Source organism: Lolium rigidum, chromosome 7 (assembly GCF_022539505.1).
Source record: "Lolium rigidum isolate FL_2022 chromosome 7, APGP_CSIRO_Lrig_0.1, whole genome shotgun sequence".
Lineage (NCBI taxonomy): Eukaryota > Viridiplantae > Streptophyta > Magnoliopsida > Poales > Poaceae > Lolium > Lolium rigidum.
Window position 1 is genome coordinate 48775550 of NC_061514.1, and position 72089 is coordinate 48847638.

The 72089-nt window shown below is 45.0% G+C and overlaps 4 protein-coding genes across 4 annotated transcripts in view; 1 reads left to right on the plus strand and 3 right to left on the minus strand.

The window, feature by feature from the left end:
- Positions 1–12103: 12103 nt before the first annotated feature.
- LOC124671303 (two-component response regulator ORR27-like) lies at positions 12104–25371 on the minus strand. Its single transcript, XM_047207694.1, has 4 exons — positions 25221–25371; positions 24971–25123; positions 24583–24861; positions 12104–12376 (listed from the first exon to the last, which is right to left on the minus strand). The coding sequence occupies exons 1-4, from the start codon at positions 25369–25371 to the stop codon at positions 12291–12293; spliced, it is 669 nt and encodes a 222-aa protein (XP_047063650.1). The 3' UTR covers positions 12104–12290.
- Positions 25372–31714: 6343 nt separating this feature from the next.
- On the minus strand, positions 31715–33365 carry LOC124677105 (BTB/POZ and MATH domain-containing protein 2-like). The gene has a single exon (XM_047213102.1). The coding sequence runs from the start codon at positions 32988–32990 to the stop codon at positions 31887–31889; it is 1104 nt and encodes a 367-aa protein (XP_047069058.1). The 5' UTR covers positions 32991–33365; the 3' UTR covers positions 31715–31886.
- A 14272-nt stretch (positions 33366–47637) lies between these two features.
- LOC124679280 lies at positions 47638–48672 on the plus strand. The gene has a single exon (XM_047215068.1). It carries the CDS (start codon positions 47882–47884, stop codon positions 48383–48385), a length of 504 nt encoding a protein of 167 aa, XP_047071024.1. The 5' UTR covers positions 47638–47881; the 3' UTR covers positions 48386–48672.
- Positions 48673–71582: 22910 nt separating this feature from the next.
- Positions 71583–72089, minus strand: part of LOC124671304 — a 1185-nt gene continuing 678 nt past the window's right edge. Inside the window, exon 1 of the mRNA XM_047207695.1 lies at positions 71583–72089. This exon is cut by the window's right edge and continues 678 nt beyond it. Within this exon, the coding sequence (XP_047063651.1) occupies positions 71583–72089 (507 nt within the window).

Genomic DNA, 72089 nt, shown 5'->3' on the forward strand with positions numbered 1-72089 from the left:
CTCATGCTACACCTATTTGGGTGTATGTCCATTATATCATTCACCTAATGACATAACCTTGTTATTAACAACATCCAATGTTCATGATCACGAAACCATGATCATCTATTAATCAACAAGCTAGTTATACAAGAGGCTTACTAGGGACAACTTGTTGTTTACATAACACACATGTATCAATGTTTCGGTTAATACAATTATAGCATGGGATGTAAACATTTATCATGAACACTAAGATATAACAATAACTAATTTATTATTGCCTCTTGGGCATATCTCCAACAGTTACCCCTTGGGGGTCTTCTTCCTCACTTCCCCCCTCCACCATAAACACCATGGGCACCGCCTCCATCATCCCCACCTCTTCCTAGGGCCTTCCCACCACTAGAATCCTCTCAAACTTTACCAAACCATAGATCGGGACATTTGAATCATCTCCACCAAGGGATTTGGTCTCTCTCAAGCCACATTTGGAGATCTTGAGGATTTGGCCCTCAAGCCCTCTCTAGGTGTTCTCTTTGTTCCCTTGAGCAAGGAGGACCATGTCTTCGGGTAAATCCCTCTTCCATTCCCTCTCCTTCTAAGTCCTCCTCACACATTGTATATTTTTTAGGAAAGTTGAGAAAATTTAGTGCTAGGGTTCGGGTTTGTAAGTCATCATGCCATTAGAGTGTCTCACATCACTATGCACATGTTCCACTCTACAATGCTATAGTATATGTTCAAGTTTATGAGTTTTTGCATGATTTTGTCGTTGAATTTCTGGGCAAAACCTAACAAGTCGACAGCACCCGGCCCCAGGCCCGGTCAACCGGCTGTTCAACTGGTCGGTCCGGCGCGTAGCCCGGTCAAACGGATGACAGACCGCCCCGTCCGGTCTCTCGTCCGGCTGGACCGGACCATACGTCGGGTTGCCCATTTCTTCGCACAACTCCGTCAAAACACTTGAATATATGCTATACTCTTTGGCCTTTTTATTTCTGATGACATGCACACTTATCCCACTGCTATCCTTGCTCTATTTTCTCATTCACAGGTGGTTCAAGTAATGATAGTCGTGGTCCTGCTTCCAAGAGAGGTAGGCATGTGAGGCCTCTAGGGTGCCGCACTAGCTCTCGCGTAACCAACAAAACAGCTCAGGGTAGTGTTCGAGGTAGCTCAACTGGGGGTCGAAACAAGTCAGTTGCCAATTGGAAGAAAGATAAACGTGCAGCTGAAGATGATGACCTTATTGAGAGAGTGCCAACGTACAATGTTGGCACAGTACATGTTGGTGCCTAAAGAAGACTTCGAGAGGATAACCCCTATCGATTCGAGGAACGCACTTACACTCATGGAGATAGGTTTTTCTGGACCAACACCCAGCAACATTTGTGGGATGATTACTACAACTCTACAGAGTGCATGAAAAATGGTGTTATTGTGATGCCCAAGGCCATCAACAAGGAAGTTCTTACTATGCATCAAGCCACCAAGTATCGCTTTGTGGTTGATACCTTGCAAAAGATGGGGCTGTTTGATCTCATGTGCTTGACGCCTGGTGATGGAAAAAGTGGTGGGTACTATTGTCCAATCCTCGTGAGGCAATTTCACTGCACTGTGTTCTTTCATGATGACCCCGCTCGCACAATGACTTGGATGACAGGACAAGAAAAGTATACTTGCAACTATCTTGATTTCTGTGAAGCCATGGGGTTTGCTGGTGGCCGTGCTCATGGTTTCAAGATTTACTCTCAGAACAAGTTCACTCATGGGGACATTTCCATCTGCTATCCTCCGGAACCCACAGCCGGTCCTCCCACTATGTCCGGAATGTATTACTCCTATCTTGTGCTTGCCAAGCTATTCTGTGAGAATCTCATCAGCAAGTCCGGAGATACAAGTGAATGCCATGCACACCATCTGAACTTTATGTACTACTGCCGTCCTGAAAATGTGAAGACCATTGATGGCTGTGATCTCTTCTACTGTGAACTGAGGCGCTCTGTTCGCGAAAGGATGACTCCAAGTTATGCTCAGTACATTCAGCTGCTTATCGATAAGGTTGTGCCAGCACCTTACAATAAGAAAGATCAAAGGATCAAGATGGAACCCTTCAAGATGCCTCAACAAGGAGATAAACCAAAAATCCCAGTAATGATGCCTTCTGAGCGCCGGTCCAAGGAAAGGCATGACCCTGCTAGCTCCAGCTACTCTAGGCGCCCCAAGCGTGGTGCCTCACGTTTATTGACTAGCTTGTGGCAGATGTGCAAAAATACCAATGATGTTGCTTGATACGTCTCCGACGTATCGATAATTTCTTATGTTCTATGCCATATTATTGATGATACCTACATGTTTTATGCACACTTTATGTCATATTCGTGCATTTTCTGGAACTAACCTATTAACAAGATGCCGAAGTGCCGATTGTCTGTTTTCTGCTGTTTTTGGTTTCAGAAATCCTAGTAACGAAATATTCTCGGAATTGGACGAAATCAAAGCCCGGGGGCCTATTTTCTCACGAAGCTTCCAGAAGTCCGAAGGAGAGACGAAGAGGGGCCACGGAGGGGCCACACTATAGGGCGGCGCGGCCCCCCTTGGCCGCGCGGCCCCGTGGTGTGGGGCCCCCGTGCCGCCTCTTGACCTGCCCTTCCGCCTATAAAAAGTCTCCGTGACGAAACCCCCGGTACCGAGAGCCACGATACGGAAAACCTTATCGAGACGCCGCCGCCGCCGATCCCATCTCGGGGGATCCAGGAGATCGCCTCCGGCACCCTGCCGGAGAGGGGAATCATCTCCCGGAGGACTCTACACCGCCATGGTCGCCTCCGGAGTGATGAGTGAGTAGTTCACCCCTGGACTATGGGTCCATAGCAGTAGCTAGATGGTTGTCTTCTCCTCATTGTGCTTCATTGTTGGATCTTGTGAGCTGCCTAACATGATCAAGATCATCTATCTGTAATTCTATATGTTGTGTTTGTCGGGATCCGATGGATAGAGAATACTATGTCATGTTAATTATCAAGTTATTATACATGTGTTGTTTATGATCTTGCATGCTCTCCGTTTCTAGTAGAGGCTCGGCCAAGTTTTTACTTTTAACTCCAAGAGGGAGTATTTATGCTCGATAGTGGGTTCATGCCTGCATTGACACCGGGACGAGTGACGAAAGTTCTAAGGTTGTGTTGTGCTTGTTGCCACTAGGGATAAAACATTGATGCTATGTTCGAGGATGTAGTTATTGATTACATTACGCACCATACTTAATGCAATTGTCTGTTGCTTTGCAACTTAATACTCGAGGGGGTTCGGATGATAACCTGAAGGTGGACTTTTTAGGCATAGATGCAGTTGGATGGCGGTCTATGTACTTTGTCGTAATGCCCAATTAAATCTCACTATACTTATCATGTCATGTATGTGCATTGTTATGCCCTCTCTATTTGTCAATTGCCCGACTGTAATTTGTTCACCCAACATGCTTTTATCTTATGGGAGAGACACCTCTAGTGAACTGTGGACCCCGATCCATTCTTTAATACTGAAATACAAATCTGCTGCAATACTTGTTTTTACTATTTTCTCTGCAAACAATCATCTTCCACACAATACGGTTAATCCTTTGTTACAGCAAGCCGGTGAGATTGACAACCTCACTGTTTCGTTGGGGCAAAGTACTTTGGTTGTGTTGTGCAGGTTCCACGTTGGCGCCGGAATCTCTGGTGTTGCGCCGCACTACATCTCGCCGCCATCAACCTTCAACGTGCTTCTTGGCTCCTACTGGTTCGATTAAACCTTGGTTTCTTACTGAGGGAAACGTGTCGAACGAAAAGACAATACGTCAACCACGCGCATCAAGCAAATTTCTGGCGCCGTTGCCGGGGAGATCAAGACACGCTGCAAGGGGAGTCTCCACTTCTCAATCTCTTTACTTTGTTTTTGTCTTGCTTTATTTTATTTACTACTTTGTTTGCTGCATTATATCAAAACACAAAAAAATTAGTTGCTAGCTTTACTTTATTTACTGTCTTGTTTGCTATATCAAAAACACAAAAAAATTAGTTACTTGCATTTACTTTACTTATTTCATCATGTTTCCTTTTAATTTTACCGCAAAGAACATACCGGTAGGACAAGGGTCTATAGTTGGGAGGAACAATATAGAAGAATTTTTCACCCATGTTAGTACCGTTGAAGATTTTGAAGATAGACACTTGGTAGAACTTGCTCCTACCTATGAAATTGCTGCTTGCTTGCTTTAGTTCGCTTGTTGGAAACTAAATTTGTTAATCTCAATCCTATAATCCAACACATGTTTCTTACACTTGGTGATTTGGAAGAGGGGGAAAAGAAAGATTTTGTTTTAGAAACCCTTCTTAGAGAATTTGGTGGTCTAGCAAGAGAGACTAGAAAGGTCTTCGCTAAATTTAATATGCTTGGTTCTCATACTAATTTTGTTAGCCTCCTTGAAAAAATGGACATAGATAGAATAAGGTACACTAATAACGCTAATGATGGTGGAGAGATCAAAGCACCAATACCATGTAAACTCCTAGCTATGAATGATGCACTAGAAAATAACTATGCTTGGCTTGTTCCTGAAAATTTGTTCGATGAGAGTAGCAAGCCCAAGACTAATGAGAAGGGAGATGCTGAAACTTATGTATCTAATATATTATGCATGGTCGAGAAAACTCCAAACCCCGCTGTAGGTGCACCACCCTTCGATAATACTTGAGATACACTTTCTGCGCCTAGCTGAAAGGCGTTAAAGAAAAACGCTTATGGGAGACAACCCATGTTTTTACTACAGTATTTTTATTTTATATTTGTGTCTTGGAAGTTGTTTACTACTGTAGCAACCTCTCCTTATCTTAGTTTTATGATTTGTTGTGCCAAGTAAAGTCTTTGATAGAAAAGTAAGTACTAGATTTGGATTACTGCGCAGTTCCAGATTTCTTTGCTGTCACGAATCTGGGTCTATCTCTCTGTAGGTAGCTCAGAAAATTACGCCAATTTACGAGCATGATCCTCAGATATGTACGCAACTTTCATTCAATTTGAGCATTTTCGTTTGAGCAAGTCTGGTGGCCTAATAAAATCCATCTTTACGGACTGTTCTGTTTTGACAGATTCTGTCTTTTATTTCGCATTGCCTCTTTTGCTATGTTGGATGAATTTCTTTGATCCATTAATGTCCAAGTAGCTTTATGCAATGTCCGGAAGTGTTAAGAATGATTGTGTCACCTCTGAACATGTGAATTTTTATTATGCACTAACCCTCTAATGAGTTGTTTCGAGTTTGGTGTGGAGGAAGTTTTCAAGGATCAAGAGAGGAGTATGATGCAATATGATCAAGGAGAGTGAAAGCTCTAAGCTTGGGGATGCCCCGGTGGTTCACCCCTGCATATATTAAGAAGACTCAAGCGTCTAAGCTTGGGGATGCCCAAGGCATCCCCTTCTTCATCGACAACATTATCGGGTTCCTCCCCGAAACTATATTTTTATTCGGCCACATCTTATGTACTTTGCTTGGAGCATCGGTTTGTTTTTATTTTTTGTTTTGTTTGAATAAAATGGATCCTAGCATTCACTTTATGGGAGAGAGACACGCTCCGCTGTTGCATATGGACAAATATGTCCTTAGGCTCTACTTATAGTATTCATGGCGAAGTTTCTTCTTCGTTAAATTGTTATATGGTTGGAATTGGAAAATGCTACATGTAGTAACTCTAAAATGTCTTGGATAATTTGATACTTGGCAATTGTTGTGCTCATGTTTAAGCTCTTGCATCATATACTTTGCACCCATTAATGAAGAAATACTTAGAGCTTGTTAATTTGGTTTGCATATTTGGTTTCTCTAGAGTCTAGATAACATCTAGTATTGAGTTTTGAACAACAAGGAAGACGGTATGGAGTCTTATAATGTTTACCATATGTCTTTTATGTGAGTTTTGTCTGTACCGTTCATCCTTGTGTTTGTTTCAAATAACCTTGCTAGCCTAAACCTTGTATCGAGAGGAATACTTCTCATGCATCCAAAATCCTTGAGCCAACCACTATGCCATTTGTGTCCACCATACCTACCTACTACATGGTATTTATCCGCCATTCCAAAGTAAATTGCTTGAGTGCTACCTTTAAAATTCCATCATTCACCTTTGCAATATATAGCTCATGGGACAAATAGCTTAAAAACTATTGTAGTATTGAATATGTACTTATGCACTTTATCTCTTATTAAGTTGCTTGTTGAGCGATAACCATGTTTCTGGGGACGCCATCAACTATTCTTTGTTGGATATCATGTGAGTTGCTATGCATGTCCGTCTTGTCCGAAGCAAGAGAGATCTACCACCTTCATGGTTGGAGCATGCATATTGTTAGAGAAGAACTTTGGGCCGCTAACTAAAGCCATGATTCATGGTGGAAGTTTCAGTCTTGGACATATATCCTCAATCTCATATGAGAATAAAAATTGTTGCCACATGCTTATGCATTAAAGAGGAGTCCATTATCTGTTGTCCATGTTGTCCCGTATGGATGTCTAAGTTGAGAATAATCAAAAGCGAGAAATCCAAAATGCGAGCTTTCTCCTTAGACCTTTGTACAGGCGGCATGGAGGTACCCCATTGTGACACTTGGTCAAAACATGTGCATTGCAAAGATCCGGTAGTCCAAGTTAATTAGGACAAGGTGCGGGCACTATTAGCATACTATGCATGAGACTTGCAACTTGTAAGATATAACTTTCATAACTCATATGCTTTATTACTACCGTTGACAAAATTGTTTCATGTTTTCAAAATAAAAGCTCTAGCACAAATATAGCAATCGATGCTTTCCTCTTTGAAGGACCATTCTCTTTACTTTTATGTTGAGTCAGTTCACCTATTTCTCTCCACCTCAAGAAGCAAACACTTGTGTGAACTGTGCATTGATTCTTACATATTTGCATATTGTACTTGTTATATTACTCTATGTTGACTATTATCCATGAGATATACATGTTACAAGTTGAAAGCAACCGCTGAAACTTAATCTTCCTTTGTGTTGCTTCAATACCTTTACTTTGATTTATTGCTTTATGAGTTAACTCTTATGCAAGACTTATTAATACTTGTCTTGAAGTACTATTCATGAAAAGTCTTTGCTATATGATTCACCTGTTTACTCATGTCATCACCATTGTTTTGATCGCTGCATCCACTACATATGTTTACAAATAGTATGATCAAGGTTATGATGGCATATCACTTCAGAAATTATCTTTGTTATCGTTTTACCTGCTCGGGACGAGCAGAACTAAGCTTGGGGATGCTTGATACGTCTCCGACGTATCGATAATTTCTTATGTTCTATGCCATATTATTGATGATACCTACATGTTTTATGCACACTTTATGTCATATTCGTGCATTTTCTGGAACTAACCTATTAACAAGATGCCGAAGTGCCGATTCTTGTTTTCTGCTGTTTTTGGTTTCGAAATCCTAGTAACGAAATATTCTCGGAATTGGACGAAATCAAAGCCCAGGGGCCTATTTTCTCACGAAGCTTCCAGAAGTCCGAAGGAGAGACGAAGAGGGGCCACGGAGGGGCCACACTATAGGGCGGTGCGGCCCCCCCTTGGCCGCGCGGCCCTGTGGTGTGGGCCCCCCGTGCCGCCTCTTGACCTGCCCTTCCGCCTATAAAAAGTCTCCGTGACGAAATCCCCAGTACCGAGAGCCACGATACGGAAAACCTTACTGAGACGCCGCCGCCGCCGATCCCATCTCGGGGGATCCAGGAGATCGCCTCCGGCACCCTGCCGGAGAGGGGAATCATCTCCCGGAGGACTCTACACCGCCATGGTCGCCTCCGGAGTGATGAGTGAGTAGTTCACCCCTGGACTATGGGTCCATAGCAGTAGCTAGATGGTTGTCTTCTCCTCATTGTGCTTCATTGTTGGATCTTGTGAGCTGCCTAACATGATCAAGATCATCTATCCGTAATTCTATATGTTGTGTTTGTCGGGATCCGATGGATAGAGAATACTATGTCATGTTAATTATCAAGTTATTATACATGTGTTGTTTATGATCTTGCATGCTCTCCGTTTCTAGTAGAGGCTCTGGCCAAGTTTTTACTTTTAACTCCAAGAGGGAGTATTTATGCTCGATAGTGGGTTCATGCCTGCATTGACACCGGGACAGTGACGAGAAAGTTCTAAGGTTGTGTTGTGTCTGTTGCCACTAGGGATAAAACATTGATGCTATGTTCGAGGATGTAGTTATTGATTACATTACGCACCATACTTAATGCAATTGTCTGTTGCTTTGCAACTTAATACCGGAGGGGTTCGGATGATAACCTCGAAGGTGGACTTTTTAGGCATAGATGCAGTTGGATGGCAGTCTATGTACTTTGTCGTAATGCCCAATTAAATCTCACTATACTTATCATGTCATGTATGTGCATTGTTATGCCCTCTCTATTTGTCAATTGCCCGACTGTAATTTGTTCACCCAACATGCTTTTATCTTATGGGAGAGACACCTCTAGTGAACTGTGGACCCCAGTCCATTCTTTAATACTGAAATACAAATCTGCTGCAATACTTGTTTTTACTATTTTCTCTGCAAACAATCATCTTCCACACAATACGGTTAATCCTTTGTTACGAGCAAGCCGGTGAGATTGACAACCTCACCTGTTTCGTTGGGGCAAAGTACTTTGGTTGTGTTGTGCGGGTTCCACGTTGGCGCCGGAATCTCCGGTGTTGCGCCGCACTACATCCCGCCGCCATCAACCTTCAACGTGCTTCTTGGCTCCTACTGGTTCGATTAAACCTTGGTTTCTTACTGAGGGAAACTTGCCGCTGTGCGCATCACACCTTCCTCTTGGGGTTCCCAACGGACGCGTGTCGAACGAAAAGACAATACGTCAACCACGCGCATCATTGCTCATCAAAGCCTTGCCTTGAACCAGGAAACTAGGAGGCGCCAAAATGACTTCATGGCTTCCAGAAACACCCCTGTTCCTCCTCCTGGACCTGAGATGGAGCCTGTGTATGCACCTACTTGGGAGATGCCTCCCATTGATGATGAGATGCTCCGGAACTTTGATCTCTCCATGTACGCTCACGGTGGTCTTCCTCCTCGGTATGCTCAGGACCCTGATACTGATGGATATGGAGAAGATGATGATGAAGGCAATGAACAGTATGATGAGGATGAGGATGCTAACAAGGGTGATGATGATGCCACCCCCAGGGACCGAGTTCTATTGATGGGAGCGCTAGCATCCCTACTCTTTTCTTCGCCTTTTTTGGTGTTCCGTTGCCAAAGGGGGAGAAGAGAGTAGAGTCTAGGATCACGGGGTCCCTCCTTGGTTGCACAAGCCATGCTTGATACTTTATTTGCTTCTTATTTGGCTTGTGCTTATTTGCTTGCTTTTTCATTCCAAGAACCATTTGCTACTTTAAATAATTTGTGTATGGACAACTACTTGTATGATTAATCTCTATGTTAGAATGATTATGCGTTATGCTTATATATCTTGATATACACATGTCCATACCATGCTTGTTTCCTAAAGATATTGGGGGAGCTTCTCATATTTCACAAATGGTGCACTTTGCATTCAAACGCAAATTCTCCAAGTGCACACATTATGGGGGAGCTGTCTTAATATCTTATATGGAATCAAGGTTTAAAGCTTATCATAATATCTATATGTGACTCTATCTCGGTTTGTCATCGTATACCAAAAAGGGGGAGATTGTAAGGGTATTTTACCCTTATCCATTATTTTGGTAACAATGACACCGTGCTAGAGTATTTGGTCTAATACATGCCTATGAGATTATTCCCAGGTATTAGCCAAAGAGGTAAAATGGTGTAACAATGGAACAAGAAGGCAATAGGAGACGCCCCACTTCAACGAAAATCAACAAGGGTTGCTTCAGCACCTGGCCAGCCAGAGGCCCGGTCAGACCGGCCCTGGCACCGGTCAGCCCGGCGCCGACCGGCCCCTGGACTGGTGCCAGCCGGGTCATGTCCAGTAAGCCAGCGGAGCCCTCTCGGTCGGGGCCCGGTTCCAGGCCCGTTCTGGACCGGCCTGGTCTGGTCATACACCCGGTCGGACCGGGCGGTGGACCGGGCGCCCCGTCACCAACCGGGTCCTGCCCTGATCTCAACTGGAGGATGTACTGTGGGATAATTCCCTGCTCCGGTCAAGCTCCGGTCCCAGCTCCGGTTTGGACCGGCAGGCCCGGTCTGACTGGCCCTTGCGCCGGTCTGTCCGGTCCCAGGTCCGGTTGACCGGGCTCCTCGAAGAAAAAGCTGAGGTGGCAAGTTCCAACGGCCAGATTTCAAGTGGCACTATAAAAACCCCTTCTCCTACCTCTGAACAGTTAGGCAACACACTACAAACTGTTCTTGAGCTCTCTCTCTAATACTCCATTGTTAGAAACACCAAAAGTCTCAGATCTACCTCCTCCTCCACCCAAACTCAAATCCCTCCGGGGAAAAGATAGAGGAGGTCTCGATCTACCGTTCTACCACGCCACATCTTATTCTCTCTTGTATTCATCAAGAAACTTGCTCTCTAGGGTTCCTTGAAAACCCTAGGTGGGCAAGAGAGGTCCGGAAGCATCCGGGCTATGGATTTGCTCCTGACAAGATTGTGAAGGTTTGGAGGCTACCACAAGTGAGTGAGCTATTCCTTCGTGGGATAGGCTCCAGAGAATAGGGCGAGCCTTCGTGGCGTTGGGGAATCCTTCGTGGGACCTCCACCCCTCCAAACGTGACGTACCTTCTTGCAAAGGAAGGGAACACGGGAATACACCCTCGTCTCTGCGTGCTATCGGTTATCTCTAACCGAACTCCTTACTTGTGATATAACTTCCTGTGAGAGCCTTTGTGCTTGAGTTACTTGTATCCTCATATAGGTTGCTTCACCTAGTTTGCATTAGGCTCACCTTTATATTCCGCAAAGCCTAATATTGCAAAGAAAGAATTAAAATCTGTAGAAACCTATTCACCCGCCTCCAGGTTTACCATCTCTGAACTTTCAGTAGGGGTATTCTATGAGGTGGCAAACATCCAAATATCAACTATCTAATATTTGATTTGATTTCGGTAAGTCTATTAATAATTGGTATGGAGTAAGAATTTTCCTATCGTATTTGGGTGATATCATACGATATTAGTAGTTAGGTACTTTCTCATCTACAAGAAATACCTCTTCAATACGGGTAGAGCTAAGAACTAGTGTGGATATATGGGTTGGAAATGACACTTCGCTGAAAAAACAGCGACATTACCAAAAAAAAATTGACCATGCCCAAGATTGGGAGTGAGCTAGATCCTGACGATCGCATGCACCTACATGAAATAATTGGAGAGTATCTCCTAAGAATTAGTGTCAACATATGGATTATAAGCTATGATGGAAAAACTTCCGCATTACCACAAGTAGCTAGGCATGGCAAAAATTGGTGAGTGAGCTAGCTCCACTACATCTAATCAAGTTTTTGGCAACAAATTCCATATAGGTATCTACATTACTCCCAAAATATTGGAATTTGCTGCCATGGACTATTTGTGGCAGTGCGGCCATTTTTCCATCACAACATTACATCTAATCCATATTTGACACTAACTCTTAGGAGATACTCTCCCTTTGTTTCATGTAGCTGCATGCGATAGCTAGGATGTAGATGAGTCCTCAATCTTGGGCATGATCATATTTAGGCAATGTCATTGTTTATCCAACAATGTGTTATTCCTAACCCATATATCGGCAATAGTTCTTAGCTCCACCCCTATTGAAGAGGTATATATTGTAGATGAGGAAGTACCAGACTACTTTTTATCTCATGATACCACCCAATTATGGTAGGAAAAATATTATTCCATATAAGTTATGAACAAACTTATCGTCATCCAACCAGATACTAGATAGTTTGATCTTTCGATCTTGGCCACCTCACAGAGTACCCATGCCTTTATTTATACATGTCTCTGCTAACTCTAATTCTTTCATGGAAAGTACAATATCAAGTGGCTTGCAAGAATAGAGCACTCACGGAGAATCCTTATTTGAGAACTTTTTTTTATAAATCAACCGCTTATTTTATGGTGATAAAATAAATCCCAAACATACCAAAGTGCGGTACAAGTTTTGGATCCACTGGGAAACCACCAATAGAACAATACAATGTGACATAGTTCGTCGGATGAAAATAAAGGAAATCTCTAGGGAACTAGCACAAGTAACCCTGATGAGATTATTGATCCCAGTAAATGCCGTCCATAATTCTATGTGCTCCCCCCTATGATTTTATCTTGGTGTGCGGTAGGGACATGCACTCCCGGACCTTCCTTTTGCTCAGCAGTTTCCATAGCTGAAATCAGACAATGAATTGTTATAAACCATCACCGTCCCATTGAATAAAAAGCCTTTAGTAGGACCTTTATTTTGGATGTTGGTATTAGCGAGCGTTGTGTAGATTATCCACTATCGGTAGCGGGACTGGCATGAGATGCCTTGAAGAATATAAAATAACTTAGTAAGGGCGGGACTGCCAAACGCAGCCCATCAGGTAATCAAGAACACATGAAAATCTATGTGGTCTTTTTCTTAAGGCTTTCCCCATATCACGAAAAGACCATACTGAGGGTAGTGGTTTTCTTGCACCTAGATGTCACTTGTAATATAATCATACCACTAATTATCTTACAAATGAAGGTCTTTCCCTTTCGTCGGATCTTAGATTTCCATATCTCTTTGCATTCTAAGACACTAGCAACATTGTAAAGGGTTGTGTAAAGTGAGATAGAGGAAATTTTCCTTGATTACTTCAACATCCAAGAGATCATATTTTTACTGTTGGTGAGCAACAAGCAAGCAAAACCTCAAGCTCATGACATTGCCCTAGTGCATGTTACCAATTGGCCCGTACGGATATGAGAGTACAACTAAGACTATCTTATTGGCCCCATTTTCTTGGCCTCCGAAGAACAATACAAAATCAACACCTTGTACTTTGAGAAATCACTTCAGGTTATAGACAAAATAATGTTCGCCAGATGTCTATTTGGTCACTTGGCAGGGCATATTTTTGTGGCGGATTCTGGAGTGGAGACACTTCATTATATGAAACAAACTCCCCAAAGCCTAGGAACTCAACCCACTACTTCTTTAGAAAGAACATGTGGATCGTATTGCTTGCCATATCCTGGAGTTGTAGATGAGGACATGATGCTGTGAGCCAAGCTTGGTGTTAGGGTGTAAGGAGCACACAAGATCTTATACTCCCACCTACTAGAAACCATAATTCTATCTAGGAAGCAACCAATAGGTTAAATTTTTTTATTAGTTCAATTAAACCTCACACCTATGTTCCTAAGTTGCCGCAAGAATAAATCCGCAATCCAATCTAAACATGTCCAAAAAACGATGAGTACTTTGGAGTTGCTACTATCATGAGATCTCAGGAAGTTGAAATATCCCCCACCACCACTAGGCGGGGGTAGGATCACATCTATGGAGTTCTACCCATAAGTCTCATGATCGCATATGGTTAGCACACTAGTACAAACTCGCTACTTAGAGAGTGCAAGGTGAGTCGGTTTTGTCCCAAGTAATTGAAAGCCGATTCTGCAGGCGAGCCTTAGACGGTTGGGAAGAATGACCCGACTCTAAATCTTAGAGGCCCTTATAAACTATGCCCGCCTGAAAGAAGCGGGGCACCGGAGACGAATAATGCAGGAGACCGTATAGCTTAAATATCTTAGCCGGTTATTAAAATGAAGCACCTCAAAGAATGTGGTGAACAAAGGCGGGCAATACAGAAGACCATCTAATCTATCTTCCTTAGAGCTTATTAAAGTAAACCGTCTCAAAGAGAACCACACAGACGGGATCCATTAACAACCGCTCGGGGGATAAATCTCAAAAATGCGCATGATCTGCTCGCTAATTGAATACCTGGCTAATGCAAAGGATCCACTAACCAACTTCCCTGATGTCAAAGGTATCCTCGTTTGCACTAACGAGGATCCCACTAGAGTGCCTTGAAAAGGAATATTATTAAATGCAACTTGCGATTAGTGAAGCCAAGTTTTATTATTTCCTATAGGCCTATAATGTTGATTCTGGCGCAAGAGCTAGGCTAATTGGCGTTGTCTAACCAAATCAGCCTAATACACAATACTCCACATGGGAAACTTCATGGGAACTGAGGGTATCAGGCTTGGTTCCATTTTTGTATTCCATAATCACCGAAATAGTAGGACCCATTCTGCCATGTAGGTTCATAGTAGGTGGTTTCCTTGAATATTTTCTTGGAACATAAGATGCTTCCAGCTCTAAAAGCAACCCTCAAACAATATGAAATAGAGTCGTATCTTCTTGGGCTAGATCTCCACACAAAATCTCCGCAAGGGTCACTCTTAGCGAAAACACTCATTTTTTTTAGCCATAAAGGTTTAGATCTTCTAAAGAGGATATACAAGGCAGTGAAACTTGATCACTCCAAATGCATACACCAAAGCCACTTCTGCAAGGCCATAATTCCAAATGCTCAGGGAGAGTTGTGTTCAGATTTGGAGCCTTCCCGAATGCCCTTCTATCTCGGCTCGCCTTATCCAAGTATGAAAAGTCAATTTCCACATTCGAGGAAAGTGTAGATTCCTCGTCTTCATAAGAATTTGAGTTGTACTCACTTATTTGGGGAGAGATAAAGATCAAGCCTTTCTGAAACATCCCCATGAAGTCTAACCTTGGTAGAATTAGAGGGAACATAGGATGCAACGATGACTCATAATCGAGGTCCACCACCTTTCACTTAATGAAAGGAGATGACCAAGCTATATCTCAGTTTGCTTCTCGCTGCACTACTAGGATAAAGCATTGGGCACTTGTTTTGGATATAACTGGCGCACTGCCACTACTAGCGCGCCACAGGTAACAACTAGTAGTTACATACCTCGAGGTACGCCACTGGTAAGCCCATGTACTAGTGACGCACTAGGTGGTGCGCCACAGGTAAAAAAAATAGGTGCATCACTGGTATAATTTTGAAATCTTGGATCTAGCACCATTTTTTGAGATGTTTTGCTCGTTTATTTCTCTTTTTTGTTTTCCAAATTTTTTCCCGTACATGTTCATGCTCATATCCTAGCCATCGGCCGGAGGAGATGGGGAGAGGAGGGATGGGCCGTGGGAGAGGTTGGAGGAGATCGACTAGGCCAGAGAGGATGGATGATGAAGGGAGGAGAGGGGAGGAGAGGATGGAGGATAGGAGAGGATCGAGGTGCACCGGAGAGGATGGAGGAGAGGGAGGGGCACCAGAGAGGTTAGATGAGAGGAGGCCGGAGAAGAAGAAGGAGAGGAGGGATGGAGAAGAGCAGGAGGAGGAAGAGTGGATGGAGGAGAGGAAGAAAAGAGAAATATGTGGAGGAGGGAGGAGGGAGGTGGATAAGGAGAGTGGGGTAGGTGGCCGGCCGTTTCGAATTTCGAAGGAGGGAAAGATAATATTGGTACATCAAGACATAGTGCGCTACTGGTAACTTTTCTCTCTTTCGAACTCTTTTTCTAAAGCGTCAATGAACTATGTTTTTCTTTTTGATTTTTAGGAATATAAAAAATAGCTAAACACCTATAGGCCATTGAAATGGAGGTAACTTCTTTGTAGATACATTTTCATTAAAAAAAACTTTTTCATCGAAGGTCATATGCAAAATCTAGAGCCATTTTACCGAAAATAGCACCATTTTGCAAAAAAGGTTGAAATTCATGTTTGTGAATTTTCCTAACAACTAATACACATAACACATGGCCATCTCGAAAGATTTTGAAATTTGAAAATTCTAACATTTTCTTTTATTTGTTAAAACTGAAAAGATGATCAAAGGGAAAACGGGTGGACATTTTTGTCAGCCCTTAGTAGTAGCCCACGGATGTACCAGTAGGAACCAAGACTTGGTGCACCACTGCTAAGGGCTGTCCAAAACCCATCCTCTCCCAGACATACTAATAGTGCACCTTTAACCCTAGTGCGCCACCAGCAATGGGCTAGCAGTGTCGCATGTGTTAGCGGTGCGCCACTGCATTGTGCGCTACTACTAGCTTTATTGAGGCTAGCTGTTTTCCTAGTATTGTCGTTGCTGCCACACACGAGGAGTGGAGGAGCTTTCGCATATGGTGCTTTCTTTTTAGCCGTGTTCCCTTCTTATTTGCCCACCTCCAAGTTTATTGTAGCCATAACCTTACTTTTGAATAGTGAAGGTGGTTATCTTATGAATTAGGAGGGGATAAATTCACTCCAGCGTTGAAATTGCATACACTGAAACTACACTTCCAGGGAGGTGGTGAAGATTCATTGAATTTACATTGGTGCAGAGGCTAGGTGTAATTAATATCTTAACGGTACTAACATATTCTCTTTATCCCAAAAAATGAATTCAATACATGACCGTCATGGTGATATAATAATGTTTCTCTAGATGCATTGTTTGATACCTCATGTAACAGTCCTATGTGCAACACGATTGATATTCTCGACCTATGTTTTGTTGGCAGAGTTTCTGGCTTCTTTTGTAGGGGATATCGGGTTACACATCCCAGGGCAGTGTGGCAGATTCCTATTGAATTGAAGTTAGAGCAATTCCAATAGTATAGCCAACTCTTGGCTATAACAAGATGTCATATCATTTGTAGTCATCATATAACTAACATGTACAATAGTTGGCTATAAAAATGTAGTACTTACTAATATATGGCCCACCTTTCACTCTCACAAGGTGCCTAGGAGCACGTGCAAGAGTTGGCTATTGCATAGTCATTATATAACTAACATGTACAATAGTTGGCTATAAAAATGTAGTACTTACTAATATATGGCCCACCTTTCACTCTCACAAGGTGTCTAGGAGCACGTGCAAGAGTTGGCTATTGCATAGTAGCCCACCTCACTTCTCTCTCCTCCAACTCATCTAAAATATATTATTTAATGTCTTATAGTCAGCTAACTGGACTCTATTGTACTTGCTCTTAAAGACCTATCAAAACTCTGACACCAAGTTATTCTAGTACCATTTGAGTTGAAGTTAAAGACTACAATGCTCAAATTGTTATGTTACTAGCCGTGAGTCTTCGTATGGTCTGGAGGTTTGGACTATGGTAATAATTGATGAAGGCGATAACCACTTGCCTTCTGCCAATGCTACTAATATCCCAAGAAATACTTCACGTACGCACCCACTATTCTACACCAAGTGCTCCTCCATTGGTCAACGATAGTGACTATAAAGAAGACATAGAAGAGGATGTGTTCCGTGCAACAACTGAAGCATCAAATGGGATGCAGGAGGATTGACGAATTTAGGCTTCAGCTTATTAGTACCCATTTGTGTCCATGAAGAGATTCTTTATTTTTGCTTAGTTTTTACCATTAGTCTGACATGAGTAAGTATCTTCTGAAGATACAGTTGATTCACAGGCTATGTTGTTTAGGATTTGCATTGTGCTCTCTAAAAGTTTCAGCTTTCAAGGTAGGACATGTTATTTTCCTTCACGGTCAACTCGGATTCTGGAGTTAATTATACTACAACCGTTATCATCGTGGCATCGTGGGCTTGTGGAATTCCTTGACAAAGGTTTGGGTCCGATTCAATTATGTAATTGTGTGCTAATAATTCTTATGCGTACTTGATTATAGCTACTGTCTCTTCATTCTTTACAGATGGGCATACGGCAACAATTTATGTATTCATGAGCTTATTTGAGTCATGAACCTTCAATTCAGTAATGGTACTAGAATAACTTCGTGTCAGAGTTTTGATAGGTCTTTAGTGGACAACCTGACTACATCAACCATGTGGAAAGTTCTTCCTCAGAGTTTTGATACGTATGCTTGCCATCGATTAAACATGATCAAAGGTAGTACTATAAATAGTTGTCTACTATGAAAGTGATATCCTGCGTTACTTACCATTTGTATTTTGGCCTCAAATTTAAACAAAATTGATGTATCTATAGAGCCACATTCTAATATTTTTACCAACCTTATGAAATTCTTAGTATCGTCCATGAGGTGTTTAGTGTTTCGATTGATTTAGCTAAGAGTCAGGTACAGCTCTTAACGATTGAAAACTTCCCGGTTTCTGAACTTTCTCTAAAAAAGACACGTTCTAGAAGTGCCATATCGATAGGATTGCCAGTTTTGCTAATCTAAAGAAACATATATATTTATTACTATTCTGTCCGTCTTGTGCATAAAATGTGCGGCCGGTTTAGACATATGTAAACCTAAACATGCCTGCATTCACTACAGGAAAACGTCAAGGTGTCGATGGCCAAAACCTGTGCCGATGGATTTTTCTCGGGGCCCTCGGCAACTTTTTCCGGTCTTGCTGCTTTAAAGCGAACAAGTCCCAAATAGGGCAAGCCGCGAAGAAGACCGTTGACACAGCAAAGGCCGTCGGCACAGGGGCCTCCGCCGTGACGGCGAGCCAATGACGTTAGGGGGTAGGCCCTATGCCGATGGCTTTGCTGTCGGCACAACCATTTTTTTTCTTCAGGCACCCCCCAAGATCGATATCGCCTTTTCAGTTTCGGAAAATTAAAAGAAAATAATAGAAAACTAAAAAAAACCTTTGAGATGGTCATGTGTTATGTCATCTTGTTTTAAGGGAAGTCAACAAACATGAATTTTCATATATTATGCCAAATTGTGTCATATTTCGGTAAAACGGCTTTTCTGGTTGCATACGACCGCCGATGAAAATGTTTTTTTATATGAAATTGTATCTACGGAAAATTTTACATCTAAATTCAGTGACGTGTGGTCATTTGGACAACTTTTAGAACCTCAAATTCAAAACAGAAACGGGACTTTTTCAGCGTTTTCTTTCGGGCAAAAAAAATTAAAAAAATAAATTTATTTTATTGTTTCAAGATTTATTAACACTTATCTTATTCATTGTTATTTACTCAAATAATTGTTTGGAATAAAAAAATAAATAAGTGTGATATCATGGAATAAGGGTTAATAGGATTGATATGGTGCTATTGTATAGAAAACAGGGCTTTCGTCTAGCACCCCTGGAAGTTTTAATCCCGGTTTAAATAGGGACCGGGAATAATAAGTCCTATTAGTCCCGGTTTAAACAACGCAAGCTTTCGTCCCGGCTCGTTTGGAATCTTTAGTCCCGGTTTGTAATAACAACCAAACTTTCTAGGTTTTTTTAGCTCCCCAGGACACCTTAACCCCCCTTGGATCGCCTTTTTTTAGCTTTGTAAAATAGAAACGAAAATGATAGAAATTAAAAAAATAAAATCTTTTGAGATACCTATATGTTACGCAACTTACTATTAGGGGAAATTAATAAATTTGAATTTCGATTTTTTGCAAAAAAAAAGGTTTGCAAAAAGGTAAAATGGCTTTTCTGGTTTCATATGGCGTCGAAAAACATATAATATATCAAAATGATCCTGGGAAAAGGTTATATCCGAATTCACAGGGGTATTCCCGGTTAGCCAATTTTTTAGATTCTCAAAATTCCAAATAGAAATATGAAAGAAGGAAGATTTTAGTTTTTACCAAAATTCAAGATTTTTTTTAAAAATTTTAAATTAATAATAGTATCCTGCATAAATATTAATGTTACTTAACCATAAAGGAGGTTAGCCAATTTTTAGATTTTCAAATTTTCAGGTTTAGGTTTGAGAAAAATTATTAAAAAAATAAAAAAATAAAAGGTTAATTTTTATTTATTTATTTAAACTTATTATTACATCATTAATAGTTTATATTTATTAAAAAATTATTTGGAATTCAAAAAATAAAGAAGTGTGACTTGCACCAACATGTTAATAGGATTGATATGATACTAGTATCAATAACATGCGTGTGTAGCACTTAGAAGTGGGATGGGAAGAAACTCGGAAGTTAAGAATGCTAGTGCTGGAGTAGTGGGAGGATGGGTGACGGAGTGGGAAGTTTGACCACGAGTAAGTAATTTGACTAGAGATTAAGTGTAGTTAGAGACTAAACTTATCAAATAACGAAAATACTAAAAATTCTAAAAATTAGAAAAAAAGAGGGAGTGAAAAATAATTAGAAAAACAAATGGTAACTGGGACTAAAGGTCATTCGCCGCGGCGCACGCCAGAACCCACGATGGCGGGGCCTTTAGTCTCGGTTTGTTTTACAACCGGGACTAAAGGGAAGTACCTTTAGTCCCGAATGACTAGTCCCGGTTGCAAACCAGGACTAAAACTCCTTTTTCTACTAGTGTCAGCAAAGAATAGCTCATCTACAGGAAGGTTGCCTAGAAGGAACGGAGAAGTTAAGCGTGTTGTGGCTAGAGTAGTATGAGGATGGGTGATCGACCAGTAAGTTTGACCATTCGTGTAATTTGACCTAGGTGTAGTTAGAGTAAAAAATGATCTATATGAGAGACTAAAAAGATTTAAAAAAATAAAAAAGTTAAGCAAGAATTGCTAAACGACGGTTAGGTCTATGTTGACGGCTTTGCCGTTGACATAGGTTTTGCGGCAAGGTATTGTGTCGCCAGTTTACTTGGTTGTGCCGACGATCGAAGGCCGTCGGCACCTTGCGTGAATGCTACCACGCTGGGCAAGTTGTGCTATAGCCAAAATGTTACCCGCGAGCCAAAGCCCACATATCCCTCTAGCACAGTGGTCCTCGCAGTAAGTACCCTGAAATAAAATTAAAAGAAAAAGAAAAATGCAGGTGGCATCTAACGTGGCTGGCTCTCTTGAACATGGCCATCGCTATACATCTACCGCCGGCAAGCAGCAAGCTTCTGTTGGTAGGCGGAACTACAGGGGCATGTGTGTCGATGTTCTGTGCCAGAAACCCCCATTGGCACCTTGCATACCCACCTGTATGCTGAAGGCTAGGTTATGCCTAAGGCTATTTTGGATCGCTCGGCATGTCTAGATGTGCCACATGTCTGTGTTTTAAACATAACATAAATCAAAATTTTGTAACCACATCATACTTACGTGGATAACTGGATATTGATTAGATTAATTTGTTCAAAAATTCGTACAGTTGTATATGTTGAGGGCCTCTAATATGGTCATCGACATACACCTAGAGTCGTCAAGCTTTCATTAGTCTGGCCGAACTGCAGGGTCACGTGGCAGAAATCTATGCAAATGTCAATGGTTTTTTCGATGGGCACCGTCTACATAATGACAGGTAGATCAGATGGTGTGATGTTGGTAGAACAATGGACCAACCAAAGCTTGTGCCGTTGTCTAGCTCTTCATATAAGCACAAATTCTTCCCACTTTCTCATGCCGGATAAGTGTTTCCTCCATTCTAAAATAAATGTGGCACATTTATTTAGATTTGCATGTACATAGACTCTAAGAACGATAAATGCAAATTTAATAATCTATGTCACTTATTTTTAAACAAAGGTAGTACATATCTAACAGTTTAGATTTTACTGTGTGCTCTATGAAATTTTATCTTACCACCATGTTCTAGCTATTATCCTATTAGTGTACACATTATTTTACAGAGTCCCAGTTACGTCTAATAACATGGTAACAGGCCAACTCTGTTGATCAGTTTATTTATCTCACGTCTCATGTGAATGTCTCTTTTCAGATTTAGGACGCGCTGTCCTCTAATTTGGATGGTGCCATTTTTTTCTCTTCAAACTGTACTGGTCCTTAGTGTCAAACCTGACATACATGTATGCCCATAAAACATATGCTCGTACATGTTACATAAAACCTTTAAATCTTGTCCATTAATATTATAGATCTAACCTCTTAAATAATTTTAATGATGTGGATTAACATGGTGTCTCTATTTTAGATCTCCGTATTGTGTTTTTAGTATATAATAGATATATAGATTACTAGTTTACTAAAAAACCACGGCAAGTAATAACCTCAAGTCGAGTATACTTTTATGTGTTTTACTGGTATCCAAACAAGATCGGATGGCCGAGATTTCAGACTACGCTGCCTATATGTAGCAGGGGCGGAGCTACGTTGGGGCCGACTTGGGCCGTGGCCCGTCCAGATTTTTTTTTTTGACATGGACTACGGCGGGCTTACGCCAGCCTGAACAACTTTATACCAACAAAAAAAACATATAGAGTTTCTTTACAACGCTTGAGAGAGAGCAGAGGAGCAGAAGTTAGTAGAGAGGGGGCTGAGGGAGGATCATAACCATTACACCAGGAATTAAGGAAGGAGGTGGAGGAGGGGGTTGTACATCTATAAGCCCATAGTCTAATATCCTCAATACATCTGCGGGAAACTAAAGGCAGGTGCTCAGTGACACCATTGAATGTTAAGGCGTTTCTGCGCTTCCAGATGTTCCAGGCGATGGCCGTGTTGATGGTGGCCTCTTCATAGGTGCAGTTGCGTTGGAGGCAGAAGTCAGAGAATCCGGTGTATGCGTCGGGGTCGAAGCCGCGGTGGAAGTACCCCCAGACTTCTGTCGCTTGGGGGCAGAATAGCAGCAGGTGGTCAGTGTCTTCATCGAGGGGACAGGAGAGGCAGGTCGCCGAGGTGGAGAGGTGGTGCCTGAACCGTCGTTCGTTCGTGGGTAGGCGCCTTTTCCGGGCAAGCCAACAGAAGATCTTGCACTTCAAGGGGGCAGCACTCCTCCAAACCATTGGCGCGACGTCATCTGTCTGCAAATGTTTGAAAGAGTTGACATAGAAACACTTGTTTGAGAGTTTTTTGTTAGAGAGGTGAGTGTCCCGTAGGTCCGGAACATCGAGGCGGAGATCCACCAGGTTTAGCTCGACAACCAAGACTCGAAGGTCATCTTCCGCAGCAGCAGTGAGGCGCGGTCCAAGAGAGCTGCGAAGCCCTAGAGAGAGGGTGGCCTCAACATTGATGTTGGGGCGGGTGGAGTGAGAGAAAAGGTTTGGAAAGCGCTCCTGAAGGGTTTGATCGCCCAGCCACCGGTCAAGCCAAAAGGCCGTGGAGGAGCCGTTGCCAAGAGAAACTTTAGAAATGGAGCGGAAGGAGGAGAGCCCAGCCACGATGTCCTTCCAAATGGGGGTGTCAAGGTGGTGGCGATCCCCCAAGTCTCGAGAGTTGTTCCAGCCATACATACGACGAAACCAGGAAGCCCAGGGGCCCTAAGTGTCAGAGTGTAGCTTGGTGAGGAATTTGGACATGAGGGCCAAGTTTTGAGCCGGAAGGGATATGGCGCCAAGTCCCCCAAGAGTCTTTGGGGTGCAGACGCCTTCCCAGGCGACCTTGCATTGACCACCATGGCAGGTTTCTTTGCCGGTCCAGAGGAAAGCACGTCGCCTTTTGTCAATGGCCTCAATAACACCAACGGGAAGGAGCCCAGCGTTCATGGCATGTGAGAGCATAGAAGTGAGGACCGAGTTGACAAGGATCAAGCGGCCTCCAATAGGGAGGCAACGGCCACGCCAACCAGAGAGGCGCGTGTCACTTTTTGTCATAATGGGGGCGAAGTCGCCAAAGCGCAGCTTGTATGGGGAGAGCGGGAGGCCAAGATAGGTTTGAGGGAAGGAGGAGACCTCGCACCCAAAGGTGACAGCCATGGAAGTGGCAACGTGGGTATCCATTTTTATGGGAACAAAAGTGCTTTTGTGGAAGTTGATGGCAAGGCCGGTAGCAGCGGAGAAATCATCGAGCACCTTTTTAAGATTGGCGACATGGTTAGGGATTGCGCGAATGATGATGAGGGTGTCATCGGCATACTGGAGGACGGGGTAGGGGAGGTCGTCCACCAGGGGATGAAGGAGAAGACCAGAGAGGGAGGCAAGCCGGAGCATCTGCTGAAGGACGTCGGCAACGATGTTAAACAGGAAGGGGGAGAGAGGGTCTCCTTGCCGAAGCCCACGCCGGCACTGAATCCAGCGTCCAGGAATGCCGTTAAGAAGAACCGCAGTCTGGCTGGAATGGTTAAGGAGACTGATTCAAGAGCACCAAAGATCAGGAAGGCCCTTGGCCCGCATGATGCGGTCGAGGGCGTCCCAGCTAATTGAGTCGAAAGCTTTGCGGAAGTCTAGCTTGAAGACTGCGGCAGGTGCAGATCGTCTATGGCAGGCCTGAACAATATCAGCAGCATAGAAAAAAAATTCTGCAATAGAACGCCCGGAGATAAAGCCAGTCTGGTCAGGGTGCACAAGGCAGGGGATGAGCCTCCGGAGTAGAAGGGTGAGACACCCGCCCAGAATTTGGACAATCCTTCGTTATATTTGTTGGGCCGGCTGAAGAAAGGTTTTGTTTCTGAAAAAATAAGGGCTTCTGTGCAGCCTAGCCCGCCCACAATTCTTGCTACAGCTCCGCCACTGATATGTAGTACCTTTTCATCTAGTGTAGTTAATACTACTAGCAAACAAAATGCTTATATACGTTACTAGTACTCCCTCCGTCCATTAATAGATGTCAAAAGATTCGTCTAAATTCGAATGTATGTATGCACTAAAGAGTGTCTAGATACATCCGAATTTAGATAAATTTTGGATATCTAAGAATAGACAGAGGTAGTACTAAACTTTGTATGCTAGCACTCAGAAATTAAGCATGCATGTACGTCGTAAGGCGGATGAATGCAGTTACCTTCCGTTCCGCTGAGCTGCTGGGGCGCCTTGACCAACAACGCGTGCTGCCCTGGTGACGAGTTGAAGTTGGTCCTGCCCTGCTTGTGCTGCTGGCTGCCGCCGGAGTCCCCTTCGTCGGAGTCATCCGTGGGGCCAAAGTCTATGTTTGCATTTCTGCGGAGGACGTGCTGCCAGATGCGACTGATCTCAGAGTCGAGCATGGGCTTTTCGAGAAAGTCGCACGCACCTTCAACCAGCGCCCTAATCACCTTCTCCTTGGACGCGCAGTCGGAGAACACTGCATCCATACACACAAACGGACGAACGCAGACAGATCTATCGATCAGTACACTTATAGACAAGCTAGCTAGGACCATGTGTGCGACAGCAGATTACACGGGACTTACGGATGACCGGGTAATTCTCCTTGGTATGCTTGAGGAGCTCGAAGCCGTCGATTCCTGGACCCTGCGTGTCCGCGACAGCCATCACGAGGTCGAACCCCTCTGGATTGTCCCGCAATGCCCTCAGTCCTTCTTCCAGGGATGCCTTGGCCGTCACTGCACACATACGTACATATGTCGGAGGGGATCGAATAAAACTGCAGCGAGGAGATGCGCCGGTGAAAGATAGCCGGACCGGACCGGACGAGCTTACCTGGGTAGCCGCGGCTCTGGATCATCTGGGTGAGGGTGGCGCGGTAGGATGGGTCTTCCTCTACGACGAGGACCCTGCAGGTCCTGGCGAGCTCAGCCTCAGGAGAAGCGGCCATGCCGGCGCCGGCAGCCAAGGCGGCGTTGTTCTCCATCTCCGCGCGGCCGGTCTCAGTGACGACTCACACACACGCGTACCTCGCGCTCTCGCTCGTGCTAGCTAGCAAAAGCCGAGAGAGTCCAAAGATACCTACCAGGCGCGGGCGGTCCGCTGATGGTGTATAAATGGGAGAAGATCGTGACGACATGCGAGCTACAGGCTGGGGCTGGAGGGTCAGTGACGTGGTGGTGGGATGGAGATTTTTTGTTTCTTGGCTTTTTGTAGATCGCTTGCCACGCTAGGGATGGATCCCCCCCGTCTCCTTCGGAAGTAAGCAAGTACAAGTGCAATGAAGGGAAATTTGGAGTTCACTACGGTGAGCTATGGACCGTCCATGGCTGCACACCAGGTCACCTCGCCAGCGTGAACCTGGTGCTTTGCCCATCGGTGTGCAACGTGTCAATACTTACATGATTTTCTGCAGCTTGTTTCTATATTTGCTGGGGATGCTTTGTACGGGTTCAGTGCAAAACATAAGTAAGCATTGTAAAACGTAAAATACACTGAAAATATAAGAAGACAGGAACAGCCATAAAACATTTCGGCCATAAAGACACTCCCTTTGTGCCTAAATGTAGTGTGTATTAGATTTTTTCAAAGTCAAACCGTGTAAACTTCGATAAAGTTTACACGAAAAAATATCAACATCTAGAATATCAAATTAATAAAATGAGAAACATATGAACTATATTTTAATATGGTATATATTTGGTATTGCAGATATAGATATTTTTTTTAATAAACTCGGTCAAAGTTAGTGTAGTTAGATTTTCGTGGAAACCAATGCGCACTATATTATGGCAAGAAGGGAGTATATTGAAGCCCATTAACTTTCAAGCCCAGCGTGTGGCCAATTCTACTTCCATGCGTTCTCATCCGTTCGATAGTGATCGACGTCACCCCAGGAGCCGCCCTGCGGTGAGAAAAACTAGGGTATACCCAAACCTAACCACAAGTCTCCTCCTCTCCCCTGATATTTTCGCCTCCAACACGAGAGAGGCGGCTCCGGCCAGTTTCCATGACGATGTGGCGGCCCCGTTCACCGGAGAAGCCAGTCGATGAACAACGCCAGCTCTGTCTCGGTCGTGTGGCGCCCGCGACATGGAGGTCGGGCACGCCGCCATCCATTACGCGACTCGTCATCTTCATCATCCGCGGCATGGTTCAAATCCAACCATAAGGATGCGGCAATGGTGAACATGACATGTTGAGCATGTGCGTCGTCGTCCATAAGGTGTCGCGGCAGTATCAAGGTGAAATCCCTTCCCCGTGGTCAAAAGATTTCAAAAAATGGGCATTTGGTGTTTCCTTATTTAGTCGATTTTCCTTGTAGGGCACACTTTTTGGAAATTTTCTTCTCATTTCTTAATCTTTGATTCCCCTCCTTCTAATTGCTAGTAAACACCGGAACACTACTAAAACATGAACAATTAATTAACCAAAGCATAGCCGTGTGGTGCGCAAGAAAAAACTATCATAGGCTAATTAATCTCTAAACATGCTCATATTGATCCCTATAGAATAGAAGTAAAACTCGATCGTAGGCATATGCACTAAATTAGGATGAGGCTAAACAATATCTCCTAAGCAAAACGTTAGGACTATTGATTTAGTTAATCATTAGGAGAAGCATTAACATGCGTTGGTCTTAGAGCACCTAATAAATGATTAGAAAGAGAGATCACGAGATGCACTTGTAGGAAGATGAAGAATTGTTGTGCCTGCTCGATGGAGGCATGGTGTACCTAATATCGATGGGTGTAAGAGCATCTCCAGTCGCGTCCCCCAAACCGTCCCCCAAACCGCGCCGGATCGAGCGTTTGGGGGACGTGTTTCGTTCGTGCCGCGTTTGGGGGACGTCGCTCCCCAGCCGCGTCTCCCAAACGCCGCCCCCAAACATTTAAAATAATTTTTCTGGCATTTTTATTTCAATTTCCACAAACTAATACATAATTGGGAACGTGGTTTACACGAAGACATAGTTTGGAACATGGTTTTCCACAAACTAATACATAGTTTGAACCATGGTGGACACAAATATAAAATATTGCAAAGAAACTAAACCTAACTAGGCCGTGCATCGAAGGTTTCGTGTGTTCGCTGCTAAGAAAGAACACTCGAGGGCACACCCGGTCACCTAAACTCGGAAAATCCAGCGGGAGGATGGTGCCCTTGTTGGTTCTACTCGATGAGGCGAACAGGCGTAAACCTCCGTGCACGTATTCGCTGCGAAGAAACAACACTCATTCGGTCGTCCTCCTCGTCGGTGCCGTCGTCGTGGGAGTCCCCGTCGACGTGGTAGTCCCGGAGGCAGCGCCTCTCGTCGAAGACCTTGACGCTCATGTCCCCGTTGCCGAAGTAGGAGAACACGAGGATGAAGCCGGCTTCGAGGCTGTGGTGGCGCGCGAACTTCTCCCGGCCGATGTTGAGGTACATCTTGCCGTGCGCGTCGTAGATCGCCTTGACGATCCACCGGCGGTAGCCGCACGAATGCTCCCGCAGATGCATCGTGCGCGGGCGTACGCCGCCGACGTACTCGGCGAAGGAGTCCGGCAGCCTCCGGATGCCGCGCGGGTCGCCCTTGAGGACGTGGACGAACTCGAACAGGACGTCCGGCTCCACGTCCATCTCCGACGATGAAGACGACGGCGTGGGAGGCGACGGCGAGCGCTCGGCCTATGCCGCGGCCACGACCACGACCACGACCACGGCCGCGGCCGCGAGGTCGGCCTCCGCCTCTACCAGACATAGCGTCGAGTCTTGTTGAGAGATGGTGGCGGCTAGGGTTTGGGAGAGAGGCGCTAGGGTTTGTGTGTGAGAGGGATGATGAGAGGCGCCCCTTTTTATAGGCCGGAGGGAGGCGGAGGAGCGGTGGCGCTCATTAACGCCGGCACGCGCAGCTAGGCGCGACGAGACGCGTCCGCTGCGCCCTCGCGGGAACTCGCACCGTCGCCGTGCGCCAATAACTTCCGTCGCGAGGTAGGCGACGGTTAGGTTTAAATTAATTGTGCCGCCGACGGGTCGGCCCCTCCACTCCCCGCCTCGCTTTCGTTGTGTCCGGCGTCCCCGGAGCGTCCCCTGTGGGACGGGGACGGGCTCGGGGCGCCGGACACCGTATAGGGGCGCGCCGGACAAAAAAGGGCTTTGGGGGACGCGGCTGGAACGCATTTTCTGTCCGACTGGCGCCCCAAATCCCTTTGGGGAACGGTTTGGGGAACGCGACTGGAGATGCTCTAAGGATGGTAAAGATGGTGTGGGACGAGCTGCTTGTCGAGGTAGCTGTCAATGACGCCGGTGGCACTGCCCTTGGAGTGTCCGGCGGTGCTAGTTAGAGCTTCTATTCCTCAAGCGTACCGGCAGAATCCGTAGTTTTAGGTTTTTCTTCATACGTGAGATTGTTAGCTTAATAACGGGAGGACTCCTCATTTTTATACGTGTGACGCTAGGGAATAGGGACCTAAAAGAAAACGTTGGTTTACTTACACCTTCCATCATGGTGTGTACGTGGGGAGCCCTGCTCCCCCTTTTCTCTTGTATGGTTAAACCAGATTACCAGAGATCAATTCTCCAACACGCCGAACAGTTGCCCGCCCACACTGAACTTGATGTCTATTCCTCCCTCGTTCTTCAATCTTCAGCATGTCTTCAAGATGCTGGTGCAGAAAGGCTCCTTGCCTCGTCGGCTAGTGTTACAAGCTTTTGATTTGGCAAACCTTGAATCGATCTTGAATCTGTTTGTATGCTGCTAGAAGTTTGGCGAAATCCCCTCCACGGGCAACAAACTCTGGCACCAAATGGTGGCAATGCCAAGTTGCCAACATGTTGCAAGTATCGGCCTTGAGATTTTGGCCAACAACTAAACATGGCTGTCAACCAAATTCAGGTCAACACCTTCTACGCGAGATCCTTTTATGACAGTTAGCACGCACCTGATTGTCAGTCAATCGTTGATAACTGATGAGGCACAGCGAGTTCCTTAGCCAGGACTTTTAGTGACGAAATTATGTTACCCTCGGTTGTCGCTTGGTGCTTTAAAGATATCTGTTGCAATCTGCTTTACTGGCAAAATCGCACTTCCATCTTGCAGCTTTAGAGCATCTCCAGCCGCGTCCCCCCAAAGCGTCCCCAAAAGGATTTGAGGCGCGCCGGACAAAAAAAAAAACCGTTCCAGCCGCGTCCCCCAAAGCCCATTTTTGTCCGGCGCGCCCCGATACGGTGTCCGGCGCCCCGAGCCCGTCCCCGTCCCACAGGGGACGCACCGGGCACGCCGGACACAACGAAAAGCGAGGCGGGAAGTGGCGGGGCCGACCCGTCAGCGGCACAGTTAATTTTAACCTAACCGTCGCCTACCTCGCGACGGGAGTTATTCGCGCGCAGTGACACACGGCGGCATCTTTTCCTTAATGGCGACGGAGGGGCAGGCGAGACGTCTCGTCGGTGCTGCGCAGCCTCCACGCGTCGCCGGCGTTCGCACGCCACCGCCCGTTCCCGCGCGATCTTCCCGCCTCTTCTCGTTTGTTCCCGCGCTTTCTTCCCGACGTCGGCGTCTATAAAAGGTCTCCCGGCTCAATGGTAGCCACCACACCCCACCGGCAAACACAGCCCTCGTCGCTCCGCGTAGGCGCGACGGCGCCAGTACCGGGAGGAGATTATGGAGCAGCGGTGGGCTGACGAGCGCCGGCGGCAGCGCGTTGAGCGGGATGCGCTGTACCGTGAACGGCGGGAGGCGATCGAGCGCCGGCGGCAGGAGTCGATCGAGCGCCAGCAGCATCTGGCGGCAGAGGAGCGTCATCAGCGGGAGGCGGCGCTGACGGCGTTATGGGGGAGGCGGGCGGACCAGTTGGCGGCGGCGATGATGGAGGCGCCAACAGATGTGGAGGAGGAGGCGCCAATGGAGGAGGAGGAGGCCGATACGGAAGAGACCGAGGTGGAGGACGACGACGACGACGAGTTCGAGTGGTCCGACGACGACGGGCCGCACCCGAACGAGACGGCCGATCAGAAACGCGCGCTCGTCGAGTCCTTCGAGTCGGAGAAGAAGCTCCAGGACGACGCCCGTGCCCGCGAAGAGGCGCAGATTCGTCGCGCCGTCGAGCTCTCCCTCCAAGCGGCGCAGCAGGGGAGGGCGGAGGAGGAGGACGCGCGGTGGGAGCGGAGCCGTCTGGCCACCGCCGAACGCAAGGAGAGGAGGCGCGCGCAGGAGGAGCTGCGGCGTAGGGGAGGCGACGACGGGGCGGGGCCGTCGAACACACCGCCGGGCGGTCAGTAGTCTAGGTTTAGATGAAATCTAGCCGTTTTCATTCAAACTTTGTAATATATAATCAAAATTGAATGAAAACCTTTATTTTCGTGCACCAATATTCATTTGAGGGAGGCGTTTGGGGGACGCGACTGGGGAGCGACGTCCCCCAAATGCGGCACGAACGAAACACATCCCCAAAACGCTCGATCCGGCGCGTTTACGCGACTGAAGATGCTCTTAGGCTGTACTTCACCCGGACATCCATGGCTGCCCAGATAAGATGCAGGAAAACTGATGCACAGGAACCAAAGGCATTCTCCTTGCAGCCGTCCGGGTAAAACCTCACAACTCACAGCCACCAGCGCGGAAGATGCTGGAGCTGAGATGCTTGCCCACACCCACGCCATCGAACACCTGGTGACTCTGAAGTCATGGGTCGCAGTCGCAGCTTCTGTCAGGCTCACCGACAATGTCTTGGGCAGGTGGCGCCATCAGGAAAAGGAAGCTGAGAGTTCAGCCATGTCAAAGGAACAGTGCTGAACAGATCTTTTGCTGAAGTGTTGTTGCACTGAGTACAGGAGACTGTTACTGAGAACTGGAGACACACCTAGCAGACCGTGCAGGAACCAGAACTGAAAGATAGCATTCGTCTGAACAGCGTTGAGGATTTCATGTTCCCACTACCATGCGTGTGAATATCAATGGTCGCCTTAATTATGGACAAAGACATCAAGAAATGGGACATGAGAACTCACAAACCTGTTTGCCACTATTAACGTTTATCTATCTGCTCAGGTCACATCTCAAAGTAAAAAAGGAGTACCATATCTGAAACATAACGCTTCTGAAAAGGGGCAAAGAAGGTTCAGGCTGAAGCATTGATAGTAGACTAAACAATGCGGCTTACAGTTTCAATGCCTTCCATTAAAAATAAAAAATATTGTTTCATTGTTTTGTTAGATCAGCAGCAGTGTAGAATTGGATGCTCATAATCTCATACGAGCAATCAGACGATCAGTATATATACTCAAGAATCGGGAAAGCATGCAAACATATCAGAATTCCGAAATCAAGAAAATAAAAAGGGCCAAGGATGTCAAAATCTATAGAGTTTTCATTAAAACTGCTGCATGGTGCTAATGAGTCATTCTGTCATGCAAACAAAAATGCATTAGACATAAGATATAACAGTTACATGCAGAAACGTGAACATCTGAACCAGACTAAAATTCAGCACTGCTGTTCAGCCCAATAGGTGTCATCTTATTCTACTTCTCAGAAGACCTGTCATTCCAAATGCTTGACACCCTATCTAATATATCCTTCATAATAAACGGGCAGCTCGCTACAAGATGTTTGAATCCTTCGGTTTCAATGACTGGAGCAAGCATGTTGGGCGAGGCCATGAACTGAATGCAAGCTTGTCGCAGCTGGGAGCAATGGTGTTGCTCTGCTAAAGCCAGCGTGGTTGCCACTGTCTGAACATCAATTGTGTCGCTCAACTTACTTTCGCAAATCAACCTTAGCCTATCGACTCCGTAACGATCGGCGGCAACAAGTAGGTGTTGCATAGCCTCAGCCTTGCCGTCTTTGCAGTGATCAGGCAAGGAATCAGTGTAGATGAAGTGAAGCAGCGCCTCAAATATGAGAGGCTCCATGTCATCGATGTTGATACACTGTGTTGCCTTTTCTTTCATCGGACCAAAGAGTTCGGCCCTGAAGACCGGAGAGCGGAAAGCCAAGACACACCTATGAGCGCGGAACAGTTGGCCACCCACATCAAACGTGACATCCGCGCCTTCTCCATCGTTGAGCATGTTCTCAAAATCTTTGTGCAGATTGGACTTGGGAACCGTGATCAAGCTGGTCTGGACGTCTTGGGTACGAGACTCTTTGGCAACGGTTAGCAAGCATCTGATGGTGAGGCAGTCATTGTGGAGGAAGGGCGAGCCCTGAATCTTGGACTTCTCGATGAATTTGATGAAGCCCCAATTGTCACTAGCAGGGGAGAAGGAATGCTTCATGTAGGCGTTGGTTACCTGAGAGAGCCTGCCATCTTTCTCCATCAAATTGAGGGTGAACCTGGCCCTGACGTCCTTGTCTCGGCCGCAGTAGTAGAGGAAGGCGGAGGCGTTGCCGACGCAGTGGGCCGTGGAGCCGTCCGGGTAGAACCTGACAGCCCACTCGAGCCCCCCGACGGTGAAGACTCTGGAGCTGACGTACCTGCCGACGCCCATGCCGTCGAGCAGCGAGTAGCCGGTGACCCTGAAGTCGTGGACCGCGGTGACGGAGTCCGTGACGCTCATCGACGATGTCCTGGGGAGGCAGTGGCCGGGCGGCGGGAAGGCCAGGTCGCGCTGGTGATCACCCATGGAAGGAGGAAGAGACGGGGCGATCAGCTGAGGGATTTCTGGAGACCTGCATCCATGAGCGCATTGCAGGGTCGCGTGGATCGGTGCCGATGATCTCAGCGGCGCGACGATCGGCGCGCCGCGGCGGCAGATCGGCGGGGGCGGACCGAGTCGGGGGAGAGGAACATCGGGGATCAGTTGGGGGAAGATCCGCCGCGCACGCGGGCGCGGGTCAGGGGCTGAAGCACTTCCCTGGCTTCCCGGCAGGGCGCAGCGTCGGATTCCCCCCTTGCGTGAGCCGGAGCCGGAGCCGAAGAGGGTGGAGATCGAGGCGGCCGCCGGAGGGGGAGGGGGAGGGCGAGGTGGAGACGGATGACGAGAGGAAAACCCCTGCAATTGAACGGAAATTGCCTGAGCTTTTTCTGCACAAGCCGAAACTCCCGTAAGGCTTAAGAGAAACCCCTGCCCTGCCTGCGGGCTGCGGGCTGCCCCGTAAGGCCGTAATGGTCTGTGGGCTAAAATGAATGGCCTAATTTTTGGGCCAAGACTGACTACAAGGAACAGTTACCTAAAATGAATGGCCTAACCTGTTTCAGTTCAAAACCAACGCCTGCATGAAGCATACCTTCTCTCCGGATAGTGACTAATGGGGGTTCATCAGATTAGGTGCTTCCAAAGAGTCTCGTACCCAAGATGTCGAGACGCGACGAGTTCCATCACGGTTCCGCTGTCAAATCTGCAGAAAGATTTTGAAAACATGCTGAATGATGGAGAAGGTGCAGATGTCACATTTGATGTGGGTAGCCACTTGTTCCGTTCTGACTCCAGCTCTTCTTCGAGTCCTCGTAGGCGCTTTGGCTGAGCTTCTTGGTCGCGCTTCCGGCTGTAGCTTCTTCGGTAGTTCGTGTCATGGGCGTACGCACAGGGTGGGCCGGGTGGGCCGTGGCCCACCCTAAATTTTCCGAAATTTCTTTACTACCCCTGATCTACTGCTGCAGAACGTGGCCCAATTGGTCTTTTTCCTATTGATCGTTCCAGGCTTCCATCCAGCTTTTCTCTCGACTCTCTCCCAAGTTCTGGCTGCCGAGGCGCAAAGGTGCTTGGCCACTCGCCGCTCAGCCCAGGCAAGACCGGAGCAGTCGCAGTGGTAGCAGCTAGCTGCAGCAAGCTAGTGAATACTGAATAGAAGATTGACTAATCTTTTGCGTGCCAGCGATTCCGTCCACTGTGTACGATAATTTGGTATAGAAACCGATCACGGGAATAGAAAAAGACTGCTCAATTTATTTCCCAACTAGAAAAATAGTTACATACTACAAAATCACTTATAATGGGAATATAGAAAATATTACTTTCTCAACTAGAAAAATGCTTGTGTCTATAAACCGAATATATGAACATACTTTCCCAACTAAAAAATTCATGCTATATTTCTGTCATGTAAGACTATTCTCGCTTTTGAATATTTGTATTGTAATTGTGCATATTTGATATATAGATCTATTAAATTTCAATGTTGCTGGTTCGAGTGGCCTTTTATATTGTTTATTTGACAAAATTTTATTACAATCACGGGAGTGTAATTTTTTTTGAGGTGTGCCCACCCTCCAATTTTTTTTCTGCGTCCGCCACTGGTTCGTGTGGGTGTGTGGTGTCGGTCTGTAAGCTGGGTTCAGCACTTTGTATCAATCTCGCCGTTGTTGGCTTTGTTAATTCAAAGTCGGGCACGTCCAGTGCCTTTCATCTAAAAAAACTTGTTCCGTTCTCACAGATGTGTCTTGGCTTTTCGCCCTTCCATCTTCAGTGCCAAGATCTTTGGTCCAATCTACATAGATTCCTTGCCTAACAACTGCAAAGATGTCAAAGCTGCGACTATGCAGCTACTTGTTGTGGCGGATCGTTACAGAGTCAACGGGCTAAGGTTGCTATGTGAAAGTAAGTTGAGCGAGACAATTGATGTTCATACAGTGGCAACCACACTAGCTTTAGCATAGCAACAACATTGCTCACAACTGTGACAAGCTTTTGCATCCACTTCATGGCATCGCCGGACATGCTTGCTCCTGTCATACAAACTAACTGAAGGATTCAAATGTCTCATAGCGAGCTACCCGCTTATTATGAAGTATATATTAGACAGGGTGTCAAGCATTTGGACTGACAAGTCTTCTGAGAAGTAGAATAAGATATGGCACGATCTATACTAAACGGTAGTACTAAACTTTAGTCTGGTTTGGATGTCTGCATTTATGTATATCTTCTAAATTAGTCTTCTAATATATTTTTTGTTTCCATACATTACATGACAGAATGACTCATTAGCACCAAACAATAAGATTTAATGAAAACTCTAGGTTTTGGCATCGTTCTCACTTTATATTTTTCATGATTTTGGAACTGCAATCTGCATTACTTCTTGTGCACAATGTTGTGCTCTTGTTTCACTCAGTTTGGGGGAAGTTGGGATTCCATGCGGTACATTGAATCATAAACAAGTTGGTTGACTACCGCGTGTAGGGAAGACCTCCTATTTTAAGTTGCTCTTTTTTTTGCTAAATTTTTGATGTGGGGCTAAAGAATTGAGCTGCATCTGCTATAGGCTGCTATAGGAGGACGTCGGACGCGCCCTTTGGTCTTTGTCGATTTGCCGCCCCTATCGCTATGGCCTGCATGTGAAACTTAATTACTCCATTAGGCTATTGCATGCATATGCACGATTTGAGTATAATTTATGGTGGCCCGGTGCTAGTTATTAAGAGTTAGTTAGTAACAACGTACATGTGTTGCTTGTCATGGTTTTCTCACGATTTTTTTCTTGAAAATAAATAACAAGTGGTGAAAACTCAGTATTGCACTAGATGTAGCCTAGCTAGGTTGTTGCCTAGGAAGCCGGTTCTAGAAGACATGAATTAAAAAATAGGATGAAAAGTAAAATAAATGAACTCACGTGGAACAAAACACATGACTTATGTTGGAATAAAATAATTGTATATGATGGAACAATATTTTAATTCCCAAGAAATAAAAAAAATTGTAAGTGGAACAACAAATTAAACCATAACTTTCGAGTGAACGAACAGTCGTGGGAAAAAAAGGAACAAAATTTCAGACAAACTATCCCGAGGAACAAAAACACAGTTTCTAATGAACTATTTGGGACTAACGAAAACAAGAGTACGTTCAAACCATTTCACGGCAATTGAAGGTGGAACAAAACTATAGAGTATGCAGAACATGCCGTGTCTACACAAGGAATAAAAAGTAGACTCTACGGAGCCAAATCACACTATAGTTGTAACAAAAAATAACGCAAAGGAACAAATTAAATCTACACATAGAACAAAATGGTAGGACAAAACGGAACACATAAGAAATTAATTGGAACAAATCGTGAGTGCAAAAAAAAAATCATTGGAACAAATCGTGAGTGCAAAAGATTTATCACCTTGGATAATCTCGGTTTTTTCCTCCTCCTTTTGTAACCCTGCCCAATATTTCAGAAATGAACATGCATAGAAAATTATTTCCACTGGATAATTATAATTTTTTTCAAAGCATGCTATATTCCTTGACTTCCAAATTTCCTGGCACAAAGCATCCACAACTACCAAATGAAACATGACTTTTCCTCTAAGCAAGTTAGAAATCCAACCAAAGTATTAACTAAAATTTCATGGTCTATCAGATACCCCTAAAGATGAGCTAACCAGACTCCACATATATATATAGTCCCAACACTTCTATTAGGACATGTATCAGCTAATTTTTTATACACAAAATTGAATTTAAACTGAAAATATTTTTACAGCAACCAGACTGGAATATCCCTACTCTCACCTAGAGGACATGCCAATATGATTTTGATTTTAAGTTCCAACACCCACCTTCATTTTTCTATTATCGAAATATATGATTTTCATTTTAAAAGATCGTACCAACATGCATAATAAAATTTCTTAAGTCCAGCAAAAGCTAGAGGTTTTTTGTTAGTATATTTTGCACACACCAAATCTTTCCACAAGCCTTCCATAGTTTCGAATCTCCACAACCATTTTGAAAGAAAGCGCATATTCTTTTTTCACATATATTTTATTCCCAAATGTCCTTGCCTTTTTTTATCTACAAATGTACTTCCGTTTTATCATGCAATAATTTCTTACAGAACTAGCACCTTGACAGAAGAACATTTTTTGAATCTTATCTAGAGTATCAACAAACAAATTGTAGAAGATGAATAAAGACATATAATAGATGGAAATGTTATTCAAAGAAGAGTCAATAAAAAAGTATGCCACACAGAGAGACATTGATCCTCCTTACCACCCTTCCAAATGTTTCGAATGTCTTTTCTTTCAAATATTCATATCTTAATTTTCAACATGCGACCATTAACCTAGGGCTCCCAAGTACCTCACAGAAGAGTTCCCTATTTGATAGATAAATAAACCATACATCTCAAGTTTCTGACCCTCTACAATAGTCGGCACCAATTCACTCGAATCAAACTTAACTTTTAATTCTGTCATATTTTTGAATAAGTATAACAAGAGCTTCACATTAATCCCCATTTCCAATTCATCTTTAAACATAACTAAAGTATCATAAGGATATTGTAGAATACAAACACCCCTAGGTGTTAAATGTGGAACCAATGCACAGATTCAACCATTATTTTGAGTCTTTTCATTCTGACAACCACATCACCCGCTATACTAACAAGCAGCTGTGAGATAGGATCCCCTTGCCTCACTCATTTGTGAGTTCCAACAGATCCACCCAAATAGCTATTGATTTTTACACATGAAGTCCCTCATCTAACTGATTATTTGATACATCCAGACACACTACAATTGAAACCACTTAGATCCATGCATTGGAAAAGAAACCCCCGATTAACTTTATCATATGATTTTCAAAGATAATTTTGAAAACAACACCTTGCAATTATTTCTCTAAGACCCATGTAAAGCCACAACCGCATTAGAAATGTATATACCAGGAATAAAACGATTTTGACACTTCAAGACCAGGACCGGTCCTGAGATTTGAGGGGCCCGGGGCGAAACTTAAATATGGGGCCCATAATATAAATATCATAATTAATAATATTAATATAGTTATATAAAATATTTAGGTTTTTAAAGTGCATCCAAGAACACCATTGCTACCAAACAATTCTTACATGTTTTGTTTAAAACCTTTTAGCATATTTAGATATGAATGTATGTCCATATCATTCTTACCGATTATAATATCGACTCTAACTGAAATTCTGATTTTTATTTTGGTGAAGATAAGCATTACCATAGAGGGGGGGGGATTTAAATTGTTTCCCTAAACCGGATCTATCTACACGATAAAACATGTCTAGATAGATCTATTTTTTTGCAATAAATTAGAACCAGAGGGAGTAGAAAACTTCATATTTGAACATGAAAAATATCCGAAAGTAAATACACAAATGTGAAGACCTAAATAAAATTTTCTCCAAAATACAATATATTTTTCAAATGAACTGTTGACGTTTGTAGAAATTGAGTATATGTATTTGTGTAAACAATCAGTTGTCCGTGTTCCCAAAAAATGAATTTTATGTATTTGTGTAAGATATATTATAACCTAGGAGGAGTGTACAACAATTAGAGCAATCCCTTCAAAAAAAAAACAATTAGAAAAATCGACTAATGATGGAAGCCATGCGTTGATGGTGTGCTGCTATCTCTAAGTCGGTCTTGTGGCCATAGGCCCAGAGTTATCGCATTGGCCCCTACCCACTTAAATACCTGATCCTCTGGTAGACATCAAACGAGAAAAAGCCCAAGCAAAAGAAAAGAATGCCCACATCCCAGCCCACTAGGAAGCGACAGCTGACCCTTCGTCCTCTTCCTGAATCACACGAGAAAACCTCAGACTTGCTCTAATGGCGGCTCATCCCTCGCCACATGTATTAGGTACCTAGCTAGGGCCCCCTTGGCCTTGGGGGCCCGGGGCGGCCGCCCCTCCCGATGCCCCCTAGGGCCGGCCCTGTTCAAGACTACTTTATCAACAGCTGGATCCAAACTCAAAGCCAGGACTTTGGAAAAATTCTTAAAGGGACATTCAAAAGGAAAATGGGTTTGAAAGGTTGAATCATATTAGCTCCTGTATTTTTAGGAATGGGAGTAATAATTCCTTAATTTATTCTGCTAAGCTCGAAATTACTAAAATCAAACAAAGCGAACAATTCGATCATCCATTTTAATAATATCGTAACATGATTGATAAAAATCAACATGTATACCATCATGTCCTCTAGATTTGTTTATTTTCCATTTTGAAAATTGCATCTTTTATTTCAGTTTCTTCAAGTGGTTTACCTTTTCTGCATTATCAATTTCATTCAGTTTTTTATGTTCCAACCATAAATTTTCATCCAACCCAAAATCACTACCTTTAGAATGACCAACGTCCATAACATCATTTTGTAAACTGAAAATTGTGTTCTTCCTTTTTTTTCTACCATTAACCACCATCTAGAAGAATTCAGTATTATTACCCACTTTATGCAACCAATTTGATATAGATTATTAACCACCAGTCTCTCTCTAACATTTTATACGAATTCAAGCCCTGAATTTCTTCAAGGATTTCCAAATCCCGAAGATCACCAATAATATCTTTTTTTCTTATATAATTACTACCTCTTAAATTAATACTCCACCCTTTTAACGAATTCTTCACATTTTTTAACCTCAAAATGGATTGACCTAAAGCATCTTTGCTTTTAATTTGCATTTCCCAAGCTTTTATAACTCTTGGTAGTGGGCTACTTCAACCAAAAAACTTCAAACCTAAAACTTTGTTTGGTTTAACATGATAATTGTTTAGACTAATAACCAAAGGATTATGATCTCATTTGTCTCTAGTTCTCCTATGAAATGAAACAATGCCAAAGGAAATAAGCTTTCTAAGCTTCAAGTTCTATCCAGCTTTTCCAAAGTTGGATTCACTTGGTTGTTAGACCAAGTAAAAAAAATCCTATCATCACCAACTCTCTCAGCTCATATAAATTTATTATTGAATTAAAAATGTCATTAAATATATTTTATTCTCACCTTCTTAATTTTTTCAAAGGAAAATCATACTCCCTCCGGTTCATATTAATTGACTGTAATATGGATGTATCTAGAACTAAAATGTGTCTAGATACATCCATATTAAAGTCAATTAATATGAATCAGAGGGAGTACTAGGTTAAAGTCCCCTCCAACCAGTAAAGGAATACGCTGATTAGAACCAAGTTATAACTAATTCCGAAAGGAACTCCTCTTTATCTTCTTCTTGAGCAGCACCATACACCACCACCATAACCCATTGCTTTTTTTTTTTTATCGAAGACCACTACTTTAAAATGGAACTTGTTTTGAACATATCAAGACTACAAATGCACTGGTCAAAACAATTCATGGTTTAGACAGTCTCACAATAGTACATGTGCTTGTACCACTAGTGAAACAAAACCAAGAGATACCCCATCGAACAATAAAATACTAAATTAGCATTGCGCTACCACGATCCCATTATCGATCATGTGCTTTCTCCACCACTCTACACACATGTACGTAAGTGTAGACTTGTTCACACATCTACAAATTGGATGTAGACATAATATTTGCAGAGAGAGGGCGCTTTTTTCATAGTGGTTGCCAAAAATCAATAAAAAAACATTACCTTAGAAAATGTTAGCTTTAAAGGTCCTCCTCTAAAGAAAAGTTCCCCTAACAATATAAGAGTAACCGCTTCTAACCAAATGCTAAGAGGGAAAGTGTGGTCCAAATAGAATAGCCTAAAATGATGTTCTAGAAAAAACATTTCCAACATAACTATATATCTATACCTATATCTAATAATAAAGAAATAAGGTTTCTTGCAGATCACCTAGTTTGGTTGTTAGTGCTAGAGATGATTTGGGAGCGACAACTTGGTGATCGATATGTCGGCTTGATCGAGTTTGCGACGCCGCGCATCCGTTCTGATTTATGGGAAAGAATCGCATCGATCTATCTTTTTCTTTTTCTTTTTGAGAACTCACATCGATCGATCTGCTATGTCCGCCCCCTACCATGTTTCCGGTGCCGTATAGGCTTGGGCTGGTTCGACTTTCCTTCGGCTGGGTGGAACTAAGGGTGTGTTCGGTTCGGGGATGGGGTGGAATGGAATGGAACCGTTCCGCACCCAGAGCTCGTTCCTGCGTTCGGTTGCAAACTGGAATGGAATGAAGTGGTTCCTTCAAATGGAATATTCCCTCTAGATCCGGAATGAAGTGGTTCCTCCGATTTGGCCGGACGAGGTGGAACGGGTGACTGTCACACACTGATTAATTAATTTTAGCAATAATTAACCAAGTTTATCAATAATTAATCAAGTTTAGCACTACTTAATCAAGTTTAGCAAATAATTAATCGAGTTTAGAATAATTAATCGGATGATTATCTCACCCATTCCATTCCATTTTCATCCCATTCCAAAACAGAACACAAGGATGGAACCGTTCCGTGACAAAATTTTTGTCCAAACCGAACACAGGGATGGAATGGTTCCGTGCTAGTGGAATGGAATGGTTCCATTCCATTCCACCCCATCCCCAAACCGAACACATCCTAAACTATCCAATTCTACGGCCATATGATGGAACGAAGATCTATGGGCCCATATGGCTTTGTTACAGAGAGATGAGCCCGATGCAAAATCTAGTAACGGGCTGGGTTTCTTAAAAAAAAAATGTATCGGGCTGTGTAAATATTTGTGTACTTTCTAAGAAAAAAAAAACATAGAAGCATAAAAATCTTTTTTCTAACGATTGCATTTTCTTTGCAGAAAATGAGTTGTGGTCTTAACTCTTTATAATACTTTACTATTTACCATATGTCTCTTCTCCTTGTAAATCGTGTTAGCTGCTTCTTAAAATCTTGGATGATTTTATCTTTTTATGTTCTTGTGTTTGTACGGATGTGTGCATAAATCGATCTAGAGGCAGGGCCGCAGGCATACCCCTTTGCCGAAAGTTGTTCTGTTCGTGAGGAACTATGAGCATCCACGCATCAGTAATAAGCTGGTGTACATTGATACCATGTAGAGAGAACGGGTTAGAGGGTATTTATACGATGTATAACTACTGGTAATGCATAACACATACACAATGTTCCTAGACAGCTACCAAGAGGATAATGGGAGGCGTCGGTGTTCTTGGGTGTGCTACGCCGTCGTGAAGCGGTTAGAGCACAATGATTATATTTAATTAATTTCATAAATGTACAATGGTCGCTCTTCCCTTCTCCTTCACCTCCCTCTGCCGCTGTCGGAGAATGTGGTTGGCCTAACACCGCGCCGGATGGCAGGGCAAAGTACCTAAGAGCATCAGCGATTTCACTAGGGGTGTAAAGTGTAAAGGATAGGATAATTTCCGCATTGAAACCAGCGCCAAATTCGTTTTAGGTTATCCATATTCAAATTTTAATGATTCGGCGGATAAAAATATCCGATTTCGAAATGGTGCTCCGGATATGGTATATGATACGGTATAGCAAATAGCATGCGGATATGGATTATCCGAAATTTTATTAGGATAATCCGAAGGTTTAAAACCGAATAATCCGATTTTTAAGTTGAAAGCAAAGGCCAATCTTGAAAGGTTAGTAGTTATTAAGTTACCAAATTCGTTTGGCGAGCATGTTTATATCTAAACTTCTAACAATGCTTGAGTTTTAATGCAGTATGTCTCTTTCTTCTTAACTACACAAGACTAAAAGTTAAATCTCTCTCAAGATTTGCAAGAACTATAACTATCTACCGATGAGAGCATATATCCGACTATTTTTGTTTCCGGTCCGATTCCGCTCCATTTCTGATTCGAATCCGCACATCCGTATTCGAATTTAAAACCGATCAATATCCGCTCCGCTCCGAATTCGAGAAAAATATATGGTAGAGGATATGGTATGAGAAAAATCCGATCCGATACGATCCGTTACACCCCTAGAACTCACCGATAAGGGCATATTCAACGATGCATTTTGAACGCCTAAAATAGTCACGTTCGTCCGTTTGCGTTGGACCACGGACATAAATATGGTTATTATTTTACCGCGTGTCTGTTTGCATTTGGATTTTTTTCCAACATTTTTTCATAGCTAAATGCATAAAATGTACATACGGAAAATAAGAAGAAAGAATAAAGGCCCTAGACTACTTGTTGCCTCTAGGGGCGGTTGACGGCCCGGCCACGTCGTTGCCTCCCTCCCTCCTCCTTAGCTTATCCGCCACCCGCTGCTCCATCCGTCGTGCGGCCGCTAGAGCTTGGTGGGCTGCCGCATCGCCTCATTGGTCGTATCCTCGACTTTCTTGAGTGACTTGAAGGACTCGACTAAATCCCTCCGCTCCGCCGCCTTCTCCTCTAGGTTAGGCTCGTTCCAGTCCACTCCAAGTCGTCGTCGTTGGAATCGTCCTCTGCGGCCGCCGCCTCCTTGCGGCATTCCTACTCCACGTCGAACGCCGCTTGGGCCGGATGTTCCTCCTCTGCTTCCGGCTCCGCGTCAGCCATGAACTTCGCGTCCATGGCCGCATCAATGACATTGGCCGCACTATCTTCGGTCTCCTTGTCGGAGCTATCGGCCAGGGAAGGTGGAGTCGGAGGTGGAGACGCAGTAGCCTGGCCGCATCCAGCGCTGCTCATGGCAAATGTGGAGGACAGGTGTGAGGCGGCGCTACGGCCGAGGTTGTGTGGCGGCTAGGGTTTGTGTGGAGTGCATGAGATAGGGCAGCCGAGCGCGTGCTCCTCTTTATATACGCCGGAGGCAGCCGAGGGGCGCGACATGCATGACATCGCCATTAACTTTGTTGGCAGAGGTGGGCGGCGGCCGCTCGGCAGCCGCTCGGCAGGCGAGGCATCGCCATTAACGCGATGCAGGCTGCTGAAGCGATGTCTGGTCGCTGATGAGAAGACGCATCGAGTCAGGGTCATTGCCAGGCGGGCCCAACAAAATGTCTACCTAGACACGATCAACGGTCACGCGGCGTGACCGCTCAGCATCATCGGAGACGCATCCGCGACGCATATTTGGGCCGTGTTTTGCGTCTCCACGGACAGCCTGGTCACTATGCGTCGGGCCGATTGGCCTGGTTCCAGACGCATTTTTCGTCTGCGCGTTCGCAAACGGCCGCTCAGCGTCTGTTTGCGTCGCCCCATTGGAGATGCCCTGCTTCAAGGTCGCTATGGTGTCTTTTTTCTGGCAATGGTTCTGGTGGCGTGGCGACCCTACCGTTGCGGTGGCCTGCCTGCTGGTCCTCCCCTCCGGTGGTCCATCTTCACGACGAAGCTCCTGGCAAGGCATCTAGGTCGCAACAGTTGTTTGTTTGGATCCCGCTCCCTACCGACATCGTCGGTGACCTTGGTTAGTGGGTGTCTTCCCTGCAATTTTCTAGATCTAGTGCCCTAGGAGATTACATTGTTGGGTCTGGGTTGGGATCCTTGGGGTGTGAGACCCGACGGCGGTGGTGAACAAGTGGGTTGACTGGTCCTGAATTTTGGAGCGATGTCGTCGGTGAATGTTAGGCACGTATTCATGCGGGGGGGGGCGACGGTGGTGCATGTGGGCACCGTCACCTTTCTGGAGGTATTGTCGATGTGCACTCATGTTGGTGGTCGCCAACGCCTTGTGGAGCAGTGACGAGGGCTAACCTCAACAATGTCACAGATATGGACTTAGAATTTCGGGGAAAAAGGTGCGCTAGTGGTTTTGTCGGTTGGTCAGACAAACAAGATGGTCTAACAATATAATGATTATAAGGCAAAGTCGCCGCAATACTAGAATAAATCTAGGGTTACAACAATGATTTGATATCTTCTCCCGCTGACTCCTTCTAGTTTCTATATAGGAGGCTAGATCTCAGAGTCCAGATCGATTTACAAGTAATTGTACAATGCTATGTTTATGTCGGCTTTTTAAATGGGTCTTCCCTTATTCGACATGTTTTGGCATGTGGGCTTTAGATGTTTACAGTCTTCTGGTTTCATGGGCTTCTTCCGCATACGTACTTGGGATACCGAAGTCACGGCTCACTAAGGTATACCTATGTCAAGCTGTGGCTAAGAGGATGTGTGAGGACAGTCCGAGTATTTGTTCAGTAGGACATGAAAAGTCAACACTCCAAATCAACTTCTTCGAACATCGTTATCTCAGCTTGGAGACTAGAATGATAAGTTCGTTACATCTAATAGCACTGGCCATCTTAATCACTTCGTTGGAATTGTTCATATACAATTAGCCAGCCGGTGACTAATTTACAGCGACTAATATACCTGCATCAAAGACATGTGCACAATGATAAAATAAGTGAACTTTTCAGTGTCCAAGTAATTACAACGGAAAATATCCTCTTAGATATGTATAGAAGCATGTAAGCTGGTTTTTTTTGCATGCTAATCCATAATTTTTTTTTAAAAAAAAATGATTAAAAGTGACGAGTTTCCTAATCATTTGCTAGTACTTTGCATCTTCGCTGTCCATTTGGTCCATGCCTTTCCATTTGGATACCTTTTACGGTTGCCATTTTGGCAGTTTCTCATGTACTCTAGAATACATGACAAGGATTTACCAACCACCTGATAGCTACAAACCGTATAAATATGTATCCAATACTTATATTCTTCTATATTGCGTTCTGTGTTGCTTCCAAGTAATTGATTGGGCAACCGAAGAATGAAGAGAACAAACTATTATGTAATAGACAGCTTAACTTCACTGACCAACATGTAGCACAACCACAGATGAAGAAGGCAAGAAAAACAAGATTCTTCAAGTTCTAAAAAAAAACTTTGACACCTTGTTAGTGGAGAAACAATTCATAAAAATGTGTACGGATTTTCTTTTATTTTGGAAGCATGCGTGGCAGCAACCAATAAGAAACAACTTGGACATGTATGGATTCTGAAAGCAATATAGTTTAATTTTCTCTGGAAGTTCCATATTTGAAAGAAATATGGTTTCTTAGTTCCATGATTCCATCTAGTCTGCAATGAAATTATTATGTCTGCGTTAATGTAGCTTGTAAAAAACCTGGACACATGGTTAATAAGTCATGGACTGTGCCTTGAATCTTGCCTTGGAACTTAGCTCGGTTATAACTTAATTACTAGAGGAGTTTCAATAGCATTGAGGTCTGCATGGTTTAGATTGAATATTGGAAGTAAGTAAGTAACCAAGTAGTACTACACATCTGTCTATGCATATCCTAATTTTGTAATGGAAACCAATCCAAGTAGCCCATCTTTTGGTTCTAGAAACAATGGTCGGTCCATTTTTTATGCGAAAAAAATCATTGTTGCCAGTACAATGGTTGAAGAAACACACTATAAATACAAACATAAGAGCGGTTAAATTAATGTAAACGCATGGATGGTGAAGCCAACACTTTTGAAGTCCATCTGCACTTTTGCAGTAGTTAATAAGCATGCAACTCCAACCAGGTTGTCAACCGAATTATTACTAGTTTTATTACTTGTAGTAGTGTGTAAAAAACATGGGCATTTGGAAGTCAGGGAGTGTGCTTTGACTCTTGCTTTGTAATCTAGCACCACTTTTTTTTTTGCAAAAGACGTCTTCTAGTTATATACAGAGACTTCCACCTTCCTATTTTACGCTAAATCATAGCAAATTCAACCGCCAATGTATGCTATGTATATACCAGTGTATAGCAATTATAGTACACCCTCAGTCACAAAATGTAAGGCGCCTAAGGTTTAGCCAAAAGTCAACATCTTCTAAGTTTAACCAAGTTTATACAAAAAAATATAGATATCTACAATATTAAATGAACATATTGAGAAACTATATTTTCTGACGAATCTATTGATATTGATTTGGTATTGTAAAAGTTTATATTTTTACGTATAAATTTGGTTAAACCTAAAATATGTTGACGGTTGATTAAAACTTAGGCACCTTACATTTTGGGACGGATGGAGTACTATACATCCATTCCTATAAATAGGGTGTGCACACATATTTCAAGGTGAATTTGGAGCAAGTAAATTGAACAACAATATCTCAGGTACATAGGACATAACTGATATTATTAGAATCGCATTGAAAAATGCTTTCTAATGATACCAGTTTAATATCAAATATTTTTTATATACGTAGAATAATTTTGGTCAAAGATAAAACACGAAAAAGATAACGTTTTGTTCATTGGAATGGATGGAGTATTGTATATTTTTTCTTGCAAATAATACTGAAAAACATATGTAATAAAAATCAGTCCGGGTAAATGCATGGTGTAGTCAAACATCCATGGGGAAGCCATCTCTGTTGAAATCGGAGCCCACCTCTGCCCCACGAAACATGTCTTTCCCTACTGTTAAATCCAACTACTATTAATTAACCAATCAATTCTGTTACCCGCCTTGGTACACATTTTCTTCATGGACTTTTCATGCTCCCAAATTAACAATTCTAATTTCCTCTAGATGCATACAAGAACAGGATACGGCCACAAAGTACGTACAAAACCATTCGCCTCCATCCATCCATCAATCAATTAATAGTCTCATCCATTATATCCTATAGTCAAATTCATAACCGCCCATGGACCATAAATCTCCACTACTAAATCCATTCGTCCATGCACACGTTTGGCATGCATGGACGCATGATGCATTCATGATCCATCCATTTGCGCCCTCTCCCCTCCCCTCTCAATTTCTTCAACACCAACCACCTTCTTCTACCGTCGTCTCTATCACGCCAAGAAGAAGCACACCGAGAGGCTAGTAGGATATCGTTGGTCCATCCCAAAGAAGCACACCAATAATTTCTTGATTCATTAGCTAGCTATTAGCTAGTTGGTTTCTCTGGTCTTGCTCAAGGGCGTGCATGGGGCAGGAAGAAGAAGCGTTGCCGCCGGCCGCCGTGGCTTTCTCTTGGGAGCACGATCGGGGCGTGCCCGCCATGGAAGGCCGCGGCATGCCGGGGAGCCTCAAGAAGGCGCCAGCCACAGTGTTCTTGTCATGGGAGAACGATCCGGCCGCCACGAAGCCGACAGTGAAACCGCGCCGCGTGCCGGAGAACCCGAGTAAGGCGCCGGCGCGGCTGCTGTCTGTTCCGCCGCCGCCAGGTCGGCCGGCCGCGAGGGGGGTCTCCCGCGCCGTGCGGCCCGAGGACGACCCGTTCCTGGCGGCGTACCTGGCCTGCACCAAGAGCACCGGCCGCGGCGACGGCGGGAAGAAGAGGACGAGCGGTGTGCGGGAGCAAGAGAAGGGCCAGAGGCGGTTCTCGTGGGGGCTCGGTCGTCTGTCCTGCAAGAGGGACGACGGCGCCGTGGTGCAGAGCATGGTGAGGGTGGCTAAGCTCCCTGAGGTGGATCCTAAGGATGCTTGATTGATTTGATTCTCTCTTAATCGATCATCATCTTCTTCTTAATTTCGTATGGCTTGTAGTAGTGCGTGCTGTTGGTTAAGGTTGATCAATCTTGTGACAAACTTTGTGATTAGGAGAGCTAGAAAGTTTAATCCAGAGAGAGAAAGAACACTTTGTGTCTTCTGGATTCAGAATATGTTAGTTCTGCAACTGATTTGCAGCAGCAATCTTCATCTTTCTATCTTCTGGAATCAGATTATGTATTTTCTTTCTATGCATCATCTTTCTTCTTCTGTGATAGACAAATTGATTACCATGACAATGACTCTGTCGACTTTCAGTTAGTGTTAACTTGACACTGACAGAGGTTGACCGAGACTTGGAACATTCCATTGTTTCTTGTGTTTGTGTTTGTGTTGGTTGTGACTTGTGAGTATATGGACATACTGAATTTGAAGCGCTGATTCAATGGTAATGAACGGAATAAATGAATAATCAGTTACAGATCAAAGAGATCTTAGTCAAAAGTAGAACCACTGCTGGTTGGAGGTATCTAAATCACAAATAGATACACTAGTACAGTTACATAATAAAATATTATCCAGCGATGCATTATTTTTCTTGACAAACCAGTTCCATGCCATGAACAATTATAATGGTACCTAGACACGTTTTAGCGGTGTATTTTGGCAAAGACAAAAAAATAGCGATGTTCGTAGCAAATTTTCCCTTTGTATTTTGGCAAAGACCGAAAAATAACGTTGTCGTCAATGATTCTCAACGGCGTGGAGCTGCGGGGTATCGAAGACGGGCGAGTACTGCTGGACGCGTGCAGGATGGTGGAGCTATCTAGCATCATGGTGACATCGACGGCAGGCCTGGCACGGTCAATGCGTTGATCTCTCTTGAAGATGGGTTCGAGATAGATGGCGGTTGCGAACTCTGCGACGTGTGCAATGGCACACCTTCAAGGTTTTGCTTTTTGGATGATGTGCGTTGGTGTACCGTCAGGGAGTATGGCCTTGTTCATGGTCACCGCCTTCATCGTAGGTATAGCGAGTTGTCGCTAGGAAGGAAGCTTCAAGTTGATCTTTGTATTTTCCTTGTAAGATATTGCGAATAATTTAATAAAGCGGAGAGCTGTGTGCATCCTTTGGATGCAGAGGCTGAGGCAGAGTATCAGAACTGAGACAGCCCGACAAAAATAATGATGTAAGGGCCAAAAAAAACATAGGATCTAGGGAAAGCCCTACAGGCCTGCTACCGTTTAATAGCTAATCAATAATACAGGTTGAAATGTTTTCTTAGCCAATTTCCAACTCATCCACCACTAGGTTAGCATTACGTAGTACCATGATGAGACTCAAACCACAAGGTCGCAAGATCTTATGCACGAGAGAGCGTTGGCCCAGTGTTGAGCTTCAAAAGAGTCCGTCTCCCAAACCTTCCTTGAATAGATCTGGACACCAGACGTGCCACGATTTCAAGGATAGACGAAATTCATTGTCCCCGAGCTAGTTTGACAAAGAAACCCTAGCGCTCTCGCGCCGCTCCCGCAAGCGGCCGGGAGCCCGTGGCGGTGCTCCTCCACGACCTCCCCTCCCCTCCCCCTCCGTCTCGCCGCCGCCAAAGGGCGTCGCCGGGCGAAGCCCGCGCGGCACCGACGCCAGCGGGGCCCCCCTCTCCCTCGCGCGGTGGTGGCGGCGCGGGCCGTCCGCTGTCGGTGAGGGCGCCACGCTGGGCGTCGGGCGTGGCGGCGCGGAGCTCCGGCGTCGGCGTGGAGACGGCGCACCCCTTGGCGTGCTTGCCGCGGTGGTACCTCCCCGGAGCGACCTCGACGGCGGGCGGCGCGGCCTCTGCCCTGTCGGTCTGGTGGAGGCGACGGCGGCGCGGATGACGACCGGCGCGGCGGGATGCACGGCAGGCGGCGGTGGAGCGCTTGTTCGGGCTCGACGTGGAGGCCGCTTGGTGCGGTGGTGGCGGCTCCTTGGGCCTCCGCGGGTGCGGACCAATGCAGGGGCCTGATCCCCTTGTCCCAGATCTGCTGGCGTCGACAGCCATGGGGGCTGAAGGTGGCCGCTTTCGCAGGTTCGGTTCGGATCTCCTCGCGTCTTGCTTCGGTGGTGCTGGTTGCGGCGGCCGGCCTGCGCCTTGGTTGGCGGTCGGTGGCCACTCGACGTTGCCCTTTGCTCTCCCCTAGGTTGTCAGTTTGCAGAGGTGGGACGCCGGTGTGGCGGCCCCAGACGATGGGAGTTGGAGTTCTGCTGGTTGGCGGGAGAGCCAGAGACTCGGGTGCTGGTTGGGAGCCTCGGCCGTGTGGACGGCGTGGTTCCGGTGAGCCACATGCTGTGATAGCGGGGCGGATGTTGCTACGGCGGCGACCGCTTCCCTGTGTGGATGGGCAGAGTGCTATTGCCGGGGGAAACCCTTGCGCGCTTGGGCCACGACGGCGACGTCCGTGGACGTCGTTCCCTTGTTGAAGGCGTCGGTGTGGCGGCGCTCGGTTCAGCCACAACCTCCGGGTGAAAACCCAAGATCTCTGGATCGGGCGGTAGCGACGCTTTGGCGCCGTGCTCTTCTTGAAGATACCGCCTTGGAGTTCATGGCGTGTGGCTCTCCGTTGGTTGTGCGGCGGAGGTGCGGTGCCTCTTGGTGTTGGCTCTTCGTCTGGCGATCCTCGGTAAAGCTTGCTTCGTGCCCTTCCCTTGTCGAGCTTCCTTGGCGCTGCTGTTCGGTTTGTGAGCAATGAGGGTTGGCCCCCGGTGGTGGTCGGCTTCCGGTGGCGTTTCTGCGTCGGAGGAGTTTTGTTGAGGCGCGCGTGAAAATGGCTCGCTCTCGGGTGAGCTCCGGCCCGACACTGTAGACTCCAGCTCTTCTCCGAGTCTCGTAGGCGCTTTGGCTGAGCTCGTTGATCACGCTTCCGGCTGTAGCTTCTTCGGTAGTTCGTGTGGGTGTGTGATGTCGTTTTGTAAGCTGGGTTCAGCACGGCTTTTTTAATTCAAAGTTGGGCACTTGAGTACTTTTTATCTAAAAAACGATTTCAAGGATAATGTTACAGAGTTGGCAATAGCATTGTTACCCACAAGTCACTTTCCATTAACCATCAGGCTAGCGTGGAACTTAGACTTGGGAGGGATCTGAGGCATCCGAATTGCACTCCTAATGGACGCACTTATATTGCGAATTACACCGAAGCAGCGTTGAAGAGATCTACTTCCAGGTCAGGAAGTCTGTTTCATTGGGGTGAACATTCTGGATTTTGTCCCACAGCTAGAAGAATTCAGATGTGAACAACAGGGAGGCCTGCGGCTGGCATAGATGAATCCATCGATTGTTATTATCGGCTTCATTAATTAATAGAAGAGTGAATTCCACTTTTAAACCTATTGTTAAGCATTTGTGACACATATTACCCAATATAGTGGAACTTCTACTAAAATATCTTATTTAGGAGACTTTAAACACAATTTAGCCTCAGTTTAGCATTTTGATGGTTATTGTTAGATAGGCTAGACATGATATGTCGATGTGGAGCGATAAAATATGTAAATATTAGAGGGCCTTATGGACGATAATGTCCAAACTTCTTTAATCCAGGTGTTCCATTTCTCACTATCGTCTTGATATTTTTGGACCCCCGATCATCACCTAACACCTTGCACAATGAATACACGTCAGAAAACAAGGATCCAAAGCTTTTAAAATGGGTAATCTACACGAATTTTTGCTCACCAGGGTAATTAGTGTCACAGTTGCATAACTAGAGTGTAAAACATGGTCCTCATGTAGCTGAAATTGAAAAGGGGTACAGTTGCATAACTCCAATCATGCATTTAAAATTCCCCTTTTATGTGTTCGCCGGATTCTATCTTGTGCGTAAAATTGAGAAAATAAGGTCTAAACATGAAAATATCACTGAGCCAAAGAAAATATTATTGGGGACATAAGCGATAACTTAAAATACACACGGAGTTAACCAGAATTGGAAGATGCGACAAATCTAGAGAAAAATGGAAAAATGATACATAAAAGCATGGATTGATTCTGTTAAATCTAAGAGAATACTCGAGGGCATAAAAATCAAGATTAGTTCACTAGTGCATAATTTCTCTGGTAGAAAACAATGCCCGAGGGCATAAAAAATGCTTGTGCACCAACATGGTCAATATAAATAAAGTAAATAAGGTCAAAGTGAACTTATCTCTCTTTGTATAAATCATAGGAATAATAGAGAAAAACCCTAAACCCGCCTCCGGGTCGCTCCCAGGCGACTCCGAGGCGCCCGCGCCGCCGCCGCCAAACCCCACCCTCCACCGCGCCCTCCACCCCCGCTGCCGTCGGAGGAAGCCGCCCAGCGGCGGACGGCGGCAGCGGGAGGCCACCTCCTCCCCAAATCCAAACCCCCAACCCCAATAAACACCTCCAATATGGGCTGCTTGGCGCTCCAGGCACTGCGCGCCTGTGGCCGTCGCGCCGGACGACGGCGGCCGCCGGGATCTTCCGCGTGCGCAACGGCTGCTCTCCGCCTGGGGCCACTGCTGCGTCATGCGCGCAACCTGCGCCAATCGACGGCGCCCCCGTCGAGATCCGCCGTGGCCGCCACTCCGCCCCCAAGCCCGCACGCAAACAGGCGCCACCGCTCTCTACTACGCCTTCATCCCGTGGGTGCGCGGTCCGACCCGCCCAGCCGTCGCGCCAGGCCTCGGCGCCCCGTCGGGATCAATTGCTGCCCCCCTGCTGCTCCCTGGCGTCGTCTAGCCGTCAAGACGTTCTCCACCTCGGCTCGCGGCTTCGTCAAGCCGGCTGCTGCGTGGTCCGGCTGCCTTCCAAGTCTCCGCCTTGGGTGTTCGGCCGTTGATCCCGGCCCCTGGTGCATGGCTCGCCGTCGTGCGCGGTCGACGCCACGCCCCTGCGACGGGCCTCTGGGTGGCTGCCCCTCTTCTTGCCGCTGCCCTTCCGTCCGGGGTGGGGGCTCCCTGCAGTTCGACCACTCCCCTTCTCCGGTGGCCCGTGTCCACCCCTCACCGTGGTTCCTGCTGGGTGGAGGAGGTCAACCTGTCTTGATGCCTGGTTGTAGGTGCACATCCGAGCGAAAGCTCATGGACGATGACGCCGCTGTCGCCATACCCCTCCTTGGAGGCGTTCTTTTGGCTCTGTGCACCTCGCAGCGTTCAGGACTGTGCTTACCTCTCGTCTTCTCGCTGGCCGCCCGCTCGTATATTTACGGGCCTAGGCCGTTGTCATGGTGGCCCCGTCCGAGCCGCCTGGACGTCCTGGGGTTGCCTCGACCACGGGGGCGGCACACCGGTGCCGTCGCCCCAGTCTCGGCTATCCGACGCCTTTCGACTATGTTGGTCTTGGCGGCACACCGCCTTTGGCATCGCCGGCGGCACACCGGTGTCGCCGCACGGACTCGGCTGTCCGACGCCCTTCGTCCGTGCCAGGATGGTTCTTCGTGTGCTTCTGATGGGTTCCACGAATTCCACTGCCTGCTCCCTCGGTCTGCTTGCGGTGTGGTTTCTCTCCGGAGTTGCTCGCTAGCGGTTGGCGTGAGGTCCTCAAGGTGACGTCGGGTTTTGGCTTTGTCTGGCTTGCGCTTGTGGCGTGACTCGTCTCTGCATCGCCCTTAGACCACGGGGTCGGCACACCGGTGTCGTCGCCCCAGTCTCGGCTATCCGACGCCCTTCGACTGAGCTTGGTCTCGGTTCTGCAGGTCTTCGTCGCCGTCCTTCGCTCGTCATGTGATACGTCTCCAACGTATCGATAATTTCTTGTGTTCCATGCCACATTATTGATGTTATCTACATGTTTTATGCACACTTTATATCATATTCGTGCATTTTCTGGAACTAACCTATTAACAAGATGCCGAAGTGCCGCTTGCTGTTTTCTCGCTGTTTTTGGTTTCAGTAAATCCTAGTAAAGAAATATTCTCGGAATTGGACGAAATAAAAGCCCGAGAGGCCTATTTTCTCACGAAGCTTCCGAAGTCCGAAGGAGAGACGAAGAGGGGCCACAGGGGCGCCAAACCCTAGGGCGGCGCGGCCCCCCTTGGCCGCGCCGGCCCGTGGTGTGGGCCCCCGTGCCGCCTCTTGACCTGCCCTTCCGCCTACAAATAGCCTCCGTGACGAAACCCCCGCACCGAGAGCCACGATACGGAAAACATTACCGAGACGCCGTCGCCGCCGATCCCATCTCGGGGGATCCCGGAGATCGCCTCCGGCACCCTGCCGGAGAGGGGAATCATCTCCCGGAGGACTCTACACCGCCATGGTCGCCTCCGGAGTGATGAGTGAGTAGTCTACCCCTGGACTATGGGTCCATAGCAGTAGCTAGATGGTTGTCTTCTCCCCATTGTGCTATCATTGTCTGGATCTTGTGAGCTGCCTATCATGATCAAGATCATCTATATGTAATTCTATATGTTGCGTTTGTTGGGATCCGATGAATAGAGAATACTTGTTATGTTGATTATCAAAGTTATGCTTATGTGTTGTTTATGATCTTGCATGCTCTCCGTTATTAGTAGATGCTCTGGCCAAGTAGATGCTTTTAACTCCAAGAGGGAGTACTTATGCTCGATAGTGGGTTCATGCCCGCATTGACACTCGGGACAAGTGACGTAAAGTTCTAAGGTTGTGTTGTGCTCGTTGCCACTAGGGATAAAACATTGATGCTATGTCTAAGGATGTAGTTGTTGATTACATTACGCACCATACTTAATGCAATTGTCTCGTTGTTTTGCAACTTAATACCGGAGGGGTTCGGATGATAACCCGAAGGTGGACTTTTTAGGCATAGATGCAGCTTGGATGGCGGTCTATGTACTTTGTCGTAATGCCCAATTAAATCTCACTATACTCATCATGATATGTATGTGCATTGTCATGCTCTCTTTATTTGTCAATTGCCCAACTGTAATTTGTTCACCCAACATGCCGTTCGTCTTATGGGAGAGACACCTCTAGTGAACCGTGGACCCCGGTCCAATTCTCTTTACCGAAATACAATCTACCGCAATACTTGTTTTACCGTTTTCTCCGCAAACAATCATCTTCCACACAATACGGTTAATCCTTTGTTACAAGCAAGCCTGGTGAGATTGACAACCTCACTCGTTTCGTTGGGGCAAAGTAGCTTGGTTGTGTTGTGCAGTTCCACGTTGGCGCCGGAATCTCCGGTGTTGCGCCGCACTACATCCCGCCGCCATCAACCTTCAACGTGCTTCTTGGCTCCTCCCGGTTCGATAAACCTTGGTTTCTTTCGAGGGAAAACTTGCTGCCGTGCGCATCATACCTTCCTCTTGGGGTTGCCCAACGAACGTGTGAAATACACGCCATCAAGCTCTTTTTCCGGCGCCGTTGCCGGGGAGATCAAGACACGCTGCAAGGGGAGTCTCCACTTCTCAATCTCTTTACTTTGTTTTTGTCTTGCTTTATTTTATTTACTACTTTGTTTGCTGCACTAAATCAAAATACAAAAAAATTAGTTGCTAGTTTTACTTTATTTGCTATCTTGTTTGCTATATCGAAAACACAAAAAAATTAGTTTACTTGCATTTACTTTATCTAGTTTGCTTTATTTACTATTGCTAAAATGGCCAACGCTGAAAATACTAAGTTGTGTGACTTCACAACCACAAATAATAATGATTTCTTATGCACACCTATTGCTCCACCTCGCTACTACAAGCAGAATTCTTTGAAATTAAACCTCGCTTTACTCGAATCTTGTCATGAACAATCAATTTTCCGGAATTAGTTCGATGATGCCGCTGCCCATCTCAATAATTTTGTTGAACTATGTGAAATGCAAAAATATAAAGATGTAGATGGTGATATTATTAAACTAAAATTGTTCCCTTTCTCATTAAGAGGAAGAGCTAAAGATTGGTTGCTATCTCTGCCTAAGAATAGTATTGATTCATGGACTAAATGCGAGGATGCTTTTATTGGTAGATATTATCCCCCTGCTAAAATTATATCTTTGAGGAGTAGCATAATGAATTTTAAACAATTAGATACTGAACATGTTGCTCAAGCTTGGGAAAGAATGAAATCTCTGGTTAAAAATTGCCCAACCCATGGACTGACTACTTGGATGATCATCCAAACCTTCTATGCAGGACTAAATTTTTCTTCGCGGAATTTATTGGATTCAGCCGCTGGAGGTACCTTTATGTCCATCACATTGGGGGCGGCTACAAAACTTCTTGATGATATGATGATAAATTACTCTGAATGGCACACGGAAAGAGCTCCACAAGGTAAGAAGGTAAATTCCGTCGAAGAATCCTCCTCCTTGAGTGATAAGGTTGATGCTATTATGTCTATGCTTGCGAATGATAGGACTAATGTTGATCCTAATAATGTTCCGTTAGCTTCATTGGTTGCACAAGAAGAACATGTTGATGTAAACTTCATTAAAAATAATAATTCCAACAACAATGCTTACCGGAACAATTCTAGTAATAACTATAGGCCATATCCTTATAATAATGGCAACGGCTATGGTAATTCTTATGGGAATTCTTACAACAATAATAGGAATTCACCCCCTGGACTTGAAGCCATGCTTAAAGAATTTATTAGTACACAAACTGCCTTTAACAAATCTGTTGAGGAAAAGCTCAATAAAATTGATATTCTTGTTTCTAGAGTTGATAGTCTTGCCTCCGATGTTGATCTTTTGAAATCGAAAGTTATGCCTAATAGGGACATTGAAAATAAAATTGTTACTACAGCAAATGCCATCCAAGTTAGAATTAATGAGAATATAAGATTAATGGCTGAACTGCGTGCTAGGTGGGATAGAGAAGAAAATGAAAAACTAGCTAAAGAGAAGAATATAGCTAAAGTTTGGACTATTACCACCACTAGTAATGCTAATGCTACACATGTTGCTGCACCTCCTACTCATACTAATAAAAGAATTGGTGTTAGCAATGTTTCCACTTCTAATGCAAAGCGCGAAAAACTGCCTCGAAACCGCTAAAATCGCTGAAACTGCTCGCGATAAAGCCGCTGAAATTTTTTCCAACATTGGGGATGATGATCCCATTGCTTTAGATTATAATGGTTTGAATTTTGATGATTGCCACATCTCTGAAGTTATAAAGTTCTTGCAAAAACTTGCTAAAAGTCCTAATGCTAGTGCTATAAATTTGGCTTTCACGCATCATATTACAAATGCTCTCATAAAAGCTAGAGAAGAGAAACTAGAGCGCGAAGCCTCTATTCCTAAAAAGCTAGAAGATGGTTGGGAGCCCATCATTAAGATGAAGGTTAAAGATTTTGATTGTAATGCTTTATGTGATCTTGGTGCAAGTATTTCGTTATGCCGAAGAAAATTTATAATATGCTTGACTTGCCACCGCCGAAAAATTGTTATTTGGATGTTAATCTTGCTGATCATTCTACAAAGAAACCTTTGGGTAAAGTTGATAATGTTCGCATTACCGTTAACAATAATCTTGTTCCCGTTGATTTTGTTGTCTTGGATATTGAATGCAATGCATCTTGTCCAATTATATTGGGAAGACCTTTTCTTCGAACTGTTGGTGCTATTATTGATATGAGGGAAGGTAATATAAAATATCAATTTCCTCTCAAGAAAGGTATGGAACACTTCCCTAGAAAGAGAATGAAGGTACCTTATGATTCTATCATTAGAACAAATTATGATGTTGATGCTTCATCTCTCGATATTACTTGATACACACTTTCTGCGCCTAGCTGAAAGGCGTTAAAGAAAAGCGCTTATGGGAGACAACCCATGTTTTTACCTACAGTACTTTGTTTTTATTTTGTGTCTTGGAAGTTGTTTACTACTGTAGCAACCTCTCCTTATCTTAGTTTTGAGTTTTGTTGTGCCAAGTTAAGCCGTTGATAGAAAAGTAAGTACTAGATTTGGATTACTGCGCAGTTCCAGATTTCTTTGCTGTCACGAATCTGAGCCCACTGCCCTGCAGGAAGCTCAGAAAATTATGCCAATTTACGTGCATGATCCTCAGATATGTACGCAACTTTCATTCAATTTGAGCATTTTCATTTGAGCAAGTCTGGTGCCATTTTAAAATTCGTCAATACGAACTGTTCTGTTTTGACAGATTCTGCCTTTTATTTCGCATTGCCTCTTTCGCTATGTTGGATGAATTTCTTTGATCCACTAATGTCCAGTAGCATTATGCAATGTCCAGAAGTGTTAAGAATGAGTGTGTCACCTCTGAATATGTCAATTTATATTGTGCACTAACCCTCTAATGAGTTGTTTCGAGTTTGGTGTGGAGGAAGTTTTCAAGGATCAAGAGAGGAGTATGATGCAACATGATCAAGGAGAGTGAAAGCTCTAAGCTTGGGGATGCACCCGGCGGTTCACCCCTGCATATATCAAGAAGACTCAAGCGTCTAAGCTTGGGGATGCCCAAGGCATCCCCTTCTTCATCAACAAATTATCAGGTTCCTCCCCTGAAACTACATTTTTATTCGGCCACATCTTATGTGCTTTTTCTTGGAGCGTCGTTTTGTTTTTGTTTTTGTTTTGTTTGAATAAAATGGATCCTAGCATTCACTTTATGGGAGAAATACACACTCCGCTGTAGCTTATGGACAAATATGTCCTTGGTTTCTACTCATAGTATTCATGGCGAAGTTTCTCCTTCGTTAAATTGTTATATGGTTGGAATTGGAAAATGATACATGTAGTAATTGCTATAAATGTTTTGGGTAATGTGATACTTGGCAATTGTTGTGCTCATGTTTAAGCTCTTGCATCATATGCTTTGCACCCATTAATGAAGAAATACATAGAGCATGCTAAAATTTGGTTTGCATATTTGGTTTCTCTAAGGTCTAGATAATTTCTAGTTTTGAGTTTGAACAACAAGGAAGACGGTATAGAGTATTATAATGCTTTCAATATGTCTTTTATGTGAGTTTTGCTGTACTAGTTCATCCTTGTGTTTGCCTCAAACAACCTTGCTAGCCTAAACCTTGTATCGAGAGGGAATACTTCTCATGCATCCAAAATACTTGAGCCAACCACTATGCCAATTGTGTCCACCATACCTACCTATACTACATGGTATTTTCCAGCCATTCCAAAGTAAATTGCTTGAGTGCTACCTTTAAAATTCCATCATTCACCTTTGCAATATATAGCTCATGGGACAAATAGCTTAAAAACTATTGTAGTATTGAATATGTAATTATGCACTTTATCTCTTATTAAGTTGCTTGTTGTGCGATAACCATGTTTACCGGGGAACGCCATCAACTCATTGTTGAATTTCATGTGAGTTGCTATGCATGTTCGTCTTGTCCGAAGTAAGGGCGATCTACACCGAGTTGAATGGTTTGAGCATGCATATTGTGAGAGAAGAACATTGGGCCGCTAACTAAAGCCATGTTCCATGGTGGAAGTTTCAGTTTTGGACAAACATCCTCAAATCTCTAATGAGAAAAGAATTAATTGTTGTTGAATGCTTAAAGCATTAAAAGAGGAGTCCATTATCTCGTTGTCTATGTTGTCCCGGTATGGATGTCTAAGTTGAGAATAATCAAAAGCGAGAAATCCAAATGCGAGCTTTCTCCTTAGACCTTTGTACAGGCGGCATAGAGGTACCCCTTTGTGATACTTGGTTAAAGCATATGTATTGCGGTGATAATCCAGGTAGTCCAAGCTAATTAGGACAAGGTGCGAGCACTATTAGTACACTATGCATGAGGCTTGCAACTTATAAGATATAATTTACATGATGCATATGCTTTATTACTACCGTTGACAAAATTGTTTCATGTTTTCAAAATCAAAGCTCTAGCACAAATATAGCAATCGATGCTTTTCCTCTATGAGGACCATTCTTTTTACTTTTATGTTGAGTCAGTTCACCTATTTCTCTCCACCTCAAGAAGCAAACACTTGTGTGAACTGTGCATTGATTCTTACATACTTGCTTATTGCACTTATTATATTACTCTATGTTGACAATATCCATGAGATATATATGTTACAAGTTGAAAGCAACCGCTGAAACTTAATCTTCTTTTGTGTTGCTTCAATACCTTTACTTGAATTATTGCTTTATGAGTTAACTCTTATGCAAGACTTATTGATGCTTGTCTTGAAATGCTATTCATGAAAAGTCTTTGCTTTATGATTCACTTGTTTACTCATGTCATACATATTGTTTTGATCGCTGCATTCTCTACATATGCTTTACAAATAGTATGATCAAGTTTATGATGGCATGTCACTCCAGAAATTATCTTTGTTATCGTTTTACCCGCTCGGGACGAGCGTAACTAAGCTTGGGGATGCCGATACGTCTCCAACGTATCGATAATTTCTTGTGTTCCATGCCACATTATTGATGTTATCTACATGTTTTATGCACACTTTATATCATATTCGTGCATTTTCCGGAACTAACCTATTAACAAGATGCCGAAGTGCCGCTTGTCGTTTTCTGCTGTTTTTGGTTTCGGAAATCCTAGTAAAGAAATATTCTCGGAATTGGACGAAATAAAAGCCCAGAGGCCTATTTTCTCACGAAGCTTCCGGAAGTCCGAAGGAGAGACGAAGAGGGGCCACAGGGGCGCCAAACCCTAGGGCGGCGCGGCCCCCCTTGGCCGCGCCGGCCGTGGTGTGGGCCCCCGTGCCGCCTCTTGACCTGCCCTTCCGCCTACAAATAGCCTCCGTGACGAAACCCCCGCGACCGAGAGCCACGATACGGAAAACATTACCGAGACGCCGTCGCCGCCGATCCCATCTCGGGGGATCCCGGAGATCGCCTCCGGCACCCTGCCGGAGAGGGGAATCATCTCCCGGAGGACTCTACACCGCCATGGTCGCCTCCGGAGTGATGAGTGAGTAGTCTACCCCTGGACTATGGGTCCATAGCAGTAGCTAGATGGTTGTCTTCTCCCCATTGTGCTATCATTGTCGGATCTTGTGAGCTGCCTATCATGATCAAGATCATCTATATGTAATTCTATATGTTGCGTTTGTTGGGATCCGATGAATAGAGAATACTTGTTATGTTGATTATCAAAGTTATGCTTATGTGTTGTTTATGATCTTGCATGCTCTCCGTTATTAGTAGATGCTCCGGCCAAGTAGATGCTTTTAACTCCAAGAGGGAGTACTTATGCTCGATAGTGGGTTCATGCCTGCATTGACACCGGGACGATGGATGAAAGTTCTAAGGTTGTGTTGTGCTGTTGCCACTAGGGATAAAACATTGATGCTATGTCTAAGGATGTAGTTGTTGATTACATTACGCACCATACTTAATGCAATTGTCTCGTTGTTTTGCAACTTAATACTGGAGGGGGTTCGGATGATAACCTCGAAGGTGGACTTTTTAGGCATAGATGCAGTTGGATGGCGGTCTATGTACTTTGTCGTAATGCCCAATTAAATCTCACTATACTCATCATGATATGTATGTGCATTGTCATGCTCTCTTTATTTGTCAATTGCCCAACTGTAATTTGTTCACCCAACATGCTGTTCGTCTTATGGGAGAGACACCTCTAGTGAACTGTGGACCCCGGTCCAATTCTCTTTACTGAAATACAATCTACTTCAATACTTGTTTTACTGTTTTCTCTGCAAACAATCATCTTCCACACAATACGGTTAATCCTTTGTTACAGCAAGCCGGTGAGATTGACAACCTCACTGTTTCGTTGGGGCAAAGTAGCTTGGTTGTGTTGTGCAGGTTCCACGTTGGCGCCGGAATCTCTGGTGTTGCGCCGCACTACATCCCGCCACCATCAACCTTCAACGTGCTTCTTGGCTCCTCCTGGTTCGATAAACCTTGGTTTCTTTCTGAGGGAAAACTTGCTGCTGTGCGCATCATACCTTCCTCTTGGGGTTGCCCAACGAACGTGTGAAATACACGCCATCATCATGCCAAGTCGCAATGACTGTCCTTTGTGGAGCTGACCTCCCGGGGGGTTCGGTTGGCTTCAGTTGCTAAGCTCCCCCTCCCCTTTGTGTTCCTTTTTCTAGTTTTTTTTTTGTATTTTATTGTTTCCTTCTCTCCTGTATCCCCGTGTATCTCCTCACATCTGTTGTAAGAACATGGACCTGCCAGGCTACTTTCGTGGAATATAACAAGCGGTGGGAATTTTCCCCCGTCAACCTCGAAAAAAAAGGAATAATAGAAAAATGCTCTAGGGTCTTCAAATATGACATCTTAAGTGTAATATTATATTTAGGGAACGCGGGTGGGTCCTGACACAACACTCCCACCCCCACCCCCTCCATACTTTGATTATGTTCCACTTTATTGAGGGATGAGGCCGGTAATAGTCAAAAGGGGGTCCAGTTGAACAGTAGATTAGTTGGAACGGGCCATATAAGCAATTTCTGAAAAAATTACGACTCAACTCACATATTGTACATGGGGATTTTATAAAAAATCTAGGACAGGAGGGGGGCTATACTATCTATTTGTATCAGTAGAAGGAAAGTTACTATGTTATATAGTTATTCTCGCTTGCTTCCCATTTGTATCACTCGTCTCCACTGGAGGCAACATTTCGAAACTAGGAAGATCCTGATCAATATTCTTTTCAATATTGGGTACCTCGTTATAATCGTCTTCAATTTTTGCTAGCTAGGTACTTTTGGTTTTATTGCCCGGCCATTCATAAATTTTCAGAAATTTAAACTTTGTGAGGGTTGTATGTATGCCATTAGCGGTTTTTTATGTTCTAGCTTTTCAGGGAAAGTTTGGATAGATTTTTTCTCAAATGCGGAAGTCATAGCCTTTGCATCAATCGATGCGTACCGTTTTTATGTAGATTTTATTCAATAAAGATATGCCAAATGCATACATCACTAAACATAAAGCCGTCACTCGATGCCTACAAACCCAACAATGGGTAAAGAAACATGCTATTAGGGCCTCATGCCCTAAAAACACCAACAACCAACCCAACAGCTAATTACCGTGCCTCATGCCATCGCTTTAGAAGCCGTCACCACCATCAAAACCACTGGTCCATCTTCAGGGCATAGATCCGCATAGCCCTTGCCACAAGTGATGTCGATGTCACCACAACACCAGATAACGCCTCCACTCTGTGTGCATTCATTGACACTTTTTTTTTGTCACCAAGACCTCGCTACACCCCGCCGCCAAGACTCTTCATCATCGATGCGGAAGATGCAACACCGCTCAGCCGCCACCGAAAACATCTAGTGGTCCCCTAACCGATTCACAACTCCAAGAATGATGTCCCAAAGAGGGAAATGACGCAGGAGCCACCATCATCTGATCCACGGATCGAGGGTTTTCCCCAGAGTTAGCAGAATGAAGTGTGGATCTTCACCTTGATGATGCCTTCATGAAGGGGATGTCGCACATGCAATATACAATTTTCCTTATGTAAGGCTTGTGTCCCCTGCACTTGTGGATATAAGAAAGTGAGTTATGTTTTCACCTTTTCTAGTGTGGCACCTACATTGAATTTTAATCTTTGATCTTAGTCCAGTTTATAGATGTTTGATCTAAGCCAATCTGATCCCGCTCCCCACCACCCATGCATTTTGATTTTTTTGAAAAGGCAACCAATCCCGTGACCTCTCCACTCACCATTGGTAAATAACATGATAGCTAGTGCATCTTGAGATATTGTGGATGGGTCGCACATACCCGACGTGGATGGATGATGGGGCGGGGTGGAGGGAGTAGAGTAAGAGGAGCCAGGTCGGAGGGGGCATCATCGTGGGAGTCAACAGTGTCAAGTATTTGGGATACATAATAAGAACTGGAGAGAGATGGTAACCTACACCATGTAGACACAATGCAAGTGTGCTTCTATTCAACCGCAACACACCAGGACCATTAAATGGGATAGCACATTGGTGGTCACGGATTCGCCGGAAGTAAGATTGAGGTTGACAATGAAATAGAATTGTGTATTTTAGTTATATATTTTAGTTGTCAAAGTAATTTAGTTTGGTAAAATGTATTATATTATGGAACAGAGCTATTTTTTACGTTTAGCCAAGAATTAATTGCTCAAGCTAAATCAGCTGGTAGTCTTATCTTGGCTTGTAGTTTCAGCGATCACTGTTCTATGACTAGATTTGACACATCGACAAGTTCCTCCACTCACAGATCCACTTTCTTTTAGGGCCATCAATAGAATAATTCTTTTTACTTCATCAACAAAGTATATTCTTTATATATATAAACAAAGGCATATTTTTAATCTGAATATTATGTCGTTTCCTCATTCAGAAAAAATTGGGCATACTGCATAATAGATTAGTTGTCACGAGCAAGAAAATGTAGTCACAACACAATGGAAATTCAAGCATGCAAACTGAGCATGTCGCGCACAGCCTCCTCACGGACCTCCTCGAAGACCATTGCCTCGATGCTCGCCCCTACCCGCCGCAACGCCTCCCCCAGCCCGAGCCACCGCTGCGGAGACATCCATCCCGGCGACGACCCGGAGCAGAACAGCTCGAGCTCCGCCAGCACGGGGACCCTCGCAATGTCGCCCGCGATCCTGTCCCAAGAAGAAATGATCCTCTGCTCCTCTTCGCTCCTCCTCTCCGTCGCCTCCACTGCTGCGAGTGCGTGAGTCTTGTCATCGGCAGTGAGCAGGGTGACGGGTGAAGAGGTGGCTCCGCTGGTGAGTAAGCCGGATAGCGGAGAGCTCCCTGACGTCGAAGATGGCTCCTCCGCCTCCTCCTCCCCTGTATCAAGAAGCAGAGTGTGAGTGCGTGGCATGGTTGTGCTTTCCGGAGAGAGAATTCTGTAGTAGCGCTTACAGTTGCTGAACGTGGGGGACGAACGCGATTCCTCGTCGGAGTACCGGAGCACGTCCAGAACGGACACCGGGCTGAGCCTCCTCCCACCATCGTCGTCGTCGCAATGGCTGCGGCCGGTGTGGTTGGCGCGCGGTAGCCGGCGAAATCTCTCACGGGCGGTGCAAGAGAAGAAGCCGGTGAAAAGCACCGCCCTCCTCACGGCCCTGCCCAACGTAGACCTCCTCCCTGTAGCGTCGCCGTTCTTGGAGCAGCACAGAGGGGCTGCCTCCGTGGTGGCGTGGTGGAGAAGGAACGGCTCCTGCTGCTCCTCGAGAAGCTCCGAGAGCCTCCTGCGGCCGTAGCAGCCGGCGCCCATTAAACCGATCCTAGAAACTCACAAGAAACAAAGATCGCGCGGCTGTGTGCAGTGTGCTAGCCCTTGCAAGTGTCATGTGAACTCAGGTGTGTCTATTCTGAACTTCAAGTAGCTGAGATGAGCCGTCTAGTTGAAGCTTTCATGGAGGATAATTGAACAAAATGGCCGGCTCGGGATGGCGATTGATCGTTGTGTAAAACTCAGGACTGTCTGTCTGTCTCTACTTCCTCTCACCTTCTAGACAACATGTAAAGCAAAAATAGTGGTAGGGCTCAACTAAGTAATTATTACACTGGACCTCACCAAGTACTGAATCGTTTTGGCTTGGACTGAGAAAAGGTGTTTCTGTGTTCTAGAGAGCCATCCTGTGGACACTAAAGTGCTAAACAAGGTCCCCGTTTAGGTAGTTGCTGAATAGTGCTGCAAAGGTGGAGGGGCCATCTGGTGCAATTTGCTGAATAGGGGGAAGATGAATACTACTGACTAGAAAAAGAAGGAAGTTTGACCTGATGCTGACGTTGTTTGCTGATGAGGTAGCAAGGTGGTACTTTTACTAATGATCCATGTGTGCAGATAGACAGCAAGGACACCATGGATTCGGGCAGTTTATTCACCTATTGCTTACTTTGGATAGTTAACCTTTCAGGTAAGGAGATGAACTACTGAGAGACCTAGGCATCAGGTACTGTCATGGTGCCAATAGAAGGAAGCACAAAGCTCCAACGAGGTGAAGTGAATGTGATGAAAATGCACCGACCCATGATGGTGAAGCAGCTTCAATAAATCCAGTCTTTGGATTCTTCATGCAGCTTTGGAACAGAGGAGTGTCAATGCAATTGCAGGTCTGTGATGCTCTGTCTGTTCCAATTTCTATCCATATTCTCCATGTACATAGATTGAAAATCGAATAACATGTCATACTGCAGTCCCACTCACGCACATCATTCAATCATATTGGCATATTGTCTCACATTGTAAGTATCTTACTATTAGACTGTATTTAAGATTAGCCTATGTACATGTCTTGTAATATGTATTGTCCTCCTTTGTGTACCCCTATATATACCACATCCGTATTAGGGTGTTGAGTAGTTACCCCAAATCACGTGGTTTTACATGGTATGAGACTAGATCGACCCAATGTCTTCCGCCACCGTACCTTGGTTGAATCCCACCGCCGCCGCGCCACCCCTGCTATTCTCCCATTCGGCGTCGATGCCGTCTCCCCATTCTTGGCGTCTTAGCCCTGGCCTGGGTGTATGCCTGCCCATCTACACCGGCGATGGCTACCACCGTCGCTCCACACCAACCTCCGCCGATCGCCCCTGTTGCGATCTCGCAATCGACATACGTCGCGTCCCCGCCATCACCCTATGTCGCGTCCCCGCCATCGGCCCATTATGGCACCCATCCGGGTCCCTATGGCGTGCATGCGCACCTGATGCCGCCCTCCGGCGCGACTGCGCCCACATTTGTATTAGGGTTTTTCTTCAATTTTATTGTTGCCTCATGCCATATTTCCTTCACAGACAACTTCCGGGTCACAAAATATACTTCCTCATGAGTGAATTATTTTTTATCCACGTGGCGCCTAGGACGGCCTTGAGAGGAAGGTAGTTGGTGGAAGCAGAAATAGGGGCAACATCGGTAGCGGAGGAAGTGGCACCGGCGACAGTGCCTGAAGAGGCTATGGCGGAAGCGTGAGAGTAGGATCAGAAATAGGTTACCATGCAATTGGAATGCTGCACACATTGTATTCATCCTCATGGGGTGTATATATATAGAGAGTACACAAGAGAGAGAGAGAGAGGAAAATACATTATGTAAGCACAACTATCGATCCTACATCAGTGGAGATTGGAGCCTTGCGTGGTGCTAGTGCGCATGTGTTTCACGGATAAGCGAGACCAAGCACTGAAGGCTTATGATAAGATTAAATAGTATTTTCTGCAGCAGACTCTTAGGATGAAAAGTTTTTCTTTTGAGTGGTATGCTTTGATTAATAATTTCGTGTCTAGAGGAAATGTGGGCATCAGAGTAAATAAAGACACTGGACATTACTTCCGGACACGGAATGGCTTGCGCCAAGGGGATCCACTATCGCCAATGTTATTTAACATTGTGGCGGACATCCTAGCTATCTTGACTGAACGTGCGAAATATGATGGTCAGATTGAAGGAGTGATTCCACATCTTGTTGACGGTGGTTTATCAATTCTTCAAAATACCGATGATACTATTTTTTTATGGACCATGATCTTGAAAAAGCTCGCAACCTAAAATTGATTTTGGCGGCCTTCGAGCAACTTTCGGGTCTAAAGATTAATTTTCATAAAAGTGAATTGTTTTGTTTCGGTGATGCTCAAGATGAGGAAACTCTTTATGCGGAGTTGTTTCGTTGTGGGTAAGGCCAATTTCCTATTCGTTATTTGGGGATTCGGATTCATTATCGGAAACTTACAAATGCTGAATGGAAAATAGTTGAGAAAAGACTTTAAAAACGTCTTAGTAGTTGGAATGGTAAATTGTTGTCCCTTGAAGGAAGATTTATACTCATTAATTATGTACTGACAAATATGATACTGTGTATGATATATTTATTTCTTTTGCGAAAAGGAATCCTTCACAAACTTGATTATTATAGATCCAAATTCTTTTGGCAAGGGAACAGTGAGAAAAAAAATCGACTGGTTAAATGAAGTACATTTTGTAGACCCAAAGACCAAGGTGAGCTTGGAGTTCATGATCTTGAGGTCAATAACTCAGCTTTACTAGGTAAATGGTTGTTTGAGCTCCTTACTCGAGGATGGGGTATGTCAAACTATTCTGAGACAAAATTATATTGGCACCTATTTCTAGGCTGGGCTAATGGCCTCGAAGAAATTCTTCTTTCGCCGTGGTACTTTTTTTTATTAATGATGAAACACAGATACAGTTTTGGGAGGATATTTGGTTAGGCAACGTCCCCTTTGTAAACAGTATCTTGCTTTGTATAGTATTTTTCGTCGCAAAAGTGATACCATTGCTACAGTAATGGCTACCTCACCTCCGAATGTGACGTTCATACGGGATTTGATGGGTCCAAGGCTAGTTGCATGTAACTCCTGACTAGTTCGTTTGGAGGATATCTAACTATCGAATGCACCAGATGAGTTTCGATGGAATCCACGTGTTAATGGCGCTTTCTCGGTAGATTCCCTTTACAAAGCAATCCTTCAATCAGATACACCAGTTGATAATAACAAGAAAATTTGGAAGACGAAAATACCGTTAAAAAATAAAAAAATTTGGATTGTATCTTCGTCGTGGGGTTATACTCACCAAAGACAATCTTTTTGAACCGAACCGGCATGGAAGTCCTCGGTGTGTTTTCTGTCAACAAGATGAGACTATTAAACACTTGTTCTTCCGGTATCGGTTTGCTAGATCTATATGGTCGATCATCCAAGTAGCTTCCAGCCTTTATCCTCTGACTAGTGTTACCATTGTTTTTGGCAATTGCGTTCATGGTATCGATGTAAGGTTTCAAAGACTTTTTAGGATGGGTGCGCTTGCAGTTATCTGTGCGCTATGTCTATGTAGAAATGATAAAATATTTAACAACAAAAATTATTCTTTCTTTTGCAGATTATCTACAGATATACCGGTATTCTCCGTTTGTGGTCGTCTCTTCAGCGGGTGGGGAATCGCGACCTCTTTATGGAGGTCTGCACACGATTGGAGGCTATAGCGAGGGATACTTTTTTACCTACATAGGTGGCCGCATAACCTGCGGATTGGAGCTCCACCTATTTCATATGTGTTTTACATTTTCTCGTTTCGACATGTATTTCACCTTTTGTTTCTTTTTTATACTTAGACTTTTAAACAGCTGTGCATCCTAGTTATGAAGAAATTGGGTGTAATCGTTTATTCAAGTAATAAAAGCTTCTATTATCGAAAAAAGCAACACATGAAGAATAGCTCTACCGCAGTACTGAATCAGCGAAGTTTCAGTCTAACAGAAACAACTTGGCTCAAGGTTGTTGGATGCATAATGCTTGGTGCAGAGTTACAAAATAAATTTAGTTAGTTTTTTATTCGATCAAGGAGCATAGCCCCAGCCTACATAGCTTTCTTCTTTATTAAATTATTCGTAATGCCTTACAAGGAGAATACAAAGATCAATCTCGAAACCTACTTCCTAGCGACAACTCGCTATACCTACGATGAAGGGGGACCATGAAAAAGGCCATACTCCTTAACGGTACACCAACACACATCATCCAAAAAGAAAAACCCTGAGGGTGTGCCATTGCACACGTCACGTCGCAGAGTTCGCAACCGTCATTTATCTCGAACCCATCTTCAAGCGAGATTAACGTATTGACCGTGCCAGGTCTGCCGTCAATGTCACCATAACACCAAACAACTCCATCATCCTCGCCCGTCTTCGATACCCCGCAGCTCCACGCCGCTGAGAATCATCGACGACAACGTGGTAGATGAACACCACTCCACCAAAAACCACCTCCATCCAGCCGTTGCTCCAAAAACGATGCCCCACGAGGTAGCACGATGCTGGAAGCACCGTCATCATCCGATCCTGGCTGGATCTAGGGTTCCCCCCGGAGCAGCACGAGTGAGTTCCCGCGGACTGTGACGGCGATGCCTTCAAGAAGGAAGCGACGCTTAACGCTGCCATCGCCCGCCAATCTTGACACGGTTTTCACCGACAGCCGCGAGTCCCCAACTCGGCGAGAGCAAACGGAGAGGCCAGCAAAGATGATGCCTTCGCAGGGGAACGACGCCAATAGCCGCCGCCATCATCCGCCAAGAACGAAGTCAAGGCTCGGTGTTCACCGGTGGCCCCTTCGCCGCTAGCTAGTTGTCGACTAGATCTTCATCGCCGGGGTAGAGGGATCTCGTGATCCGCCACCCCAGCCACCAGCCGACCTCCTCCGGCGAAGAAGAAGGCCGCCTCCACCGTCGAACCCAAGGCTGCTCCCCGGGCGACCTCGTACCGCGGGATAAGCCCAAGATCATCACCCCTCACCGGCGAGAGGCGGGGGGAATGGCACTGTCCGCCACCACCAGCCACCATTGGCGTGCCGCCGATGGGAGGCGGGGAGGCCGCAGCACAGGCTCTGGCCACCGTCCCCGTCCATCCATGCGGGAGGCGGGAGGGCCGCCGCCGCTGCGCGTGAGAAACTCCCTGGCCGCCGTCCCCGCCGCGCCACGAGGGAAGGCCCCCGCCGCCGCCACGCCCCGAGATCTTTGCTCCGGCGGCGCTGCCGGCGGCGGCGGCGGGAGGCAGCTAGGGTTGGGAGGGTTGGGGGTGCGGGAGGGTTAATTATCTTGAAACCATATCTAGTTAACTGGATGTGCATGGTAATATTTGACCTTGTATTGTGTCAGCAATCGCATCCCATATAGTAGAGCAAATGATGTTCGGAGTAGTAGAAGAAGAGCAAGCTGCCCTGATAGTTAAGCAACAAAGAAACAGTAGGAACTCTTTACTCTGTCTAAAAAAATTAATGTTACTTGGAAATGTCGACTTGTGTTTTTTGAAAGAAGAAGGCCAGATAAACAAAGCGTTTACAGCTAAATCATTTTTATCAAAGCAAAAGTTGTTTACACCCAAATCATATTTATCAAATACCACTTAGAATTTTTTGTGCCTTAGTGGCGAGGCGCCATGCTCTTTCCCTTGGATAGACGAATGCCTTCTCCCTTGATGCATTGAGAAGTTTGAATATTCACATGCATTATGTTTATATGCTCGATAGAAAAGAATTTTGTTGGCAAAGTTTAGAGGGTTCCACCACGGCCAGGTACCAATAACTAAAGAAAAGTTATTTACTACGTATATGAGTACAGTACGTATATGCAGACAATAAAGACGTCTAGTTTTCAGCAAAAGTGACTCGATCGAATGCTTGGTGCAGAGTTACAAAATAAGTTCAGCACTAAAGAACAGTAGGAAATGCTGCAAAAAAAAAACAGTACGAAATCTTTAATCTGACTATAAAAATGTAGTTACTCGAATTGTCGACTTGTGTTAGGAACCAGATCGAGTGGCCTCGATCATATATCTGAGTTGAGCCAAGCGGATTCCTGGAACTCTTGGAGACGGGCGAGCGAGCTGACCTTGGGGAGCCAGGACGAGAGGTCTTGCCGGCGGAGCCACCCTTGGAGCGAAGCTATCGGAGAGAAGGGCAAGGGGGACTGTTGCTGGGCGATCCGAGACCGTAACTCCTGGAGACTCTGTTGGATATGGAGCCGACTGAACGTGGGTGGCCAGCGCTGGTCTTGGCTCGCGTTGTCGCCCTCGAGTTTTCTGATTAGGAAGACGAGAAGCCCAAACGTGGAGAAGAACCCCACGACGATGCCGACTTGGACCAAGTCGACATGGTTCCCCAAACGGCGGAACGACGAGGCCACCTTCGTCCCGAACCGGCTCAGGCCACGCCGGAGCTGCGCCCCCAGCAGGATGAGGCTCCGATGAGCTTGCGTCGCGCACAGGGTCAGGAACCGTGTCACACTCGACGGCAGCTTCTGCTCCAGTATGTCCACCATTACCAGCGGGCAGGT

Excerpts from the sequence above, each read along its gene's own strand:
- LOC124671303 (XM_047207694.1), bottom strand. The coding sequence starts at position 25,371 with ATGGAGAACAACGCCGCCTTGGCTGCCGGCGCCGGCATGGCCGCTTCT. Across the intron at positions 25,124-25,220 it reads CCAGAGCCGCGGCTACCCAG|TGACGGCCAAGGCATCCCTG; the intron begins GTAAGCTCGTCC and ends GTATGTGTGCAG. Across the intron at positions 24,862-24,970 it reads GGAGAATTACCCGGTCATCC|TGTTCTCCGACTGCGCGTCC; the intron begins GTAAGTCCCGTG and ends GTATGGATGCAG.
- LOC124679280 (XM_047215068.1), top strand. The coding sequence starts at position 47,882 with ATGGGGCAGGAAGAAGAAGCGTTGCCGCCGGCCGCCGTGGCTTTCTCT.
- LOC124677105 (XM_047213102.1), bottom strand. The coding sequence starts at position 32,990 with ATGGGTGATCACCAGCGCGACCTGGCCTTCCCGCCGCCCGGCCACTGC.